At 40.7% G+C, this 72,089-nt stretch overlaps 1 protein-coding gene and 2 pseudogenes across 2 annotated transcripts in view; 1 reads left to right on the forward strand and 2 right to left on the reverse strand.

Moving 5' to 3' along the window:
• Positions 1-254: 254 nt before the first annotated feature.
• Clca3b (chloride channel accessory 3B) lies at positions 255-26,934 on the reverse strand. Its single transcript, NM_139148.2, has 14 exons — positions 26,759-26,934; positions 24,795-24,935; positions 24,458-24,605; positions 23,994-24,102; positions 22,080-22,257; positions 19,044-19,271; positions 16,660-16,893; positions 15,324-15,501; positions 14,196-14,296; positions 5,544-5,768; positions 4,930-5,200; positions 3,534-3,701; positions 2,843-3,079; positions 255-1,166 (listed from the first exon to the last, which is right to left on the reverse strand). Exons 1-14 carry the CDS (start codon positions 26,915-26,917, stop codon positions 409-411), a joined length of 3,135 nt encoding a protein of 1,044 aa, NP_631887.2. The 5' UTR covers positions 26,918-26,934; the 3' UTR covers positions 255-408.
• Gm16215 (predicted gene 16215) lies at positions 25,233-25,752 on the forward strand (annotated as a pseudogene).
• Positions 26,935-56,953: 30,019 nt separating the features above from the next.
• Clca4c-ps (chloride channel accessory 4C, pseudogene) overlaps positions 56,954-72,089 on the reverse strand; it is a 16,690-nt pseudogene continuing 1,554 nt past the window's right edge. The window contains exons 2-4 of the transcript NR_126537.1: positions 67,213-67,460; positions 57,321-57,461; positions 56,954-57,175 (exon numbers count right to left, since the gene is read on the reverse strand). The product of NR_126537.1 is annotated as a chloride channel accessory 4C, pseudogene (transcript). The remainder of the gene's footprint in view (positions 57,176-57,320; positions 57,462-67,212; positions 67,461-72,089) is intronic.

Raw genomic sequence — 72,089 nt, forward strand, 5'->3', positions numbered from 1 at the left:
TATTAAAAAAAAATGCAGAGAACATATAATAATGCTGTCTGGAAATGAGTTCGTGTTTCTCTTTTCGCAGATTTATAATGAAAATAGACATCATTTTCTCTTTCCGAGCTTTATATTCTGTTTCCTCGTGTAATTATTTCCATAAAATTACATGTTATAGTTACTGTAATAGCTTTTAGATATTGATATTTAGAAAATGAGTTGTTCGTTTTAACTCATTTTTCTCCCAAAGGTAGATTAAGGAAATACTGTGATTTATATATAGCAACTTATAATTTTAATAGACGCAAATAGGAAATTTACAGTATTGAATGTTCACGTTTATGTTACAAGGAGTTGTAGAGTAGACAATGAGGAGAGTAAATTTGAATTCAAAGGTTGAATTTCAGTTCTACTGCAATTTCTAGTTTAAAATATGAATAAAGTTGCAACAAGTACAAAAACTGTCAAACTGGGTACGGACACTTTGGTACCCAGACCAGGAGGGGTGCTGGGGGTACTCAGACCAGGAGGGGTGCTGGGGGTACTCAGACCAGGAGGGGTGCTGGGGGTACTCAGACCAGGAGGGGTGCTGGGGGTACTCAGACCAGGAGGGGTGCTGGGGGTACTCAGACCAGGAGGGGTGCTGGGGGTACTCAGACCAGGAGGGGTGCTGGGGGTACTCAGACCAGGAGGGGTGCTGGGGGTACTCAGACCAGGAGGGGTGCTGGGGGTACTCAGACCAGGAGGGGTGCTGGGGGTACTCAGACCAGGAGGGGTGCTGGGGGTACTCAGACCAGGAGGGGTGCTGGGGGTACTCAGACCAGGAGGGGTGCTGGGGGTACTCAGACCAGGAGGGGTGCTGGGGGTACTCAGACCAGGAGGGGTGCTGGGGGTACTCAGACCAGGAGGGGTGCTGGGTGTCAAATAAACTTGTGGAGGAATAAACTTCACAGCCTGTGCAATGTTGGAGACCTCAGAGGAGAGACGGGCTTCATTGTCAGCCTGGATTGCAATGTAGACTTGGGTGCCATTTTCTATTTTAAAAGTTTCTGGTTTGAATTTAAATGTTTCTTTTGAGCCAGCCTCTTTAGGCATTACACTGGAAGTATTCACTAAAGTAGAGTTGCTAAAATCTTCTTGGAGAGCCAGAGAATGCCCACTCATCCTGATGACGTATCTATATGCTAGAAAAGAGAAACATCACGTTCGTTAGCGTGGTGAGGATGTGTCTCTGACTCTTCTCTGGGGCTGCAGCCTTCCACCCAGAATCCAGGCTTCTTTTTAGAAAGATACAGAAAGAGAAGAACTCTGCTTTAAATTAGAGCAAGGTACACATAATATTCATGTGGAGTAAAAGCATAAGTCCATAAGTATCTTCTATTTTCTTTCCTTTTCTCTTTCTGTAAATTAAATTGAAAGAAGAAGCGATGGGGAGCACTCAGAGAAGCACAGTTACATACAGGGAGGACGGAAGGGCAAGAGTCAAAGGTCACAGACGCTGGATGAACAGTAAGCACAGGCCCAGGACCTCTTCCCTCCTCAGCTAGCACCTTGATTCTACAATGTCATCTTTCTCATCTCCAGTTTTTAAAGTGTAAAACAGAGATTTAGTGATTTGATTAATTTCACACGAAGTTTTCCGACTGCTGATATTCTGACAGTGATATTTGTCAATGGTAATGAGTAAAAAGTGTTTAGAACAGCGTAGTAAATTGGTAATTAATGGGTGGCTGAATGTTAGCTGTTGTAACTATTGTTTTCTTTAGAAAAGAAAGGAAGATTCCTGTGCAAGTATTACATTCCACACTGATTTTAGAAATCAACAGAAATGGACCCAGAATGTCTTATGAATTGTGAGGATAAAATATTTATAACTCTTATTTGGTATGAAAACTTAATTTTTTATGTTTTTAGGTAATGTTGGAAATACTTAAAATATGTGGTACATAACTTTGATTTTTTTTCTCCCATAATTAAATTCTCTGATTAACATTTAGTTTCATGTTAAGTCCCTGGATAAGTCCTGACCATTCCACTATCACTCACAAATCCTTGTTTTTCATTTAGGTGAATCTACCTATGTGTCATCTATCTATCTATCTATCTATCTATCTATCTATCTATCTATCTATCTCTCTCTCTCTTCTATGTATCTATCAATCTATCATCACCTATATATGTGTATCTATCCATCTATCATCTATAATCACCTATGTATCCATGTATCTATCTATCCTCTATCTATCCATCTATATATTTATTATATCTATCTATCTATCTATCTATCTATCTATCTATCTATCTATCATCTATATATCTCTATCATCTATCAATCATCTATGTATCTATGTAACTATGTATCTATTTATCTTCTATCTATATGTCTGCCTGTCTGCAGTTATCTGTTTACCTGGTGTATTTTGTACTTTGTTGACTTTAAAGCGCTAACCTTGTGACAGAGACTCTGAAAGTGTTTGCAGGCTCAACAGTAATTGAATAAAATTGAGCAAAGACATAAATACTTAGAAAATTGCCCTTTGTTGGGACAAAAGGATACAAGAGAATAGTGCTATTTCATCTGTCCATTTAATTTAAATAGCTCAAATTGAGACAGGCAATTTGATAAACAATCTGAAAAAAACTGGGTTGGAATTTTAAGTTATTAGAACAGGAATAATTTGGGCCAGCTTGTATCTTTTGAAGTTTCAGTTTTTATATTTAAATATAAGTGAATAGTGGGTTACTGTTATTTATTCTATATGTGTTAGTCAGACATTAAATAAGACATTAAAGAAGCTTTAGAAAAATGAAAGGTAAAGGGGTGTCTTTCATAACACTTTAAATTCGCCATCAGACTCACCTCTTCCCTTATCGAGGACCTTGCCAGGGGCCGTCCATGTAAGGTGAATATGATCACCTATAAACTCAGCCTCCAGGTCTGTGACTTTACTTGGTGGAAACACACGAGCGTGATCGCCATCAGGGGGCGCTCCAGACACAGTAAACGATCCTCCAGAGGTTAGTCTGCTGAAGTCTTCCACTGTAGCTTCTGTGGCTTCTGGGATTTCCGGTCTGGGTGGATTCAGTACAATTTGATCTACATCCCCACAACAAGCAAACAAAAACAAATACATTATAACTTTTATGTTGTCATGTCTGTTCTTGTAAATTAATCTTGCCGGTACTCAGTGCAGATATTGAAAAGCTTGTTTGTTTTAACATCATTTTGAAGTGGATGAGGGAACGTGACATTTTAGTTAAGCTGTATTTTAATCTTATCCTTATCTCATACTCGCCTGTGAAATTTTTTTTGCGGGCAAGAATTGTGTTTTATCCGTATTTGTAGTGCTAGCATCTAGCACAGAGCTTGCTTCATAGACAATGCTGAGTGGAGTGAATTGAGGGGAGTTCCAAAACATGCATAAACGTGTCTATGAATCCATTGCCCAGATTTGCTTTTGGGACATACCGACGGTGACCTCTGTTATGCTTTTGATCTTTCTTATATTTATTTGACCTAAACCAGACATTTCTATTTGAATGTTACTTACCATTTTCAACGTAGCCAGGTATATAGAGAGACTTATTCTTTTGTTTCAGATTTAGTTTAGCCATGTTCTTTCTTGCCTGGGCATTGACTTTTAAGCTGTATCTGCCATTTCCATGGAAGTCTGTGAAATATCTTGAGTAGATGCCGTCATTTTTGAGTGTGTCAGCACCTTGGCATTGAAATGTAAGAGTTAGTCGTGGTAAGTAAAAATGAGAGTTGTAACTGTGAGTACAGGGCGTGGCCATGGTTTCGTAGTTCAGGTGGCACAGTTTCAAGTACAGGAGTTCTAGGGTCACTATATTGCTTCAAAGTTTGTCTTGGCCACATGATAACCCTCCGATTCTGGAAGAATTCTTAGTAGGTGTTCAGTCCTTTTTTTGTGGTGCTCATTTAAATAATGATTGGGGCTCCTATTTCATATAAAAAGCTTATCAAAATAAGAAAATATAAAGATAGCCGGGCAGTGGTGGTGCACGCCTTTAATCCCAGCACTTGGGAGGCAGAGGCAGGTGGATTTCTGAGTTTAAGGCCAGCCTGGTCTTCAAAGTGAGTTCCAAGATAGCCAGGGCTACACAGAGAAACCATGTCTCGAAAAAACAAAACAAAAAAACAAAAAACAAAAACAACAACAACAAAAAACAAAAACAAAAACAAAAAAAAGAAAAAAGAAGAAAAAAAAAAAGAAAAAGAAAATATAAAGATAACAAAGTGGATTAAAACACTGCCGCCAGAAGTGAGAAAAATGGTCCTCGAGTTCCTTCCATGGTTCAAGTAAAACTAATGAACTTTAAGGATGACAGTGTACTGTTAGCATTTTGTCTAAACTTTGCCCCACAGTTACCTGGCAATAGCCAGGTGTGTCTGACTCACTATAAATGGGGCTGCTTGCCCCCTCCTCTCTCTCTTATTCTTACTTTCCTGCTCCCGCTGTGCTCTCTCCCCATTCCCTTCTCTACCCCCTCTATGTCCTCATGGCCCACCCCCCTCTTCCCTCCCCTCTCCTCCCCTCCCCTACCTTCCCCTTTTCCCCCTCCCCTCCCTCCTTTTCCCCCTCCCTTTCTTTGCCTGTTCTACCCTCATAACTCCCCTTCCCATGCCTTGAATAAACTCATTCTATACTATACCATCCTGTGGGTCGTGTGGCTGGTCCCTCAGGGAAAAGGGATGCCTCCGCATGGGCCCGTGGAGCACCCCCTTCCCCCACACCTCACCACACATCCACCAGACATATCCTCCCTCTCTTTATCTTTTCATAACACATCAGTACTTACATCTGGGCAGAGGTTTAACACATTGCAGCTAGATTTCATTCACTTTGAAATACAGTTCTTAAGTGTACAGAGGGACACTGAGATAGAACCCAATGAAATAATTTTAAGTCCCATGGCACCCATTACCTGCCCCGTTGTCCCAGAGCTCCAGGGTGACTTGATTTCCACTCTCAGCTTCTATGACGGCTGTGACATTGGCTCCCAGAACAGGCAAAAACCCTTGGCTGACCCTTGCATACACAATCATCCGGCTAGGGTACTGGGCTGTGCTCTGACTCATGTGAGCGGTGGCGATGACTGGGAGTGTGGTGGGACTTCTTGCTCGAGTGGTCACTGTCACTGTTAGCAACTGAGATGTGGCACCCTTATTTAAGAGGCTGTAAGTCCAAGTGCCTGTCTGAAAAAATAAATTCCCTTTAAGAGCTTTGCTAGTGTTTTCCTCCTCTGTACTTAGGGTATATAATTACTTAGAAGTGTAAAAAGAAAAAGAGCAAGGGCTTTTGTGATGTTGGGAATGGAGCCAGGGCCTCTGCAAGCTTAGCTGCTGTACTGTTGAGATATTGCCCCAGTCTGAATACTATCTGATTTAGTAGACTAACAATGTGGGTATGAATCCTTCTGTGTTCTATGAAGCTTACTTTTAAGAATTACCTGTTACTGCTTTAGTGTTGGAAACACAGAGGATGCCTTTACTTTCTAACATAAATGGGTAACTCACAAAAACAACAGAACAGACCTACCTCAGCAATGCCTGGGATCCGAAGGCGAACAGAGAAGATATTTAGCTTATCTTCCTGGAAATCGGAGGTGGTGTAGTTTTTTCCTTTTGGATCTTGAAGAATGATTTCTGGCTTTCTTACTGTCCAGGTGATAACAAAGAACGTGTCGTTGCCGACGGTACTGTCCACAGGTACTGTACTGTTTATCCATGCCCCTGCTCCGACATTGAAGGCTTTGCTCTCCAACTGTAACAGAAATTTTATACAAGATGCAAAAACCTCTATGTTATTACTCTGGATTTTTTTTTTCAAGATAGGGTTTCTCTGTGTAGCCCTGGCTGTCCTAGAACTCAGAAATCCACCTGCCTCTGCCTCCCAAGTGCTGGGATTAAAGGCGTGCGCCACCACGTCTGGCCTTTAATACTCTGGAAATTTAAAGTTAAGGTAGTTCAGTGTAATTTTGAGTTTCAAAATTCTTTTCAGTTAAAATAATAGAGCATTGAGAACCTGACAGCTTCTGGAACAGGCGGAAGCACAGAGGCGCTGAGGCAGCACCCTGTGTGGGCCGGGGACAGTCAGCCACCGTCCGGACCGGAGGACAGGTGCCCGCCCGGTTGGGGAGGCGGCCTAAGCCACAGCAGCAGCGGTCGCCATCTTGGTCCGGGACCCGCCGAACTTAGGAAATTAGTCTGAACAGGTGAGAGGGTGCGCCAGAGAACCTGACAGCTTCTGGAACAGGCGGAAGCACAGAGGCGCTGAGGCAGCACCCTTTGTGGGCCGGGGACAGCCAGCCACCGTCCGGACCGGAGGACAGGTGCCCGCCCGGTTGGGGAGGCGGCCTAAGCCACAGCAGCAGCGGTCGCCATCTTGGTCCGGGACCCGCCGAACTTAGGAAATTAGTCTGAACAGGTGAGAGGGTGCGCCAGAGAACCTGACAGCTTCTGGAACAGGCGGAAGCACAGAGGCGCTGAGGCAGCACCCTGTGTGGGCCGGGGACAGCCGGCCACCTTCCGGACCTGAGGACAGGTGCCCACCCGGCTGGGGAGGCGGCCTAAGCCACAGCAGCAGCGGTCGCCATCTTGGTCCGAGACCCGCCGAACTTAGGAAATTAGTCTGAACAGGTGAGAGGGTGCGCCAGAGAACCTGACAGCTTCTGGAACAGGCGGAAGCACAGAGGCGCTGAGGCAGCACCCTTTGTGGGCCGGGGACAGCCAGCCACCGTCCGGACCGGAGGACAGGTGCCCGCCCGGTTGGGGAGGCGGCCTAAGCCACAGCAGCAGCGATCGCCATCTTGGTCCGGGACCCGCCGAACTTAGAAAATTAGTCTGAACAGGTGAGAGGGTGCGCCAGAGAACCTGACAGCTTCTGGAACAGGCGGAAGCACAGAGGCGCTGAGGCAGCACCCTTTGTGGGCCGGGGACAGCCAGCCACCGTCCGGACCGGAGGACAGGTGCCCGCCCGGTTGGGGAGGCGGCCTAAGCCACAGCAGCAGCGGTCGCCATCTTGGTCCGGGACCCGCCGAACTTAGGAAATTAGTCTGAACAGGTGAGAGGGTGCGCCAGAGAACCTGACAGCTTCTGGAACAGGCGGAAGCACAGAGGCGCTGAGGCAGCACCCTTTGTGGGCCGGGGACAGCCAGCCACCGTCCGGACCGGAGGACAGGTGCCCGCCCGGTTGGGGAGGCGGCCTAAGCCACAGCAGCAGCGATCGCCATCTTGGTCTGGGACCCGCCGAACTTAGAAAATTAGTCTGAACAGGTGAGAGGGTGCGCCAGAGAACCTGACAGCTTCTGGAACAGGCGGAAGCACAGAGGCGCTGAGGCAGCACCCTTTGTGGGCCGGGGACAGCCGGCCACCGTCCGGACCAGAGGACAGGTGCCCGCCCGGCAGGGGAGGCGGTCTCAGCCGCAGCAGCAGCAGCGGTCGCCATCTTGGTTCCGGGACTCCAAGGAACTTAGGAATTTAATCTGCTTAGGTGAGAGTCTGTACCACCTGGGAACTGCCAAAGCAACACAGTGTCTGAGAAAGGTCCTGTTTTGGGCCTTCTTCTTCGGCCAGGAGGAGGTCCAAATACAAGATATCCGCGCACCTTCCCTGTAAGAGAGCTTGCCAGCAGAGAGTGCTCTGAGCACTGAAACTCAGAGGAGAGAATCTGTCTCCCAGGTCTGCTGATAGACGGTAACAGAATCACCAGAAGAACAATCTCTAAACAGAGTCAACTATAACTACTAACTCCAGAGATTACCAGATGGCGAAAGGTAAACGGAGGAATCTTACTAACAGGAACCAAGACCACTCACCATCACCAGAACCCAGCACACCCACTTCGCCCAGTCCAGGGAACCCCAACACACCTGAGAACCTAGACCTAGATTTAAAAGCATATCTCATGATGATGGTAGAGGACATCAAGAAGGACTTTAATAAATCACTTAAAGAAATACAGGAGAACACTGCTAAAGAGTTACAAGTCCTTAAAGAAAAACAGGAAAACACAATCAAACAGGTAGAAGTCCTTACAGAAAAAGAGGAAAAAACATACAAACAGGTGATGGAAATGAACAAAACCATACTAGACCTAAAAAGGGAAGTAGACACAATAAAGAAAACTCAAAGCGAGGCAACACTAGAGATAGAAACCCTAGGAAAGAAATCTGGAACCATAGATTTGAGCATCAGCAACAGAATACAAGAGATGGAAGAGAGAATCTCAGGTGCAGAAGATTCCATAGAGAACATCGGCACAACAATCAAAGAAAATGGAAAATGCAAAAAGATCCTAACTCAAAATATCCAGGAAATCCAGGACACAATAAGAAGACCAAACGTACGGATAATAGGAGTGGATGAGAATGAAGATTTTCAACTCAAAGGTCCAGCAAACATCTTCAACAAAATTATTGAAGAAAACTTCCCAAATCTAAAGAATGAGATGCCTATGAACATACAAGAAGCCTACAGAACTCCAAACAGACTGGACCAGAAAAGAAATTCCTCCCGACACATAATAATCAGAATGTCAAATGCACTAAATAAAGATAGAATACTAAAAGCAGTAAGGGAAAAAGGTCAAGTAACATATAAAGGCAAGCCTATCAGAATTACACCAGATTTTTCACCAGAGACTATGAAGGCCAGAAGAGCCTGGACAGATGTTATACAGACACTAAGAGAACACAAACTGCAGCCCAGGCTACTATACCCAGCCAAACTCTCAATTATCATAGATGGAGAAACCAAAGTATTCCACGACAAAACCAAATTCACGCATTATCTCTCCACGAATCCAGCCCTTCAAAGGATAATAACAGAAAAAAACCAATACAAGAACGGGAACAACGCCCTAGAAAAAACAAGAAGGTAATCCCTCAACAAACCTAAAAGAAGACAGCCACAAGAACAGAATGCCAACTTTAACAACTAAAATAACAGGAAGCAACAATTACTTTTCCTTAATATCTCTTAACATCAATGGTCTCAACTCGCCAATAAAAAGACATAGACTAACAAACTGGCTACACAAACAAGACCCAACATTTTGCTGCTTACAGGAAACTCATCTCAGAGAAAAAGATAGACACTACCTCAGAGTGAAAGGCTGGAAAACAATTTTCCAAGCAAATGGTATGAAGAAACAAGCAGGAGTAGCCACCCTAATATCTGATAAGATTGACTTCCAACCCAAAGTCATCAAAAAAGACAAGGAGGGACACTTCATTCTCATCAAAGGTAAAATCCTCCAAGAGGAACTCTCAATTCTGAATATCTATGCTCCAAATACAAGAGCAGCCACATTCACTAAAGAAACTTTAGTAAAGCTCAAAGCACACATTGCACCTCACACAATAATAGTGGGAGACTTCAACACACCACTTTCACCAATGGACAGATCATGGAAACAGAAACTAAACAGGGACACACTGAAACTAACAGAAGTGATGAAACAAATGGATCTGACAGATATCTACAGAACATTTTATCCTAAAACAAAAGGATATACCTTCTTCTCAGCACCTCATGGTACCTTCTCCAAAATTGACCACATAATAGGTCACAAATCAGGCCTCAACAGATTCAAAAATATTGAAATTGTCCCATGTATCCTATCAGATCACCATGCACTAAGGCTGATCTTCAATAACAAAATAAATAACAGAAAGCCAACATTCACATGGAAACTGAACAACACTCTTCTCAATGATACCTTGGTCAAGGAAGGAATAAAGAAAGAAATTAAAGACTTTTTAGAGTTTAATGAAAATGAAGCCACAACGTACCCAAACCTTTGGGACACAATGAAAGCATTTCTAAGAGGGAAACTCATAGCTCTGAGTGCCTCCAAGAAAAAACGGGAGAGAGCACATACTAGCAGCTTGACAACACATCTAAAAGCTCTAGAAAAAAAGGAAGCAAATTCACCCAAGAGGAGTAGACGGCAGGAAATAATCAAACTCAGGGGTGAAATCAACCAAGTGGAAACAAGAAGAACTATTCAAAGAATTAACCAAACGAGGAGTTGGTTCTTTGAGAAAATCAACAAGATAGATAAACCCTTAGCTAGACTCACTAAAGGGCACAGGGACAAAATCCTAATTAACAAAATCAGAAATGAAAAGGGAGACATAACAACAGATCCTGAAGAAATCCAAAACACCATCAGATCCTTCTACAAAAGGCTATACTCAACAAAACTGGAAAACCTGGACGAAATGGACAAATTTCTGGACAGATACCAGGTACCAAAGTTGAATCAGGATCAAGTTGACCTTCTAAACAGTCCCATATCCCCTAAAGAAATAGAAGCAGTTATTAATAGTCTCCCAGCCAAAAAAAGCCCAGGACCAGACGGGTTTAGTGCAGAGTTCTATCAGACCTTCAAAGAAGATCTAACTCCAGTTCTGCACAAACTTTTTCACAAGATAGAAGTAGAAGGTATTCTACCCAACTCATTTTATGAAGCCACTATTACTCTGATACCTAAACCACAGAAAGATCCAACAAAGATAGAGAACTTCAGACCAATTTCTCTTATGAACATCGATGCAAAAATCCTTAATAAAATTCTCGCTAACCGCATCCAAGAACACATTAAAGCAATCATCCATCCTGACCAAGTAGGTTTTATTCCAGGGATGCAGGGATGGTTTAATATACGAAAATCCATCAATGTAATCCATTATATAAACAAACTCAAAGACAAAAACCACATGATCATCTCGTTAGATGCAGAAAAAGCATTTGACAAGATCCAACACCCATTCATGATAAAAGTTTTGGAAAGATCAGGAATTCAAGGCCCATACCTAAACATGATAAAAGCAATCTACAGCAAACCAGTAGCCAACATCAAAGTAAATGGAGAGAAGCTGGAAGCAATCCCACTAAAATCAGGGACTAGACAAGGCTGCCCACTTTCTCCCTACCTTTTCAACATAGTACTTGAAGTATTAGCCAGAGCAATTCGACAACAAAAGGAGATCAAGGGGATACAAATTGGAAAAGAGGAAGTCAAAATATCACTTTTTGCAGATGATATGATAGTATATATAAGTGACCCTAAAAATTCCACCAGAGAACTCCTAAACCTGATAAACAGCTTTGGTGAAGTAGCTGGATATAAAATTAACTCAAACAAGTCAATGGCCTTTCTCTACACAAAGAATAAACAGGCTGAGAAAGAAATTAGGGAAACAACACCCTTCTCAATAGCCACAAATAATATAAAATACCTCGGCGTGACTCTAACGAAGGAAGTGAAAGATCTGTATGATAAAAACTTCAAGTCCCTGAAGAAAGAAATTAAAGAAGATCTCAGAAGATGGAAAGATCTCCCATGCTCATGGATTGGCAGGATCAACATTGTAAAAATGGCTATCTTGCCAAAAGCAATCTACAGATTCAATGCAATCCCCATCAAAATTCCAACTCAATTCTTCAACGAATTAGAAGGAGCAATTTGCAAATTCATCTGGAATAACAAAAAACCGAGGATAGCAAAAACTCTTCTCAAGGATAAAAGAACCTCTGGTGGAATCACCATGCCTGACCTAAAGCTTTACTACAGAGCAATTGTGATAAAAACGGCATGGTACTGGTATAGAGACAGACAAGTGGACCAATGGAATAGAATTGAAGACCCAGAAATGAACCCACACACCTATGGTCACTTGATCTTCGACAAGGGAGCCAAAACCATCCAGTGGAAGAAAGACAGCATTTTCAACAATTGGTGCTGGCACAACTGGTTGTTATCATGTAGAAGAATGCGAATAGATCCATACTTATCTCCTTGTACTAAGGTCAAATCTAAGTGGATCAAGGAACTTCACATAAAACCAGAGACACTGAAACTTATAGAGGAGAAAGTGGGAAAAAGCCTTGAAGATATGGGCACAGGGGAAAAATTCCTGAACAGAACAGCAATGGCTTGTGCTGTAAGATCGAGAATTGACAAATGGGACCTAATGAAACTCCAAAGTTTCTGCAAGGCAAAAGACACTGTCAATAAGACAAAAGGACCACCAACAGACTGGGAAAGGATCTTTACCTATCCTAAATCAGATAGGGGACTAATATCCAACATATATAAAGAACTCAAGAAGGTGGACCTCAGAAAATCAAATAACCCCCTTAAAAAATGGGGCTCAGAACTGAACAAGGAATTCTCACCTGAGGAATACCGAATGGCAGAGAAGCACCTGAAAAAATGTTCAACATCCTTAATCATCAGGGAAATGCAAATCAAAACAACCCTGAGATTCCACCTCACACCAGTCAGAATGGCTAAGATCAAAAATTCAGGTGACAGCAGATGCTGGCGTGGATGTGGAGAAAGAGGAACACTCCTCCATTGTTGGTGGGATTGCAGGCTTGTACAACCACTCTGGAAATCAGTCTGGCGGTTCCTCAGAAAATTGGACATAGTACTACCGGAGGATCCAGCAATACCTCTCCTGGGCATATATCCAGAAGAAGCCCCAACTGGTAAGAAGGACACATGCTCCACTATGTTCATAGCAGCCTTATTTATAATAGCCAGAAACTGGAAAGAACCCAGATGCCCCTCAACAGAGGAATGGATACAGAAAATGTGGTACATCTACACAATGGAGTACTACTCAGCTATCAAAAAGAATGAATTTATGAAATTCCTAGCCAAATGGATGGACCTGGAGAGCATCATCCTGAGTGAGGTAACACATTCACAAAGGAACTCACACAATATGTACTCACTGATAAGTGGATACTAGCCCAAAACCTAGGATACCCACGATATAAGATACAATTTCCTAAACACATGAAACTCAAGAAAAATGAAGACTGAAGTGTGGACACTATGCCCCTCCTTAGAAGTGGGAACAAAACACCCATGGAAGGAGTTACAGAAACAAAGTATGGAGCTGAGATGAAAGGATGGACCATGTAGAGACTACCATATCCAGGGATCCACCCCATAATCAGCTTCCAAATGCTGACACCATTGCATACACTAGCAAGATTTTATCGAAACGACCCAGATGTAGCTGTCTCTTGTGAGACTATGCCGGGGCCTGGCAAACACAGAGGTGGATGCTCACAGTCAGGTAATGGATGGATCACAGGGCTCCCAATGGAGGAGCTAGAGAAAGTACCCAAGGAGCTAAAGGGATCTTCAACCCTATAGGTGGAACAACATTATGAACTAACCAGTACCCCTGAGCTCTTGACTCTAGCTGCATATGTATCAAAAGATGGCCTAGTCGGCCATCACTGGAAAGAGAGGCCCATTGGACACGCAAACTTTATATGCCCCAGTACAGGGGAACGCCAGGGCCAAAAAGGGGGAATGGGTGGGTAGGGGAGTGGGGGTGGGAGGGTATGGGGGACTTTTGGTATAGCATTGGAAATGTAAATGAGCTAAATACCTAATAAAAAATGGAAAAAAAAATTAAAAAAAAAATAATAGAGCATTAAATTTTTTTCAGTAAAAACAATATGTTAGGAAAAATTTAAATTGCTAAATTAAATTTGTAAAAATTATGAAGATTAAAAATAATATAAGGAATAAAGGGCTGCAGGAGACAAGGCATGTTTAAGCCATGGGAAACCAAGTTCAATGGGGAAGTGTTTCTTCTATCCAATGGAGCCATTTTTAAGTTAGTGTGGTGGTTTTAATAGGTAAGGTCCCCATAGACTCATGCTTGTATGCTTGGCCATAGGGCATGGCACTATTAGGAGGTGTGGCCTTGCTGGAGAAGGTATGGGTGGTGGGCATAGAGGTCTCTTATGCTCAGTCTTATCCTTCTGATGCCTGCAGATCAAGGTGAAGAACTCTCAGCTAGCTACCTCTCTAATAACATTTGCCTGGGTATCACCATGTGTCCGCCAAAACGATAATGGACCAAACCTCTGCAACTGTAAGGCAGCCCCAATTTAATGTTTTCCTTTATAACAGTTGCCTTGGAGCCAGGTGTGGTGGCGCATGCCTTTAATTCCAGCACTTGGGAGGCAGAGGCAAGTGGATTTCTGAGTTCGAGGCCAGCCTGGTCTACAAAGTGAGTTCCAGGACAGTCAGGGTTACACAGAGAAACCCTATCTCAAAAAACCAAAAAAAAAAAAAAAAAAAAAAGGAATAGCTAATAATTAGCACAATGGGCGTCTATGAAACAGTGAGAAGACAAAGGGATTTGCTGACCTGCAGAGCCTGCTGTGAGATGCTGCCACTTTTAGATGAGATCCCACTGAAAGCATCAATCAGGCCATTCACGTCTTCCTTGGCATAAAATCGAAGCCCTCCTAAAGGGGAGTTTTAAATGGGAAAATCCTGTTTACTCTGTGAGCTCAACAAACTACTGCACAAGCTACTTAGGTCTTCAGTTACAGTCCACCAAGGATTGCTTTACCAGATCCTCAGGGTCGTAGTGTTCCAAGTAGAATTTACTTACCCAAAGTGTGTTAAGAACAAAGGGAAACCCAAAGAACTTCAGTTATTTGTTTGATTAATCAGCCACCAGAAAGGAGTGCAAGTTATTGTAGCAATGCCTGGATATGACACAATTAATACCACAACAGTGAAATTCAAGGCAGCTCTGAAAAGTTAGTGAATTATTTTCTGGTTGGATCACAACTGCATCAATGATCATGAGATACTGACTGTTTAGAGTGAAGGGAAATTGATGTACGGTAGAAAATAGATAATGGAGACATTAAAGGACAGAAGGATCTTACTTGCATGTAAGAAGCCAAGAAAGAATAGGTTGGAGAGAAACGAGTGCCTAAAATATGATATTCATTACACACTTATGTAACTACTAGATGGCTGAAAGTCCGTCTAGAAGACTACTGAAGGAGCCACACAGGGGCTGGTGTGGTCAGGCTTAGAATGTGTTAGGACGAGATAGAAATACCCCACGGTGGAATGAGTCCTGAATGATAGTCAGGACTCTTCTGCAAATCATGTATAGCCTCTGGGTTTCCATTTGTTCCTCCATAAATCTGGATGCCTAAACCTTTTCTGTCGAATCGAATGGTAGTTTTAAGCTGAGAAATAATTTCGGATGCCGCTGGGAGCCGTAGAACAAGGCTCAGATTAGTGGTATCGGTTGAAATTAGGCAAAGAATAAATGGTGACAAAGATAACGAGCACCATGAGCCGTTGGTATACGGAAGCTGCAGGGGAAGGAAAAAGAACCCAAGGAGCAAGAGGCAAAGATTAACTTTTAGACAGGGAATTTTTGAGCAGTTTTCTGTTTGTGGAGAAAGATCATGTACGACAGAAAGACAACCAGAACATTTTCTATTCAATCTCTGTTCCAAGTTGTACCTGTCATGTCTGACAGAGTCTCCAGTTCTCGCGCAGCAGAAGGCCCCAGCGCGATGGTGTGGATGATGGCTCCACTGTGTTTGACCTCCTGAAAGCACGAGCTTATTCTATTATCTTCCCCATCTGTTAGCAATACGATCTCAGAACCGGAAGTGCTCTGGTCACTGGAGGTAATTGCCTGGAGGGGAAAAGCCACATTATTAATCGCAAAAGAATAATTTCTGAATAAAAGAAAAGTAAGAACAAACTTCTTTAGTCCTGGAGGAGTCCTTAGGCTTCTGCCTCAGAGTGACCTAACTGCGTTATCATTCCCAGCTGAGTTGGCACGTGGAACCGGGTATAATGGATGGGTTTTGAAAGCTGGAGTCTTGATAGACCTAGTCATCTAACGCATGCGTGCTCCCACTACTCGCAAGAGGAAGCATGAGTCACATAAGTCCTGTACAAAGTTAGTAAATGGCTTTCTCTTATCATCCTAGGAACTACTTGGGGATAGGCAAGTGACCCAGGCAGTCTGGAAGGCTGCATCACCTGGAGCTCAGCCTGCAAGGGTGGCTAGGCTCTAACGAACTTCCCAGGGAAAGCTGGTGGGTAAGCTGAGCCTTTAGAGCTAGGCTCTGACTAGTTGAATGACCCTAAAACATTTAGACATAATCCGGCTGGGGTCACACTCTTCTAAGGCCAACGTGTTCAGGGTGGCAGTGACTACTTGGAGGCAAGATTCGTTTAAAAGGTGACTTTCTATTTTGTGTCTTAGTATTTGATGATAAATAGACTCAAGTGGAGGTTAGCTTAGGTTGGAAAACGTGAATATCAAGAGTTATCTACACACAGTGGGCTACATCCCTCAACAAGTGCTCCTAACATTTTAGTTTACAATTTTAACACCGTTTAACTTCCATCTGTGCTCTTTATGCTTGGCCTTTTGCTGCCTGAGGAGCACTTTGGTCTCTGTGGTTTAAAACGCCAATTTGATGGGCCAGGAATTTCGGTGCCTGCAGTATCAAATGGTACCAATGACCCACTTTCAAGGTTTTCTCAATGGCATTGCATTCTACTCAGGGTGGTGCCAAAGAGCTTGCTATTCAATTGCTGATCTCTCCTTGCATATCCACTCCCCAGTGCCACTTAGCCCGCGATGTTGCGCCAGGTGACATTTGGACATAGGCTACAGAGGATGGGGAAGGCTACTTTCTCTACACAGATGATTTGTCTAGATCAGGTTAGACTATGATGAAATGAAGAATCCATGAACTCACGACCCTTGGTGAGAGTTGAAGAAGTCATCAAGGGTACTATGTAGTAGTCAATGATAGTAAATAGATTCTTTTTTAACCTCGAATCCTTTTTTGAGTCCGTTGCAAATTGAAGTTCCGCCATTTGGGTATTGAGGCAGCTTTGTGCTGATCGCTAGGTAGGAGCTGTCATTGATGATCCTTATTAGGTTAGTTTGGATTGTGGCAGTGCTATCAAATGTCACCAGGCCGACCAAGGATTCCTTTTCAATAATTTGAATTAAGTATAGCTCTGCTGCTTGGTTCATTAGGGTCAGACGAGTGATGGGGCTTCCCTGTTTAAACAAAAACATAAAGAATTACACACACACACACACACACACACATGTATGTATGTATGTATGTATGTATGTATGTATGTATGTATGCATATATATGAGAGCAACTCTGGAGTATCTTTAAACCTTGTCATATCAGTGAAAGACAAAAAATCACCAATGGCCATAGGTCTTGATAATAATTCATTAGTGCATTTTAAAGGTATATTTTCTTCAGTTTAAAGGTTTGCAAATTAGCTCAGTGGTTAAGTGTTCTTTTTGCTCTTGAAGAGGACTTGGGTTCAGTTCTCAGAACCCAGATGTGACTCACAACTGTTTGCACCTCCACTTCCAGAGGATCTGAGACCTCTTTTGGCCTTTGCAGGTGTGAGACTCTCTCAAGTGGTGCATATATATACTTTAGGCAATACACTTATACACATAAAATAAAATAAATAAACCTTAAAACCATTAGCTATATTTATAAAAGTCTTACCTTTTTATATAACAATCTATTTAATATTTTTTCTGAATGAAACTTATTTTTTCTTAGTAAATACCAAGTAGAAAAGTACCAAAAATGTCCAACTATAGGGAACTGATTAAATTATGGTATGTATATATGACATAATTGCTAAATATAACAATTATTTTTTGTTTTTCCATTTTTCTCCTTTATTGAAAATAGTTTCCCTTTCAGGTCTGCTCCATCTCTCCTCCCCTTCCCTCCCCTTCCCTCCCCTCTGGATTCACTCCCTTTCTGGAGAGGTTTTGAAAGTTGGAGTCTTGATAGACCAAATTAGAAAAGAACAGGCTTTGAAGAGATAGCCAAACAGGACCAAATAAAATATAGTAAGATGAAGCAAAAATTAGCGTACTGAAGTTGGACACAGCAACCCAACAGGAGGAAGAGTCCCAAGAGCAGGCAGGAGAGTCAGAGACCCACTTGTTCTCATGGTCAGGAGTCCCATAAACATACTAAGCTAATAGCTATAATATACACGCTGAGGACTTGGTGCAAAGCCATGTAGACCCTGTGCTAGCTGATTCAGTAAATATGATGTAATTATTAAAACGTTTCACAGAATCTTTTTTGACATGGAAAATTTTTAAGGCATATTATGTAAAAGATTGGGTTATAAAACATACAAAGTACAATTACAGTTTTTGAAGAAAAAGTAAACATTAGGAATCAGAAAAGGGCTCTTACTCTCTCTGTCCCTTCTTTTCCCATTCTTCTCCACGTGTTCCTGGATGGCTTCTACCCTCTCCTCTCCTCTCCTCTCCTCTCCTCTCCTCTCCTCTCCTCTCCTCTCCTCTCCTCTCCTCTCCTCTCCTCTCCTCTCCTCTCCTCTCCTCTCCTCCCCTCCTCTCCCCTCCTCTCCCCTCCTCTCCCCTCCCCTACCCCCTTCCTTCTCCTACCACCTCCCCTCCCCTCCTCTCTTTTCCTCTCTTTTCCTCTTCGTTCCTCTCTTCTCTCTCTCCTCCCTCAATTCCCCTCCCCATGCCCTAAATAAACTCTGTTCTATAAAGAAGAAGAAGAAGAAGAAGAAGAAGAAGAAGAAGAAGAAGAAGAAGAAGAAGAAGAAGAGGAGGAGGAGGAGGAGGAGGAGGAGGAGGAGGAGGAGGAGGAGGAGGAGGAGGAGGAAGAGGAAGAGGAGAAAAGAAGAGAAGAGGAAGAAGAAGAAGAAGAAGAAGAAGAAGAAGAAGAAGAAGAAGAAGAAGAAGAAGAAGAAGAAGAAGAAGAAGAAGAAGAAGAGAATGATGTGATATGTTCAATGGTGGTACCACGGATAATTTTCATTTGTTTCTTCCCTTCTGTTTTTTTGAGGTGAGATCTTGCTAGGTTGCCCAGGCTGGCTTAAAACTAATGCTCACAATTGAGGCTGGTTGTCTCAGCCTCTGAGTGGCTAAAATTATAGGTAGGCACCGTCAGATCTGACTTCATTTCTCTTTGTGTGTGCAGTTAAATTTTTCTTAGAACCAAAAGTTATGGGATAAAAAACTATCTATAATCTTATAACCCCACTTTAACCATTGTTTTTTATCCCAGTATTTCATTGGCATAAGCATCATTATTAGTTTATTAGAACTAAAATTAAATTAAATTATAATTCTGTATTTAGCTTAAATACTTAATTTAAGAAACCCAGCATATAATGTCTTACTAAGCGCATGCTTCCAGATTTATCCAGCACCAAGCAGACCACTCGCTGTCTGGATTTGAGCAGTGAAAATGTAGGCAGGGGAGGGGCTTCTGTTCCTGTCATGGGAGAGGCATTCTGAAAGTCAGCAGACGCCTTGATTACATCCCACGTGCTTCTGAGATTGCACATTTTGTTTTGTAGGTTTGGAGCTTCTACATTGTGGGTTTTTTCTGTGCAGAATTCAACCACCTGAAAAAAAAACCAATTAAAACTCTATGTTGTAATAATACATAATGGATCACCATTTTTTTCTCCCTTTTCCACATATGATTTTAGCTGCCATGCGCATCCTGAACCGGATTTGTCTCCTGACAAGAATTACTTCTATTAGATGCTTTGTTGTCCATTTCACATGGATGTGAAAGTGAGTAACGCTGTCAATACTTAGGGTCAATGCTGTTAGGAGCTTTAAAATGAGACTGTCAGTGCAGAATGGTCGCCACTCACGTAGTTACGTTAGCTTCTTGCTTCCTTATCTACACTTTGAGGACCGCCTCTTCTGAATTAAATGTAAGAAAAGAAATGTATGGTTTCTGGTCATTTCTGTCCCTTAAAAGTAGAATGAGAGAGATGACTCTTACTATGAATGCTCTATACTTCCATAGTGAGCCCAGAAACTTGGGGACATACACCCTAACAATCTAGCTTGTTATCAGTGCTTATGAGTTTGACACGTATAAATAAAAACCTTGGAAGATAAGAGTAATTCCATCAGAAACTTTTTTATGCCTGTGGTAGTATTTGTTGCTTGTGTGTTAGTATCTGAGGAATTGCTGATTTTCAATTAAGCTGGCCTTATAATAATTTAGATATATAACTTTGATTTGTTTTAAAAATACTTTTTCATTTAAGATAGTCTTACATTTGCATACACTTTTGTAAGGTAAAGATAATATGTTTATATAATTTAAGACTGGATAGCATCAAAGAGAATAACCAACAGACATTAAATAGACAGCCTTCACAATGGCAGGAAACACTTGCCAATGGCCCACAGTAGGAGACTTAAAAATTTATAAGGAACTCACAAAATCCAATAACAAAAACCTCCCAGAAATAACAAGATTAAAAATAGTCAGATGAACTAAGTAGACTTTTCTCAAGAAAATACATGTAAGGGACCGGTATGGATGTGGCAAAGAGCTTCTCACTGCCAGCCACCAGGGAAGGACATATTAAAGCCACGGTGAGATACAAGCTCACTCCAGTCAGATGGGTGCAGTAAATAAGACAAAAAGAAAATGTTGGAGAAGGTCCTAGAAAAGGGGGATGATCATGCTTGATAGGAATCTGAGTTGGTACTCGAGGGAAAATAACATGGGAGTTTGTAAAGACTGAAAAATAGAAACACCATATGACCAAGCAATCTCTATCTGTATTTCTATCTCTCTACCCCTCTCTCTCTCTATCATCTATCTATCATCTATCTATCATCTATTTATCATCTATCTATCTATCTATCTATCTATCTATCTATCTATCTATGCTGCACTATCTGTCTATCTGTCTATCTATTTATCTATCTATCTATCTATCTATCTATCTATCTATCTATCTATCTATCATCTATGCTGCACAGATACCCAACAACCATATCACACTGCACATCCATGATAGTCACAGTGTTCAAAATGTAGACTCAACCTAAGTGTCCATCAATGGATGAATGGATTGATAAAATGTAGTGTACACACAAGAGGATAGCATTCTCTCACAAATGAGAAGAAAACACTATTATTTGCCTCAATATAAGTGAACCTAGAGAACATTGTGCAAAGTGACATAATAGGAGACCAAAAAGACAGATGTGGTTGTGATCTCACTAATATACTGAGGCTAAAAAACTCTATAATATAAGTAGAGTAGAATATTGGTGATCTGTAACTGAGAATCCAAATGAGAAGGTCACACAGAGAAGTTGGCTAGTAGTATAAAATTACAGTTAGATTACTAGAATATATTCTAGTGTTTAATAGCAGAATAAAGTGACCTTAGTTAACAGTAATTTGTGTTTCAAAATAGCATGATGAGAGGATTTTGAATGTTTTTACCACCAAGGTAGAGCATAAATCTTTGAGGTAATGAATATGCTAATTATCCGTATTTCATCATTAGGCATTATGTCTGTCTATTAAAATGTCACATTGTATCCCTTAAATTTACAATGTGTCAAGCGAAAATTAAAATTAAAAGAGATTGGATTTTTTTAGGGAAAGAGATGACTACATATTTTCAAAACATATTATAAATTTTAAAATTAAAAATTTAAGGCTTGTTTTGTACCTACCTTGCATTAATTGAGCTTATACTTGCTTATATTAAACCTTATAAACATAATGATAATGGAAACAAGGTGTCTTAATTGACATTTTTAAAATGAGGGAGCTAAATATCATATTTGCAGTGTTCTGTCAATAACATCTTGAAAACACACATTAGGTTTCTGTGTCAAATCTATTGACTCTAACACATGTGCTGATACCCATCAGATTACGTATTTAAACCATTGTCTTCGAGAACGTATCTTCTTATATCTGTTCTGTGGAGACAGGGGCATCTGGATTTCCCAAATATTAGCATTTTATAATGGTTTGGTAAGCTTTAGTGAGAAGACAGTGGAAAACCTAGAATGTCACCTGGAAGCCCCATTGTTGATTCCATTAGGCTGGTGTGAGAAATCACCTGGAGATGGATTAGCGTGAGGTTGCTGTTCTACACACCAGTCCAACAGACATGAGTGAGGGAAGACTCTAAGAAGTTATGTGACTCAAGTAAGAAGGGCACAGTGCTATTCCTGAAGACATGAGCAGGGTAATGATAATGGATAGGATACTACCCAGACGCATCCCATCCTTGCCTGGAGAAAACAGCCTCTAGTCAGTTCAATGAGTCATTTTCTTCCACTTTGTGGATACACATAGTATCATAGTGGAAATAAAACTTCATTGCTTAGCTCTATGCAAGGATTCCATTGTGAGAAAAATGGAAAGCACTTACAGAATCGAGACTTTGCATGAACATGATGGAGCCCCTCGCAGTCTGGGATTTGTTTGGGATAAATGTACACTTGGCTTCCTGCATTCCTGTCTTTGCATCTCGACGACATCTCCTCGACACACAGCTGCCTCCCTGACACTCACGGACCACACTGGTGCCAGTGATGTCGGTGGAACACCTATGATAAAAGCATTGAGTTGCTGTGGTGGTGCTAGCTGCTGGACCCAGAGGCTACACACATGCTAAGTGAGCTGTCTATCACAAAGCCACACCCTCAGAACCAGTTTGGAAGCTTCCCTCACTCTCTCTTGTCCTGAAATCTTTTCCTCAGTGACAACTCTTCTTGGTCATGCCCCAAATATTTCATTTTGACAACAGTAGGCATAATGTTTATCTCTACATACATAACCTTGGTTTTAGGAAAACAACAATAACAACAACATCTAAACAACTCTCCCCCTAAAACCCTGTATTTTCAGAGTATGATTTTAAACATCCATTGGCTTCCTAATATGATCAATACATCTATTTTCTCTGGGGGCTAATGATAATTTGATAAGTATCAAACTTATATGGATGTTATAAAGACCGAATTAGGTAAGAGTTGCAGAGGAATTGGATTTTTAGTGAGGAGAGAAAAATCAAAATATGTTTAAAATCCTCTTAAATTTCCACATATAAATTCCATGGTTGTAAATGTATAGTAAGTTGCAGCTTACATTTTTATAACGAGTAAGCTAGACTAAGTGAAAAGTTGGAAAAATATATTCATCAAATGATTGGGCTTTCATGACAAAGATAGTTGCTAAATCCATGTCAGAGAATGGGGGAGTGGGATAGAGTCCTTTTTCAAAGCGTTCTCAAAGTCTCTCTCTCCCTCTCTCTGCATATAAATATGTATACATATATATGTATATATATGTATGTGTATATATATATATATATATATATATATATATATATATATATATTCTTATTCATACCTCATGACATTAGTTCATTACACACATTTGTTTGTATTATAAGGATAACAGAGATTGTAATGTCTTTTCAAGAGAGGTAGCTCCAGAGTTGGGCCCGAAGCCTAACTTGCACATGATAAGACTCAAAAGTTTCTGGGAACAGAGCAGACGCTCAATGGGCGTTAGGAGCTTGTTTTAACTAAGATATATCTTTTTAAGGCAGATCATAAGGAAACTCATTCATTTTTAATGCTGTAAATATTTATCACTTGATAATTGTTTGTTTGGTTTTGACTTTAGAGAATTACAAAAGCAAAGCTAAACTAAACTAAAAACGAACTAACTAACTGACTGACTGACTGACTGACTAACTAAAACCCACAGTCTTGAAGGATCTTAAACTCTATTGGGAGAAAACAAAACGACAACAAGATAAGCTGGTAAGTAGACGTGTGATCGAGGCCACACATGCTCTCTGGACTCTCTACAGGGCAGCTAACCTCAAATGGGAGGAGCAGAAAGATCAAGAGGAGAAGTAACTAAAGGTTAAATAGGCCTTGTCTAGGCTAGGAATGGTTTTGTGGTGTGAAAGTCGGAGTCAGAGGCCCATGTTGCTCTCAGCTGAGCCTGTGTGCATGAGCCCAGGCAGCTCTGCAGACCACACATTGCAGAGAAGACAGGAATAGATATGTCTCCAGCACCCTCTTTCATCAAATTGACGATCTCTCACAGAATTATTTCCTCAAGACACTGATTTCTATGGTTCTTAATACTTGAAGACAATATTCTAAGTGCTTTATACTTTTAATTTAAAAGCCAAATTAAATGTCCTACCAGTTCACACATAGGGCTTGAGTAGATTAATGCCCAGATTGTCCTCAAGCCACCCAATACAGAGAGCTGAAGAGGTGTAAATAAGAAGTTGTAATCAGATTAGTTTACATAGTGATACCTTGTTGCTTCGACAGTGTTCTTTCTAGACATGTAGAAAGGCCGGTCCATGTTATACTCATCAAATACTCCCCACCGGAGATGGGCCCACTCATGGACAAAGACTCTGCCTGAGAGAGAGGATTGTGACATATAAATCTTGTTAAAACTATTTAATATGGATTCCTTCTATTTAAATTTCTTATTTATCTCTTAGCCTGAGCTAGAGGACTCTAGAAACCAACATTTTTCATTAGTTCATAAATGGTGAAACAGAATGACATCATCATGTGGCTCAGTTAACTACTAAATCTGTCTACACAACAGGTTGGTTATAATTAGCATATTTCCAAGAAATTAGCGTATTTCTAAGTGAAGGCATTATTTAGAGTTTACTTTCCTTTTCTGAGTCTTAGATATCCACATTAACGGTAGTGGTTTGCTTTTCCCCAGTGGAAATAAGAAGTGTGAAATAGTTATTTCTACCTCGGGGTCCGTAGATACCCAAGTTATCAGTGAGTAGGAAGTTTGGAGTGAAGTGTATGTACTGTCCTCTGTCCCCACACTGTCCGTACTGAAGGGTGTAGGGGTCGTCTCCATGTTGCAGGTGAGGATCGGCAACTATGACGTCTGCCTAAAACACAGAACAGCAAACCCAGTCAGACTCCAGGCAAGAGACTTTACAAACTAGGACTGTCTCACTTAACTGATAAAGGCCATCTTCCTAGTTTCATTCCCGACAGAATTAGCATTCACCCAAAGGTACAAGGATTCATCTGTAAAAGGGACAGGAAGCAGTTTAGAAGATAGATGTGACACCTACTTGGTCATATGATTCTTGTTTTGGTGTTAAGTACTCAGTTTTTGACTTCCAGGTTATGGGAACTAAAATGCTCACGTTTCTGAAATAAAATCTTCTTTCTGTGGCTTCAAACAGGTAAGTGGAGGCTTGAGTTACCATTTCCTGACAAAACGAAAAGTGCATTGTGTTAATAATGCCACACAACAAAGTTAGCATTAAAGATGTATACACAAACGACACAAATCGAAGCCCTTAAATAGAATGATTTTACAAAATCTCACGTCTGTATGTTTCTTTTCATGTGTACAAATTCATGCCTGCTTTTACCTTGTTTGTAGTCCGGAGTATAGACTGAAGATGGGAATGAAGATGTTGGGTCAGTTATAAAAGTAATTAGGATTGGAAGTCTGTGGGAGATGCTCAGAAAATGAGATGGAGGGGTCAGAGGCTAAATCAACAGTCAGCACCCTGGCCTACAGTGGAAGGGTGGAGTTGAATAGAGGCATCGTGGCCAACATCCCTGGCTGCTAGGGCTGATGAGGACAGCAGACCTGTGCCACATTGAGCCATCTCTTCTGGACATGCAACAACTGTCGAACTCTTGCTGCAGCTTGGAGTGCCAATGAATGGCAAGTAGGAAGCTGGCTGTTCTCCTCCTGCTGCTGCATCTGTCGGCCGGTGTAAGAGTCTAACGGTCCTTGGAAAAGTGCGTGCTGTCAATCAAAACGGCTGCACTCCCTCCTCTGTGCAGCTCGGACAAACAAGCACGAGCTCTCTCCTGTGCTGTTAGAAGGAGCTGATCCAGACGCAGAAGCCAAACAGCATTAGGAGGAGCAGCAAGGAATCCAAAGCACCGGCAGCAGCAGAGAACGAGTGGAGATAATCCACGCTTTTCTGCACTAGAAAGCATCCCTGAATGCCCAAGGCACACTCAGCCTGTGCGGAGGACCGAGCGCAAGAAGCAGGGTTGCTGGAGACCAGAGCAGGAAGGCCATATGCTCAAAATGAAGAAGAAGGACACTTCGGCAAGTGGACTGGAGATGGCTTGGGTCAGGGCTCAGAGAATGGAGGGAAGCTAAGCTACTTGGATTTGTTCTTCATATGTTTGTTTTCACCTAGCGCATCCTGGGAGCTAATGTGTTGTGCACAGAGCGTCTCTCTTGAACGACAAAGACTTCTCACTTCCTGAATCTTTTATTCTTAAGGCCCCAGTTACATAACTTTGTGAGTTTAAAGTTTGGTGTATTGTTGCACTTGATATTAACTTTGTCTTTAATCAGCACACTATACTTAGAGAAGAGACAACTCGAAATAAGTATAGTAGACATTTCTAATTAACACCAAGTGTCGTAAAAGACCAAGTTTTACCAAGTGGTAAAAATAAAAATAAGAAAGGCTGATTAATTTCAGTTTAGTCATTAATTTTATGACTGTAAATCACTTAATTTCTTACTTACGTAAGAGTTAGAGTCCTTCTTAGTCAGATCTTGGTCCTGAGAGGATCTAAGAACTGAGTACATATTCCAGCACTATATGCTAAAATCTTTTATTATACTGGTAAAAGTAAAAGTAGAAACAAATCAATTTTAAAACGTGTAAGATTTCTTTAAGGTAAGCCAGGTAAGGGTTTTCGGTTTTCCTAAGTGGAGCTGGAGTGTGCATTTGCTCTATAGTTTGTAAACCACCATTACTAAGATAGAGTGTGGAAACTCCACTTGCTCTCAAGTCTATTACCTCACCTACTTAATAAATTATTAACAGCTTGACCATAGAATTTAATATATAATAAAGATATAAAGCTAAGCAGATTCCCATCTTGACTGAAGATAATACTGCAGACATGATGAAGACGGTCAAAGCGCCCCTTGGGAGGGTAAAACCATATGTGTGAGTGTGTAACTGTGTGTGTGAATGTGTAACTGTGTGTGTGAGTTTGGATGTGCAGGCAACAGAATTATTGACCTGACAATAAAACCCCTTCTTACCTTTATGCTTGGGATGAGCCTTTCGTCCTCCGGCACACTGGGGTTAATGGCAATGACCACACCCTCATATCCATTGCTGTTGAGATGCACCATGGAGCTCTCTGTGTTCTGCAGGAGATGCAGGGTGAGGAACAGAAGGACCTGCAGCCCTGGCACCATGGTCGCACTGCTCCAGTGAGAAGGAGCAGCACAGAAGGGCATTTATGTGTGTGCTTCGCTCGGGAATTTGAATCACGGCCAGAATATTTGCATATAGGTGTTGAGTGAAGTCCCCATATTTCTTGGTGACCTTCCTTATTGCTTTCATTCTAGAGACTTAACGGTTAAATGTTAGTGGGGATTAAGGTAAACACATCCATCGTTCTTTCTAAGGCACCAAGTATTTACTAAAGTGAGCTGTCCTTTCGGATTCTTTGTGAAGTCATCCTCATAGCTGTGGGTACTTGTCATTGTGACCGTCTTCATCACTGCCACCATCATCATAAGGATACAGCCCCACAGGGCTGATGTCAGGGTCTGTTTATAGGGCGAGGTTAGTAACCGATTAAAAAAAAAAGCAGGAAAGAGCAGATGAAAAGGCTGGTGTTAAAAAGCAAACAACGAACAGGGCTGGAGTGGGCATGGCAGAGATTTATGACTTTATGTTCCTTCTCAAGAGGGGACTGTTAGAAGCACAATGCTTCAAAACTGGCCTTGGATCACGTGGGACTTTCCTTTGTTATCTTTCATGATAGCTCCTAGTTTGTTTCAGCTTTCAAATGGCATTGAGTGTTCCATATCCTTTTGTAACTTGAGAACTTAATATTCTTCACCTGAGAGTTTGTTTTTTTTTTTTTTCATTGACTAAAGTGCTCTATAGCTTGAGTCGGTTGTACCGTGTCATCATGAGTGTGCTCGAAGCTGGCTGAATGTGAGCCCAACTCCTTCTTGTCCTGGTCACTTAAAAGTCACATATTTCTCTGTTAGGGTTGTATGACTTTATTTTTTTTAAGCTTTGTCTTTTGTAAAATATCTGAATTGTTATGAGATGTTGGAACTGCTAAATGAATTAATCCATGGAAAACTCTTCACACCAAGTGTCTGGAACTCCTAATAAAGAGACAGTAAATAGCGTGTGTTACATGTTATAGGCTATTTTGCTAATCAGACGAATCTGCCTGAGGCAGAGGGAGACCTGTGTTGTCAGAGTAATGACTGTAGCTTCTTGGAAAGCATTTATCTTTGACTGTTGGCATGATCTTACCCTTGCTAGTCCAGGCAAGATGGGGAAGCATCTTTAAAATTCTTCCTAAAGAAATATTTTTCTTTTCTTTGGATTTGCTTGAAGCACTGTTATACATATACATACTCAGAGCTGCTTTTGCTATTCTGGCATACATGACTTGTTTTTCTCTACTAGATTGTAAATTGGGTCAGAGGTGAGAGATTTTTGTTTCTTTCTGTCTCTCAGTCTCAATTTTCTTACCTGTAAAGTAAGAACAATAATACCTGTAAAAGGAGTTTTGTGAAGGTTAAGTAAACAATGTGTGAATCTGCCATTTAACTTAGTTAATGGTTTAGTGCCTGCCATTTCTCCCTTACACAGTAAGACCATGTTGCAAGCAAGCAAACAAGCAAAATGATAAAGAAAAAAAAAAGATCTGTGAAAGACATTATTGTCCTATTCTGTCACATAGTAGACCTCAACAAATTAATGTTTATTCCTTGATTTTCTTGTATTTTTCAATTCATGTGAAAAAAATTGAGTGCTTCATGTGCATCACCCAGTGCTCTGTGGTCAGGCACAGACATGAGAAAACTCTGGCGTTGTCTCCAAAGGATTCAGAGCCTTGTCACATGGGTTAGATTGGACAGATAAAGGATTTAAACACAAGTCAGAGGGAAAGATGCTGCTTAGCACAAGGAAGCCAAATGGGAATGACTTCTCTCAATGAAGGGAGTCACAAAAGCACTTGGGGTGGGTCATTCTTTCCAAAATGGAAGCATGAAGAAGCTAAGTCTCATAGATTACAATTCCAGAAAGGGGCATCTTTGATTTTTAATCTTGAGCCATTTGCCTCAAGGCTATAGTTTGAAAAAATATGGGACATAAGCTATTTTTTAAAGGATGACTAGAAAGGAACTCATCTTAAACTTATTTTGAGAGTTTACTTGTTTGTTTACTGTTTGTTCTAAACAGTAGTTGTCAGTAGAAGAATCAAGGGACTGTGGAATGCTACGCTTGACTTTGTACGGGACGGAAAAGCTTCTATTGTTATCTATTGTCGTCTATTGTCATCTATATGATGAAAGGCTCATCCTTAAAAACCTCAGTTTAGGATTCTTTCAGTACTTAATTACTCAGTTTTGAAAAACTCAAGGCAGAAAATATTCCCACGCCATTTTCAACTGGATTTGAAATCAAAGTGGAGAACAGTAGAGGTATTATTGTCAGAAAATTCTAGAACCATCATTTCTCTATGTCTTTAACTCGTCTTTATTAAAATGACTTCTATGGTTTCCTTCTGGCTCTTCCTTAAAGATTGGAAATGATTGAAAGGGTCTAAGTATTAGTAACAATAAACCAGGTTTTAAAAACTGTACCTCCCTCCCTCCCTCCCTCTCCCTCATTAATTCTTTTATGTGTCAAGGACTCCTATAGCCTAGGTTGATCTCTAACATGCTATATCCTAGGCTACCTTTCAGTTCCTGACACCCCTGGCTCTTCCCAAGGGGTGCAATTACAGGTGTGCACACCTGGCCCCTCTATCTTTCAAAGAGGCAATAAAAATGATTAAAAATCAACCACAGTCTTTTTTTTTTCGCTATTGATTTTATTTATTTATTTATTTTATTAGGTATTTATTTCAGTTACATTTCCAATGCTATCCCAAAAGTCCACCACATGCTCCCCCACCTACTCCCCCACCCTCCCACTCCCACTTCTTGGTCCTGGCGATCTCCTGTACTGAGGCAGATAAAGTTTGCACGACCAATGGGCCTCTCTTTCCAGTGATGGCCGACTAGGTCATCTTCTGATACATATGCAGCTAGAGACACAAGCTCCGGGGGGGTACTGGGTAGTTCATATTGTTGTTTCACCTATAGGGTTGCATATCCCTTTAGCTCCTTGGGTACTTTCTCTAGCTCCTCCATTGGGGGCCCTGTGATCCCTCCAATAGCTGACTGTGAGCATCCACTTCTGTGTTTGCTAGGCCCCAGCATAATCTCACAAGAGACAGCTATATCTGGGTCCTTTCAGCAAACTCTTGCTAGTGTATGCAATGGTGTCAGTGTTTGGAAGCTGATTATGGGATGGATCCCCGGATATGGCAGTCAGATGGTCCATCCTTTCATCTCAGCTCCAAACTTTATATGCCTCAGTACAGGGGAACGCCAGGGCCAAGAAGTGGGAGTGGGAGGGTGGGGGAGTGGGTGGGGGAGCGTGTGGGGGATTTTGGGATAACATTGGAAATGTAACTGAAACAAATACCTAAAAAAAAAAATAAATAAAATCAATAGCAAAAAAAAAAAAAAAAAAAAAAAAAAAAAAGAAAAGAAAAAAGAAAAAAACAGAAAAGGAAAAAAAATCAACTGCAGTCTTTGTAATCTGAGATCTGGTCTTTGTGACACAAGGTCACACAACATTGTAGAGTTATGGTCTTTGTCTTCTTCAAGTACTTATGATCTTGCATGGGGTCTTGGTCTCTGATAACTATTTTGATTACTTTTCTTTTCATCTTAATGTACAATTGAACTTTACTTCAATCATAAGGACATTCTACTTGATTGTTGAGCAATTGACTGCTGCGAATCTTATAGTCAACATTATCTGAAATCAATGCATTAACTTTTACATTCAGTGTCACATCACATAAGTTACCTGTAGCTATTTCAGGAAATATTTCAGGAAATATTTTGTTTAGACATCTTCAAATCTATATGACTCAAAAGAAAGTTGCCCCAACACAATTTCATTTTCTTATTCATTCATCTGCTATGGCACCTGGAATCCTACTTCTGAAGTTTCATCATAATATAATAATAATATAATAATATCTTAGCTACAGTATTTGCATCTCTGTGACCAAAACACCTAGGGGAACAACTTAAGGAGATCACAGTCACTCTGGCCCACAGTTTTTAGGGCTTGATGTAATGATTGCTTTCTTTATGTGCTATAGTGGGATGCCAGTTGTAGAGAGTGAGAGGAACAGACAAAGACAGAGGTTAGGAAAGTGGGAGCAATTACATTATTTCCGTTCACTGTGACTTAGTGGTTGGTTGAGCTTTGTGAGGCTAGAGAAATCGTTTATTGATTAAAGGCATTTGCTGCTCTTCCAGATGTCCAATACTTCTATCTTGGGACACTGGCCATCTTCTGCTACATATGCAGCTAGAGACACGGGCTCTGGGGGTACTGGTTAGTTCTTGTTGTTGTTCCACCTATAGGGTTGCAGACCCCTTCAGCTCCTTGGGTACTTTCTCTAGCTCCTCCATTGGGGGCCCTGTGTTCCATCCTGTACATGACTGTGAGCATCCACTGCTGTATTTGCCAGGCACTGGCATATCCTCACACAAGACAGCTATAACAGGGTCCCTTCATCAAAATCTTGCTGGCATATGCAATAGTGTCTGGGTTTGGTGGATGATTATGGGATGGATCCCCTGGTGGGGTAGTCTCTGGATATTCCATCCTTTCGTCTTAGCTCCAAACTTTGTCTCTGTAACTCCTTTTAAGGGTTTTTTTCCCTATTCTAAGGAGGAATGAAGTATCTACCCATTGATCTTCCCTCTTCTTGATTTTCTTGTGTTTTGCAAATTGTATCTAGGGTATTTTAAGTTTCTGGGCTAAAATCCACTTATCAGTGAGTACATATCTAGTGACTTCTTTTGTGATTGAGTTACCTCACTAAGGATGATATCCTCCAGATACATCCATTTGTCCAAGAATTTCATAAATTCATTCTTTTTAATAGCTGAGTAGTACTCCATTGTGTAAATGTACCACATTTTCTGTATCCATTCCTCTGTTGAGGGACATCTGGGTTCTTTCAAGCTTCTGGCTATTATAAATAAGGCTGCTATGAACATAGTGGAGCATGTGTTCTTCTTACCAGTTGGAATATCTTCTGGATATATGCCCAGGAGAGGTATTGCAGGATCCTCCTGTAGTACTATGTCCAATTTTCTGAGGAACTGCCAGACTGACTTCCAGAGTGGTTGTACAAGCTTGCAATCTGACCAACAATGGAGGAGTGGTCCTCTTTCTCCACATCCTCGCCAGCACCTACTGTCACATGAATTTTTGATCTTAGCCATTCTGACTGGTGTAAAATTGAATCTCAGGGTTGTTTTGATTTGCATTTCCCTGATGGTTAAGGATGCTGAACATTTTTCAGGTGCTTCTTAGCCATTCGGTATTCCTCAGGTGAGAATTCTTTGTTTAGCTCTGAGCCCCATTTTTTAATGGGGTTATTTGATTTTCTGGAGTCCACCTTCTTGCGTTCTTTGTATATATTGGATATTAGTTCCCTATCTGATTTAGGATAGGTAAAGATCCTTTCCCAATCTGTTGGTGGCCTTTTTGTCTTATTGACGGTGTCTTTTGCCTTACAGAAGCTTTGCAGTTTTATGAGGTCCCATTTGTCAATTCTCGATCTTACAGCATAAGCTATTGCTGTTCTATTTAGGAATTTTTCCCCTGTGCCCATATCTTCAAGGCTTTTCCCCACTTTCTCCTCTATAAGTTTCAGTGTGTCTGGTTTTATGTGGAGTTCCTTGTTCCACTTAGATTTGACTTTAGTACAAGAAGATAGGAATGGATCAATTCGCAGTTTTCTACATGATAACCGCCAGTTGTGCCAGCACCATTTGTTGAAAATGCTGTCTTTTTTCCACTGGGTTGTTTTTGCTCCCTTGTCAAAGATCAAGTGACCATAGGTGTTTGGGTTCATTTCTGGGTGTTCAATTCTGTTCCATTGGTCTACTTGTCTGTCGCTATACCAGTACCATGCAGTTTTTATCACAATTGCTCTGTAGTACAGCTTTAGGTCAGGCATGGTGATTCCACCAGAGGTTCTTTTATCCCTGAGAAGAGTTTTTGCTATCCTAGTTTTTTTGTTATTCCAGATCAATTTGCAGATTGCCCTTTCTAATTCATTGAAGAATTGAGTTGGAATTTTGATGGGGATTGCATTGAATCTGTAGATTGCTTTTGGCAAGAAAACCATTTTTACAATGTTGATCTTGCCAATCCATGAGCATGGGAGATCTTTCCATCTTCTGAGATCTTCTTTAATTTTCTTCAGAGACTTGAAGTTCTTGTCATAGAGATCTTTCACTTCCTTAGTTAGAGTCACGCCAAGGTATTTTATATTATTTGTGACTATTGAGAAGGTTATTGTTTCCCTAATTTCTTTCTCATCCTGTTTATCCTTTGTGTAGAGAAAGGCCACTGATTTGTTTGAGTTAATTTTATATTCAGCTACTTCATTGAAGCTGTTTATCAGGTTTAGAAGTTCTCTGGTGGAACTTTTAGGTTCACTTATATACACTATCATATCATCTGCAAATAATAATATTTTGACTTCTTCCTTTCCAATTTGTATCCCCTTGATCTCCATTTGTTGTTGAATTGCTCTGGCTAGAACTTCAAGTACTATATTGAATAGGTAGGGAGAAAGTGGGTAGCCTTGTCTAGTCCCTGATTTTAGTGGGATTGATTTGAGTTTCTCTCCATTTAGTTTGATGTTGGCTAATGGTTTGCTTTATACTGCTTTTATTGCGTTTAGGTATGGGCTGTGAATTCCTGATCTTTCCAAAATTTTATCATGAAGGGGTGTTGGATTTTGTCAAATGCTTTCTCACCATCTAATGAAATGACTACGTGGTTTTTGTCTTTGAGTTCGTTTATATAGTGGATTACCTTGATGGATTTCTGTATATTAAACCATCCTTGCATCCCTGGGATGAAGCTTAATTGATCATGATGGATGATTGTTTTCATGTGTTCTTGGATTCGGTTTTCAATTTTATACGATATTAGAATGGCTACTCCAGCTTGTTTCTTTGGACCATTTGCTTGGAAAACTGTTTTCCAGCCTTTCACCCTGAGGTAGTGTCTGTCCTTTTCCCTGAGGTGGGTTTCCTGTAATCAACAAAATGTTGGGTCCTGTTTGTGTAGCCAGTCTATTAGTCTATGTCTTTGTATTGGGGAATTCACCATTGATGCGAAGAGGAATTAAAGAAAAGTTGTTGCTTCCTGTCATTTTTATTGTTAAAGTTGGGGTTCTGTTCTTGTGGCTTCTTTTAGGTTTGTTGAAGGATTACTTTCTTGCTTTTTCTAGGGTGTAGTTTCCATCCTTGTGTTGGTATTTTCCCTTTATTATCCTTTGAAGGGCTGGATTCATGGAAAGATATTGTGTGAATTTGGTTTTATCATGGAATACTTTGGCTTCTCCGTCTATGGTAATTGAGAGTTTTGTTGGGTATAGTAGCCTGGGCTGGCATTTGTGTTCTCTTAGGATCTGCATAACATCTGTCCAGGAGCTTCTGTCTTTCATAAACTCTGGTGAGAAGTCTGGTGTAATTCTAATAGGCCTGTCTTTATATGTTACTTGACATTTATCCCTTACTGCTTTTATTATTTTATCTTTATTTAGTGCATTTGTTGTTCTGATTATTATGTGTTGGGAGGAATATCTTTTCTGGTCCAGTCTATTTGGAGTTCTGTAGGCTTCTTGTATGTTCATGGGCATCTCTTTCCTTAGGTTTAGGAAGTTTTCTTCTATAATTTTGTTGAATATATTTGCTGGCCCTTTAAGTTGAAAATCTTCATTCTCATCTACTCCTATTATCCGTAGGTTTGGTCTTCTCATTGTGCCCTGGATTTCCTGGATGTTTTGGGTTAGGATCTTTTTGCATTTTGCATTTTCTTTGATTGTTGTGCCCATGTTCTCTATGGAATCTTCTGCACCTGAGATTCTCTCTTCCATCTCTTGTATTCTGTTGCTGATGCTTGCATCTATGTTTTCTGATTTCTTTCCTAGGGTTTCTATCTCCAGAGTTGTCTCACTCTTGGATTTCTTTATTGTGTCTACTTCCCTTTTTAGGTCTTGGATGGTTTTATTCAATTCCATCACCTGTTTGGTTGTGTTTTCCTGTAATTCTTTAAGGACTTCTACCTCTTTAGTAGTGTTCTCCTGTTATTTCTTTAAGTGAGTTATTAATGTCCCTTCTTAAAGTCCTCTACCAGCAACATGAGATATGATTTTAAATCTGAGTCTTGCTTTTTGGGTGTGTTGGGGTATCCAGGACTGGCTGAGGTGGGAGTGCTGGGTTCTCATGATGGTGATTGGTCTTGGTTTCTGTTAGTAAGATTCTTACATTTGCCTTTCACCATCTGGTTATCTTTGGCGTTAGTTGTTATAGTTGTTTCTCATTGGAGGTTGTTCCTACTGTGATTCTGTTAGCCTCTGTCAGCAGTCCTGGGAGTCCAGCTCTCTCCTGAGTCTCAGTGGTCAGAGTACTCTCTGCAGGCAAGCTCTCCTCTTGCAGGAAAGGTGCACAGAGGTCTGGTGTTCAGACCTGTCTCCTGGCTGATGATGAAGGCCTGAAACAGGGCCTGTCCCAGAAGAGGTCTTGCCTCTGCAGTCCACACTCTCACCTGCACAGACTGGTCTCTGAGAGACCTGGGACACAAGATGGCTCCCTCACCTGCCCCGACAGTCAGAGCCCTACCAGATGGACACCTCTCCTCTGGCAGGGAAGGTGCCCCAGATGTCTGGAGCCCAAAATGGGGTCTGTCCCAGAAGCTGTGTCTTACACGCGTTCTCGCGACCGGCCAGGAAAGACGCAGCAAACCGGAATCTTCCGCGGCAAAGCTTTATTGCTTACATCTTCAGGAGCCAGAGAGCAAGAGAGCAAGAGCGCAAGAGCGCAAGAGCGCAAGAGCTTTATTGCTTACATCTTCAGGAGCAAGAAGCAAGAGCCAGAGCAAGAGAGAGAATGGCGAAACCCCGTCCCTTTTAAGGAGAATTATCCTCTGCCTAGGACGTGTCGCTCCCTGATTGGCTGCAGCCCATCGGCCGAGTTGTCGTCACGGGGAAGGCAGAGCACATGGGGTGGAGAACTACCCTTGGCACATGCGCAGATTATTTGTTTACCACTCAGAACACAGGATGTCAGCACCATCTTGTAACGGCGAATGTGAGGGTGGCTCCCAACAGCTGTGTAGCTTCTGCAGTCTGCTTGCTCACCCTCCACAGTCTGTGAACTGACCTGCACAGACTAGGCACTTAGATTAATACAGGAACATGAATGTGACTTATCAGGTGACTATAAGATATGGAAATAGGGGATGACAGAAGGCAATGCTCATGGAGAATGAGAAGATACTCTTGGGTTCCAGGGAGAGTAACTGTGACCTAGTTATAGAATTAGCAGCAGACCATGGAGCTGGAAGACAGAGCCATGTACATGGCAAGAGGAATTATGAGAACAGAGACTAAGAGACAAGCTAAAAGAAACCCCTGAAGGACATTAAGGGGTTACTTAATTTACTTGAACAGGCTTCTCACTCTGAGGGCACCGTGGAGTGGGGTCTGGTTTTAGAAAGGGGAGTGGTAGAGGCAGTGTTTCCCTTTGGAATACTTCACCTGTATAGTGAACCATGGTTGCAAACAGGTCTAGTTGCTAGCATCAATAGTTTTCTGTATGAATTAGAAAAAGAACAACTTGGAAATTAGAAAATCACTTCAGTGAATTGTGCTCCCTCGAGCCTAACACTGGGATCTAGATGGGTCTGGGTTTCTAGTCCCACTCTTTGCACTTGTTTAGTGGTTCACAACTGTTGTGGTAAATCTCCAACCCAAATATGCCCCAGCAATGAAAACACAACTCAGTTAATATGAATACAAACTGTGTGTCTAGATTGGGCAGATCTACCACTACACTACCATCTTCCGTATCTATGAGACCCCATAGGTGTGTACCACCACATCTGGATCTGTGGCTTGCTTTGTCATAGGCTGACCTTGAACTCAGAGATCTCCTTGCCTCAGCCTCTTGGGATTAAAGTCATATACTACCTTGCCTGGGCCTAGGCTTTTCATAGCCACTATGCCTCAAGATCTCCATGCCAAGATCCAGGTCAGAAACTTGTATCTTCCAGCCTCAAGATCTGGATCACATGTGAGCCTTCCAATTCTGGATTGTAGTTCATTCCAGATATAGTCAAGTTGACAACCAGGAATAACCATTACATGTATCATGTATCCAGATCAGTGATGGGATGGTAGAATGAAATATAGAAAGATCAGGTAGGGACCACTATTAGCAGATTATAGAGACAGGCTGAGATGGTATAATGGAAAGGAAGAGAAAAGAAATCTTCTTTAATAAATATTTGCTTTATGTATAAGTGTGTGGCTGAGTATATGTATGTGCAGCACTTGTGTGCAGTAGCCCTTGGAAGGGGATGTGAGGGCAAGACTTGTTCAGTGACTGAATGTAAATGGTGAAGAAATGGGCAGGCAGAAGGACTGCCTGTGGTCTCTGACTTGAGTGGCAGGGGAGTGAGAAGCCTTTCTTACACTGAGTCAGAAATCCGTAAGCTATGCATGAAGACAGTGAGCTCAGTGTTTTAGAATTATATTATTTTGTCTCCAATATTAACAAACAAACCAACCAAACCAAATCAAATCACTACCCAAACAACTTTCTATAATGTATCCCTAAATTATATGTCTACTCTTGGCAGGAAAAAAAAAAACCAAGCCACTCAATCATTTGAACAATCTCTAATCAAATTATATTGTTAAATTGTTTCTTGGACATGTGATTCTGATTTTATGAAACTAGGGTGAGAAAGGACAGCATGACTATGGGAGTATGCTGTGGTGCCATGCTATGCCAGGGCAGAACCAGGGACTGCTCTGTGAAGGGTTGAGGGGTTCTTGCCCTTGTTCTTGTGGGTCTTGACAACTCATGGCCACTCAACTCTCCTTCAGAGCCTTGGCCTCAGGAGCACAAAATGGCCTTTGAATACAATGACATATTCGTAAACGACCTTAATAGAATGCATTTTGGTAAAGAAAGAATGAAGAGCAAGTAAACAGAGAAAATCTGGACACATAATTGTTCCAATCATTTGGATGATTGAAACATAGATGAATAAATTATGGTTAATGGAAGTTCAATTTGAAGAGGCAAGAAGTATTACAGGACCATAGTATTTATATAATATAATATTATATTATATTTTTATATTATAGTATATTAAGACATAATTCATGTTTGAGAGAAAACAGGGGAGAATGTGTCCTTATGATTCTGGGACACTTGTTTACATAGTAATTTCCAGCTCTATACATTCTTCTGAAATGTCATGATTTTATTTTTCCTTATGGGTGGTTAAATAAAATTTGGTGTACAAATGCATCACATTTTCCTTGTCTGCTCATCTGCTGATGCACAACTAAGCCATTGTAAATAATGCTTCAGTAAACATGGCTATACAAGAACTTCTGTGATAGGCCATGGAGGCTTTTGGGTGTATAGCCAGGAGTGAGTCACTTGGGTAATATGGTCTTCATGTTTTAAATTCACCAATGTCCATCCCCACCAAACATGATTTAAGGTCCCTCTTTCTTTACTTCCTCACCAGCATTTGGTGTTGTGTGAAGTAAGCCATATTTGTGCTAACTTGGTCTCATGGAAGGATTGTAAGCACAACCTGCAATGTGTGAATTTATTCTTCTCAACCTCCTTTCTTTCTTTCCTTAACTCCTTTCCATCAATATGCTTGAGACCCCTAGATTGTGCCTCTGAGTGATGGATTAAAATGTATCTTTAACATATGTTGCTTTTTTCTCTCTGAAAAAAGTCAATAGTCTATAGCTTCAACAATTCTTTCTTAAGATGAAAGAAATGTACATGGGTAGGGTTTCACAAGAAAAGAGGTGTTTAGGTTATATTGAAATAAAAACAGGTGGTATCTGATCTTTTAAAAACCCAGTATGTACCTGGGCCCAGAATAAAGAGTTGCTGCCAAACAAGACAACAGGAGTTTGGTTCCTAGGACCCACATGAAGGAAGGAGAAAACCCATTCTCACAAATTGTCTTCTGATCTCCACATCCACATGACTGCACATACATACATACATATTTGCATACATACATGCACACATATACACACGTATGTATATATATATATATACACACACACATATATATATATGCATACAAAAATAAATATAAGTTAAATAATTAAAATAGTACCTCCTATATCCATGAATTAAAGCAAGTATGACTTTCAATATGATAACGTTGAGTTGTAGGTTTTGAGTTACTATTATGCCATTAACTTATACTGATAATACCAAGACCACGTTCCTTTTTTTCCTGTAAATGTTGTTGATCTTCTCTTTTATATTGTATCTTGGCTAATTAAATAGAGACTTTGAATTTCTTCAGGCAATTTGAAGTATCATTTCATAAAACTTTTGCATCAGAAAAAAATATACAACTAGAGATCAATATAAAAGCAGTTTTAATTATCACTGTAAGTGAATAAAATTATAAACATTAATATTGGTAGTTTTTCACAGAATGGGTGTGATTAAAGTATCTTTTAGACCCTCTTGAAATTATTTTTGAATTCATGATATAGGATATGCTTTAAAAACTCAGAAATATCTTTTGATTCATGTTACTTTTCAAAATTTTGTTATAGCTGCTGATGAGGACCTTTTGTTCTTTAAGATACAAATAGTGGTACCTACAATAATACAAACTAGAACAACAGCACCCAAAACAGATAGCACAATAGTAGAAACACTAACTCCTGATGAACTTGGACTTTCATCAGGGTCAGGCTCTGCCTGAGGGGTGAACAGTGCCACTTGTGCGATGTTGGATGGTCCCGAACTCAAACTGCTTTTGTCGACACTTTCAATGGCAATGAATATGTACGTTGCATTTTCTTCTGTGATATTTTCTGGTTTAAAGGCAAAGGTTTCCTCGGAGTTGGCTTCTTTTGGTGTAAGGTTAGTTGTATCAACCCGAGGAGAGTTATTAAAATTGTCTCTCAGTTCAATGATGTTTTTGCTTGTTCTTATGATATACTGTTGAACTGAGAAAAATGTTATGTGTTGGTTAGTTACTGCATCACACCATATTAAATTTCTTTCTAGTTGTTCTCACAATATTAAGTCATATATCAACAGTCTTATTCATTTTTCTGTAAAAGCTGAGTTCTGACTTTCATTTATTAATTCATCTTATCTTATTTATTTATTTATTTTTGGTTTTTCGAGACAGGATTTCTCTCTACAGTCCTGGCTGTCTGGAAACTCACTGTGTAGACCAGGCTGGCCTTGAACTCAGAAATCTGCCTGCTTCTGCCTCCCAAGTGCTGGGATTAAAGGTATGTGCCACCATTGCCCGACTGTGTTCTGACTTTTAAAGACAGCCATGCAGGAAAATCAAGACCTGTTTCATAAAATCCTAAAATTCCCACTTGGCTGAGTTGTCAGTTAAGTGCTCTCCTCTAGCTGACATATCTGCTCTTGCTTCACCCTGGACATCTCTCGCTCATGTCAAACCCAGAGTGGTTCTTGTTCTTACCTCTTCCAACATCATAATCATCTCCTGGGGCCGTCCATGTTAGACTGATCTCTTCCCCATCAAGTGTGGCCTGGAGGTCTGTGATTCGATTTGGTGGGTACAGATCAGGCAATGGACCACTTGGAACATTGGACACTACAAAGGCACCTCCAGACGCTGTCCTGCTGAAATTCTCCAGGACTGGCTTGAGTAGCCCGAGTTGTTTTGGGTCTGGGTGGGTTCCTTTGAATTTCTCCTGCATTTAAAATTCTCTAGTTAAATTGGATGGAACTCTAGACTTTTTAGAACTCAGTCAGACAGCTTCCTGACCCTCCTTGTCTTTTCTTTCTTCTTTCTCTTTTCATTCCCAAGCTTTCATTTTTATGATGTGTCACAATCAAAGCCTTCCATTTGTGGGAAAAGGCATCCTCCAGAATTATTACCAGGATGTAATCAAATCAAATTGGACAATAACTTGCGGTGATATGAAAACTGCCCCGAATGAGGATGTTATGTAATTTGTTATATGAATTAACAGAACAAAACAGATCCAAAATCAAACAGGCAGGCATGACACCTAGGCTAGCCTCAAATGTACTTAAGTAGCCAAGGATGACCTTGAAATCCGTATCCTCCTTCCTGCCTCTGTCCCCTACGTCCTGGGATCACAGGCATGTGTCACCAGGCTTCCCTAACATGCGCCTTACGAAAAGTATTGCTTTATTTCTCAACTTATTTCTGACTAGAAATGTGTCTGGGGAAGGCAAAGCTAGTTCTGTCCTTAACACTCGCATGGCTTCCTTCCCTCCAAGCTGACAGTGCTAAGAAACAAGTCTCTCAACTTCTCCATTGCTTAGCTTCCCACTCTCCATATAAGGAGTGAGGAAAGCAAAGCCGAAAAACATGGACGCCTGTGGAACTCAGAGGACAGACTGCCCACTGGTCTGCACTTCTGTTCCTAGCACAATGACCATTTCCTCTGTCCGTAGCTGAAAGGTAGATACATTTTGGTGATAGTCAAAGGATGTTCCACAGTAACAAATACTAGCTGATAGGTTTTTAGCATCTATTGGTTGCTAGGTTTTGATTGGGTTAACGTAGAAACAATTGTGTAATAATCTCACAATAGAAATGTTTGTAGTTACATTTTGAACTGTTTGCAGCCTCCACCATATGAAGTCACAAAAAAAAAAAAAAAAAAAAAAAAAAAGGATTCACTGGGTTTCTGATACTGGGACCCACTCACCATCCACTACCCAGCCTGGTATGTATGCAGCTCTGCTTGATGGGTGGCGTAAACTCCTCCTGGCAGAGTTTGTTCCTCCATCGGCACGGACTTTTAAGCTATACCTGCCATTCACTGAATAAGCTGTGAAGAACCTGGAGTAGACCCCATCATCCTTGAAAGCATCAGCCCCTTGGTAAAAACATAAAGAAAGGAATTACATCATTGTAACAGATGAGAGATTGGTGTGTGTTGTCACACATGCATGGCCTTATATGCATAGTCTGTGGCTGTGCTTACAGTTTCACATTAGAATGGACTGTATCTCCATCAGTTTCTGCTCAAATAATACATTATTGAATCGTGTATCCCTGGCTCACATTGGTATGTATATATTGGCACTCATATAACATGATAACCCATACTGATAATTGTAAATATAGTTTAACACTTTATCTCTCTCTGCCCTAAGCAGAGGTCATAAAGTCTCTTTTTTACTATTTCTCTTACAATTGATTTTATTGCAGTTCCCTTCCTGTGTTATCTTCTTTTTAAGTAAGTGAGGCCCTTCCTGTGGCAAATGTATCTTCATGAAAGATTTATCACCATTCCTCATAGACAACCGAATTAACTTATTTTGCTTTATAATCAACAACTTCTGTTTCTTTCTCTTCTCTTCTCTTCTCTTCTCTTCTCTTCTCTTCTCTTCTCTTCTCTTCTCTTCTCTTCTCTTCTCTTCTCTTCTCTTCTCTCCTCTCCTCTCCTCTCCTCTCCTCTCCTCTCCTCTCCTCTCCTCTTCTCTCCTCTTCTCTCCTCTCCTTTTCTTTCTCAGAATCACTACTACCTTTGTAGTTCAATAGAGAAAAAATGTTTAGAGCAACCTTGTTTGAATTTTAACTGCCTTGTCAGCCATAACTAGTTACTTTAAAAGTCTTGGCATTAGTGGAAAAGTACTAGTTTAGTTGAGATTTCTGTGGGAAAAAGTTGAGGTCTCTGTATAAAAGTACTACCCCCAGTTAAGAACAAATAGCTATAGATCTTGTGGACAGGTAAAAGCAACCCACTCCATTCTGTTCTTCCTGCTGAACTTTCTACGTAGCCAATATCCTGCTTTTGGGAATAGGTGAGTTCCCCCAGAAACAAAGCGAATCTGTGTCATATCCCTCACCATTCTGCTTCTATGGGTATAAAACCTGCCAGGGAAAAATAAAATTTATCAGTTTGACCAATCAGATTTGCTGTCCACTCTTTGTGTTTCTTGCCCCCTAGTCTCTCCACATGTGGTTCCTCAGAACCTGTTTGACTGTTCCTCAGGCTGGACCAAATAAAACAAACAAACAAACAAACAAAAAACAAACAAACAAACAAACGAAAACCAACAAAACAAAACAAAACAAAAACAACACCCCCCCCCCATTTTATTGTAGGAATAAATATTTGGAGATCTCAGAAATGTTGTCGGGTAAGTTCGCTCTTACAATGATTAGCACAGGGGGCACCTGATATGTTGAAAATGTGTTTCTCATTCTACTCAGGAGAGAGAACAATGTTCTTATATTAGCCACATTTGTGTCCCTCTGAAAGTCTGGGAATTTTCAGACATGCAGATTTCCCAGGCTACCTAGGGAAACACCTGAGCAGTCCTTCAAGTGACTCTTCTGTACACAAAAGCATGCAGTGCTGGCCTCAGCTATCGTCCGTCTATTTCTTTTTCTTTTTTTCCAGTGAATTAATTTTAAATTAGTTTGTTCTGCCATGAACTAAATGCTCATCTGGTAATCTAGTAAAATACCAAGAAATGAAGCAAAAAGCATGAAGGCACATGCACTGTAGAAGGGACTGGAAATTGGGGAGAGGTAGTTGGGGAATTATTGTTGTAATGAGAGAAAACGTGGAATTTCCTCCAAAAACAGTCAAATATAGCTGAATACAAGTTTGTAGAATGACATAAAATGCACTGGCGGGCATATTTTCTTGTTCATTTGTCGATCAGATTGGTTATTTTATTCACTGACTTCCAGACAAGGTTCCACTCACAGGAGAATACAGAGTGCAGGGAAAGGGTTTCTGCTCCACCTCCCTACAGAGTAACCATTGCAGTTCCGAGCTCCTGCCAGGGAGACCCAGCATCTGACCCTGCAGTGCTCAGTCCCCCTCTCTGTGCTATTTCTAGCTTCTCCTAGGTCCCTGCTCCCAGGACTCTATCTATGCTTTGTTCCAGCTGTGGGGAATCACCCTTGCTTCCTTCCCTTCAGCTATCAGGGTCCCAGGTTCTGTTGCCCTCTCCCACCCAAGAGACAATTCCTGCATCAGCGGCTTTGATAGCACTTTTTTGTTGATGTTCCCCTAAGAAGCATGAACTTAGAAGGAAGGCTTGTGTTCTCCATCTTCTGAATGGGCCTGTCTTAGCTGGAGATGGCCAGTGCCTATCAAGATTACAGACATCATTTTGGCAGTAGCTGACATATACAGACAGCTTACCATGTGGAAGATGCTTGCTATGCACTTAGGTGGTACCCTATTGCATTTCCTGCTGGTCTTTCTATTCCTTCCTAATCTGTGTTAACCCTTCGGGTGGCCATCTTGTTCCCACTGCCCCAGGAACACATGACACATTTGGAACTATAAACATATAGGCTTATTCAGAAAAGTCTGTGGGTTACCTGCACCGTTGTCCAGAAGGACTAGCTCTTCTGTCTTCCCACTGTTAGATTCTATGGTGGCTGTCACGCGGGCTCCAATGATGGGAGTGTACCCTTGTAGAACTTCTGCATACACAATCATTGGGCTGGGGAAAGTGTTAGTGTCCGTGTTTACCTTAGTATTTACAGTGATTGGTGGCACAGAAATACTTGCTGCCTGGGAGGTTACTGTAATCGTTAGTATCTCTGAGTTTTCTTTGGCTTCCAGGTTGTAAGTCCAAACACCCACCTAAAATTGTCAATGAAACATGAAGCAATCATTTAGAGTCCAAAGACATGTCTTTTCCCCATTATGTGATTTTCAAAATAAAGCATAGAACTAACAACAACAACAACATAACAAATTGGGATAAGTGGAATTAGAAAGGTCTTGATTCCTCAAATACTGAAACAGACACAGACCATGATATTTGACTTTTGTGAAGTATCAATCGGAAAATAATGTTTTGATAAGTTTGCCTTTGCTTTGCCCTCATTCTCTGGCCTCAGTGTCATATATTCCATGACTCTGGCAGGCAGAATGGGAAAAGATGTCATGTCAGGTCACCAGGACTCTCCACGTTTCTTCCTCCCTGTTCTCAGATGCCTTTTGTTTTCTATCAACCCAAGGCTTCTTTTCCTTTTACCAGGCATCATAGCTCTCAGGATCACACAGGTAAGGGAAGTACATACATTGTTCTTTCATTTTGAAGATGGTAAAGTTATTGTACTCACATTTATGATGTGCTTAGAGCCTCTTTGCAAAAATACCGTTAGGGGGAAATCCAAACACTAGCTAGTGGCTTACCTGAGCTGTTCCTGGGATACTGAGATAGGCCATTTTGGAAGCAGAGTCCATTGTGAAATTGGTGGTTTGTGTTCCTTTGGGATCCCTGAGATAAATGGCAGGGGCTTGTTTGCTCCAGGTGACAAGAAAGAATGTGTCCCTTCCCACGGTGCTGTCAATTAAAACAGTGTCATTCAGCCAGAGGCTATTGGTCAGTATGGCACCCTTACTTTCAAGCTGTATAAATGTAAAACAAACAATCAAAAAGAAGAAAAGCAAAAACAAAACAAAAAACAAAAACAAAAAAACCTTAATGACTACATAAGACAAAAGTTTTATTATCTTCTCCTTTCTAGATAATTCCTCATATTTGATCTGAAAACAGTTTATATATGCTGAACTACATTAGCTTTCTCTCTTCCCTCTCTCCCCCCTTTCTTAACTTTTCCCCTCCCTACCAATAGATTTGCCATCTTTCTGAAGGCTTCTTGACATGTGACAGTTGCAAGGTTGGTAATGTAGACTCTGAAGACAGGAAAGGGTATGAGAGGAGATTTAAAGAAGAAATATCAGTTGAAGTTCTGGGACTATGACCCTGCTGTACTTCTGTAGTTTTCTGAAAATATGCTGCTTTGACTGTTGGCTGTAAAGGATGCTAAAAGCCACAGAGGATTAGTATAGAGAGTGTGTCTATGTGACATCTGAGAGGAGCCACAGAAGTGTTATTTAGCTCTGTTGACTGTCTCTCAATGGATGCAGAGTATACCACTTTTTGTCTCTCCATCAGCAAAGTCTCAGAAAACAAGGTCATGTTGGTCCCACAACGGCATTAGGAGAAATCGATGTGGGGAGAAGGGTTTCCTTGGTAATCCACATGCCCACTTCTCATCAACTAAGATGACTGGATCTTGCTTCTAACAGCTCACTATTTTCCTCTGACATTTTCACCCATCATGCATATGAATACTGACCAATTTTGAAAATTTGTCTATTTTAGAACTTACCATAAATATCTCAAAGGATAAAAACATAATTGTACTTCTACTCCTTCTATCCATTAAAAACCAAACCAAACCAACATCTAAATTCTTGAATATCTCTCTCTCAAATGTTTCCTTTATGGCTGGTTTCATGTACTTAGCCCTGACACATTTTCTTTTTTTTTTTTTTTTTTTTTTTTTCCATTTTTTATTAGGTATTTAGCTCATTTACATTTCCAATGCTATACCAAAAGTCCCCCTTACCCACCCACCCCCACTCCCCTACCCACCCACTCCCCCCCTTTGGCCCTGGCTTTCCCCTGTACCGGGGCACACAAAGTCTGCGTGTCCAATGGGCCTCTCTTTCCAGTGATGGCCGACTAGGCCATCTTTTGATACATATGCAGCTAGAGTCAAGAGCTCAGGGGTACTGGTTAGTTCATAATGTTGTTCCACCTATAGGGTTGAAGATCCCTTTAGCTCCTTGGGTACTTTCTCTAGCTCCTCCATTGGGAGCCCTGTGATCCATCCATTAGCTGACTGTGAGCATCCACTTCTGTGTTTGCTAGGCCCCGGCATAGTCTCACAAGAGACAGCTACATCTGGGTCCTTTCAGTAAAATCTTGCTAGTGTATGCAATGGTGTCAGCATTTGGAAGCTGATTATGGGGTGGATCCCTGGATATGGCAGTCTCTACATGGTCCATCCTTTCATCTCAGCTCCATACTTTGTTTCTGTAACTCCTTCCATGGGTGTTTTGTTCCCACTTCTAAGGAGGGGCATAGTGTCCACACTTCAGTCTTCATTTTTCTTGAGTTTCATGTGTTTAGGAAATTGTATCTTATATCGTGGGTATCCTAGGTTTTGGGCTAGTATCCACTTATCAGTGAGTACATATTGTGTGAGTTCCTTTGTGATTGTGTTACCTCACTCAGGATGATGCTCTCCAGGTCCATCCATTTGGCTAGGAATTTCATAAATTCATTCTTTCTAATAGCTGAGTAGTACTCCATTGTGTAGATGTACCACATTTTCTGTATCCATTCCTCTGTTGAGGGGCATCTGGGTTCTTTCCAGTTTCTGGCTATTATAAATAAGGCTGCTATGAACATAGTGGAGCATGTGTCCTTCTTACCAGTTGGGGCTTCTTCTGGATATATGCCCAGGAGAGGTATTGCTGGATCCTCCGGTAGTACTATGTCCAATTTTCTGAGGAACCGCCAGACTGATTTCCAGAGTGGTTGTACAAGCCTGCAATCCCACCAACAATGGAGGAGTGTTCCTCTTTCTCCACATCCTCGCCAGCATCTGCTGTCACCTGAATTTTTGATCTTAGCCATTCTCACTGGTGTGAGGTGGAATCTCAGGGTTGTTTTGATTTGCATTTCCCTGATGATTAAGGATGTTGAACATTTTTTCAGGTGCTTCTCTGCCATTCGGTATTCCTCAGGTGAGAATTCTTTGTTCAGTTCTGAGCCCCATTTTTTAATGGGGTTATTTGATTTTCTGAAGTCCACCTTCTTGAGTTCTTTATATATGTTGGATATTAGTCCCCTATCTGATTTAGGATAGGTAAAGATCCTTTCCCAATCTGTTGGAGGTCTTTTTGTCTTATTGACGGTGTCTTTTGCCTTGCAGAAACTTTGGAGTTTCATTAGGTCCCATTTGTCAATTCTCGATCTTACAGCACAAGCCATTGCTGTTCTGTTCAGGAATTTTTCCCCTGTGCCCATATCTTCAAGGCTTTTCCCCACTTTCTCCTCTATAAGTTTCAGTGTCTCTGGTTTTATGTGAAGTTCCTTGATCCACTTAGATTTGACCTTAGTACAAGGAGATAAGTATGGATCGATTCGCATTCTTCTACATGATAACAACCAGTTGTGCCAGCACCAATTGTTGAAAATGCTGTCTTTCTTCCACTGGATGGTTTTGGCTCCCTTGTCGAAGATCAAGTGACCATAGGTGTGTGGGTTCATTTCTGGGTCTTCAATTCTATTCCATTGGTCCACTTGTCTGTCTCTATACCAGTACCATGCAGTTTTTATCACAATTGCTCTGTAGTAAAGCTTTAGGTCAGGCATGGTGATTCCACCAGAGGTTCTTTTATCCTTGAGAAGAGTTTTTGCTATCCTCGGTTTTTTGTTATTCCAGATGAATTTGCAAATTGCTCCTTCTAATTCGTTGAAGAATTGAGTTGGAATTTTAATGGGGATTGCATTGAATCTGTAGATTGCTTTTGGCAAGATAGCCATTTTTACAATGTTGGTCCTGCCAATCCATGAGCATGGGAGATCTTTCCATCTTCTGAGATCTTCTTTAATTTCTTTCTTCAGGGACTTGAAGTTTTTATCATACAGATCTTTCACTTCCTTCGTTAGAGTCACGCCGAGATATTTTATATTATTTGTGGCTATTGAGAAGGGTGTTGTTTCCCTAATTTCTTTCTCAGCCTGTTTATTCTTTGTGTAGAGAAAGGCCATTGACTTGTTTGAGTTAATTTTATATCCAGCTACTTCACCGAAGCTGTTTATCAGGTTTAGGAGTTCTCTGTTGGAATTTTTAGGGTCACTTATATATACTATCATATCATCTGCAAAAAGTGATATTTTGACTTCCTCTTTTCCAATTTGTATCCCCTTGATCTCCTTTTGTTGTCGAATTGCTCTGGCTAATACTTCAAGTACTATGTTGAAAAGGTAGGGAGAAAGTGGGCAGCCTTGTCTAGTCCCTGATTTTAGTGGGATTGCTTCCAGCTTCTCTCCATTTACTTTGATGTTGGCTACTGGTTTGCTGTAGATTGCTTTTATCATGTTTAGGTATTGGCCTTGAATTCCTGATCTTTCCAGAACTTTTATCATGAATGGGTGTTGAATCTTGTCAAATGCTTTTTCTGCATCTAACGAGATGATCATGTGGTTTTTGTCTTTGAGTTTGTTTATATAATGGATTACATTGATGGATTTTCGTATATTAAACCATCCCTGCATCCCTGGAATAAAACCTACTTGGTCAGGATGGATGATTGCTTTAATGTGTTCTTGGATTCGGTTAGCGAGAATTTTATTAAGAATTTTTGCATCGATGTTCATAAGAGAAATTGGTCTGAAGTTCTCTATCTTTGTTGGATCTTTCTGTGGTTTAGGTATCAGAGTAATAGTTGCTTCATAAAATGAGTTGGGTAGAATACCTTCTACTTCTATCTTGTGAAAAAGTTTGTGCAGAACTGGAGTTAGATCTTCTTTGAAGGTCTGATAGAACTCTGCACTAAACCCGTCTGGTCCTGGGCTTTTTTTGGCTGGGAGACTATTAATAACTGCTTCTATTTCTTTAGGGGATATGGGACTGTTTAGAAGGTCAACTTGATCCTGATTCAACTTTGGTACCTGGTATCTGTCCAGAAATTTGTCCATTTCGTCCAGGTTTTCCAGTTTTGTTGAGTATAGCCTTTTGTAGAAGGATCTGATGGTGTTTTGGATTTCTTCAGGATCTGTTGTTATGTCTCCCTTTTCATTTCTGATTTTGTTAATTAGGATTTTGTCCCTGTGCCCTTTAGTGAGTCTAGCTAAGGGTTTATCTATCTTGTTGATTTTCTCAAAGAACCAACTCCTCGTTTGGTTAATTCTTTGAATAGTTCTTCTTGTTTCCACTTGGTTGATTTCACCCCTGAGTTTGATTATTTCCTGCCGTCTACTCCTCTTGGGTGAATTTGCTTCCTTTTTTTCCTAGAGCTTTTAGATGTGTTGTCAAGCTGCTAGTATGCTGACACATTTTCTTGGTTATGGCAAAAGTGACCACAAAACCTCTAGGGATGGGAAAACGCTGACCTGAAGTGACTTCTGGGTGACATCAACGTTTTCTGAAGCCAGGGCCACAAAAGCATCAATGAGGCCATTGTTCTGGGCTTCATCAGAGGCATACATATGCTTTCCACCTAAAATGTGAGTGATAGGCTACTTATTTTTGTAGAACAAGAGTTCTTACCATACTTTAACGATTAAGGAGATAACAATTTAAATAAAATCAAGATTTCCATTTAGATTAAATTAAATTGTCATAAAGCCTTTAAGGTCATCTTTGAAATGTTAAGTTTAATTTAATGTATCATAACTGTGAAGCACAACCCACCTTATTATCTTAGTATGGCAACCTCAGTTGCATGAGGCATTTCATCTGGTTATAGATATGAAAGGCACTAGACTCTATATATTCACAGATTTTCGTATAGACCTTTAGGGAAAATTATGAATTTTTATTTACATCATTTAGATTTTTTTCAGAGGAAAATAGATTAGAAGCAGAAAACTGGAAAGATTAAAGAATTGCTGTATCAAGGAATCTTGGCAATGACTGGATACTACTTAAAATATTTGTGACAGCAATAAATTATAAAATGACCATAATAGTGTTTGGAAGTTCGTATCGCTAGCCACAAAAATCCCAGGTATATATGTTTGGTACGATGAAATTCAAATTTCTATTATAATTGATACTTGTACTACTGGTTTTGTATTCTCTGCTATATTTGAGAATTACTAGAAGCATGTAACCAGTTTTCATCACATCTAAATATTAACAGAAGTCACCATACTTAATATTAAATAAGTTGCCATAGTTTGTATTTTCTCATTGTCTCTTAGTCCTGGAAAATCCTAGACTTTGTTCAGTTCCTGTCTCAGGAGCCACTTGATTCATTTTCCTCCTTTCCCTTCCTTGCTTGCTACAATGCTTTGGGAGCATGGAAGGTTTGTAAGTCTCAATTAAATTTTACTCTATACTCTTCCTGCTATGAAGGAATGCGATCCATGTGTTCAGATTGACTGTTTTATGTATCTTTCCAGGCAACTGGACAAAGAATGTTGTGAGAACACAGGATGGGTCTGGTCTGTTTGTCTCTGCTCTCCAATCCCTGGCCTGGCTCTTGCAAAATTAAGCATAGAAGATGTAGTTAAATGTCATCTCTTCATTTATACACAACAATTGAAAGTCTGTGACATAGAGATCATGTGTTACCTGTTAAAATGCTCATGTTTGTTACAGCTAAGTCAGCCGATGGTCCCAAGGCAATGAAATGAACTATGGCCCCGCTGTCTTTCACCTCGTCAATACAGTCTTTGGCTGTGCTGTCCTCGCCATCACTCAACAGCAAGATCTCAGTCCCATCTGTTTCGTATCCTCCATTTTTAAATACCTGCAAGCATAATTCAGAATACTATTATCATTTCATACTAGATTATCTATCCTGATAGAAAATTAGAAAAGAGAAACTACAGAAAAAGTATAGAATAGAGATAATTTCTGTTTTAGAATCATAGAATTTATCTTCAATAATCCTTGAAGAACTTAAACAATTTTTCTGTCCTCCTTCCCTAATACAGGGGATATTTGCTAAACTGAAAAATGGGTGGGATCAGGAATTAGAAAAATTCACACGGACTAAATAATGTCTGACCCAGGAAAACTCAGGCCAATAGATACTTAAACTATGGAACACATTGTCTTTGCCTGATATCCTCTGACAAACCAGTTGGTTTATACAAAATCTGTTATATATACAGCCAGGTGCAGTGAGCAACCACACTAGCACTAAAAGGCAATGGTCGCAATTAGGAATCTCTTAAATACTTAGATAGCAGGGATCTAATGGTCTAAGTATGTTGAAATTGCAGATGAGGCAGAGTCTCATTCATCCCATGCTGGCCTCAGATGATCTAGGCAAAGATGATCTTGAAATTTTCATCCCTGCTCCTTAATTTCCCAAGTGCTAAGATAGCATGAACATCAAAGTTATTTTTTTCCTGTGTGTTTTTTTCTAGCACCTCTTAAGATTAGTTATGCTAAAATCAAGAGGCAAGTAAGAACAGTAGAATTGTACTTTGTCCTAAAAACAAAACTAAGATCAAAATACATGTGCAGTGGGATTTTCACCTGAAATGCAGCCTTGATTCCAGAGCAGATGGACGTCCCTCCATCAGCACTTGTAGGTAAAGTTTGCAAGAGCTGGTTTCTCTCGATGTTACTGTTCATTTGGATCAGCTCACTCTTAATATTGGCCAGGTGATTAAAGTGTACCATCCCTACCCAAGACCTATTTTCAATTATCTGGCTTAGAAAGTGTTTTGCTGCTCGGTTCATTAGATCAAGGCGATCATAAGACTGAGTGAAAAATGATAAGAAAAAAATGAGTGGTTTTCAACTGGAAGATGAGAGAAGAACTGGACAGCTGTTAATTTGTACTATGGAAGAAAGCAATTATAATCTTAACTGGCAAATTAATAAGTGTGGTTATAGGTAACATGGGGCACATGAAGAAGTTCATAGCTTTCTATTTGAGGTGTTCCCAATGGCTTAGTAACCAAGTTAAAGGTGGGGCTTGGGTTGAAGGCAATGATTCACATCACAATTCAGCCCATAATCACTCCCATTAAGTTAAACTCCCAACCAGACTCTCTTGGTCTCTAAACATAGATGAGCTCTGTAGCTCATCAAAGAACCTCCTGAACTACCATTAACTCTGAGAAGGCTGCCTACCCTGCCCTTTCTATTTCTAACCTTTCCCGTGATTCTCGCTCAGTGCGGCAACTGCATTGGCTTTCTGGTAACTCATTGGTAACCATGTCTGTTGTAACTAGATGACTGCCCAGCACATACACATCACACATTGATTTCCTCTAGATCCTCCCTGCAACCCATACCCAAACTGGTTTGTGAACTTCTCAAACCAAATCACAAGTGCTACGTATCTACAATTTTGCTTTACCTGCTCACCTATCACTTTCTCTCTTCTGATTTTTATTGCAATTCTTTGGTATGGTGAGCTTGTGGGTGCAAGGATACTTGTACCACAGCACACATGTTATGGTATATATGTAGAGGTGAGAGGACAACCATAGGGACTCAGTGCTTGCCTTCCATCATTTGAAATCCAGAGTTTGAACTCAAGTTGTTAGCGTTAGCCAAAAGAGCCTTTGCCGATTGAAAGATCTCTTCTGCCTTTATCATAATCGTCATAATTATCATCATCATTTATTATTATAATTGGTGTGTGTGTGTGTTTATGGTGTCCATGTGGAAGTCAGAGATAGTTTTGAGGAGTCAGTTCTCTTCTGATTCTTTAATTAATATTGATATTTTACCTGCTGAGCCATCACACCAGCCCTACTCTGCCTTTAAACACAGATCTACCAGGACCCTATATGGGGTAGTTAGTCTATTCATCTCTCAATCGCCAGTCTTTTCCCTCCTCAGTGACATTTCTTGGGCTATCCGTGTCTAGTGATTTTGAATGTTCTTTTGTCTTCCATGAAATCCCATGTCACTGTGGGTCACCTTGTCAGTCCCTTTCATTCCTTGCCCTTTCAATAACCACCTTCCCTTCCTTGCTGACACTTTAATTTCTTCACTAGCATGTCTGTCTCACCCTACAGAGCAGTCACTGAGTAATTTATCATATTACACCTGCTTGTTTGTGGCTCATATTAATTCAGCGACCTACTGGTCACACATACATTATGAATTCTGGATCAGATGAGGTTCTAGTTCTGAAAGGAACTCAGTCTGATCAGGAGAGGCACAGGCAGTATCAATAAAATATGCAGAACTGGAGATATGCAAAAGGCAGTTTTGGAATTGGCAAAGGATGCGCTCTTATACAGTGCCCCTAGAGCCCAGCCTTTCCCTTGGTGAAAATGAGTGTCTCTACTAAATTGTAGAGAACAGGAATGATTGACATACACAAGTGAAGCTGAGACACAGAGAAAAACATTTCTGGACTATAATGATATCTGCTTTTATGGTTTGTTTTATGAGACAGGGTTTAAATGCAACCCAACTGACTTTGAACTTGCCTAGTCCACCACATGCTAGGATTACAAGAACATACTTCCATTGCTCATCCTAAATGAACTATAACTTCTCAAGTACATCTCTATACTCAAAACAAAAACAAGCAAACAAAAAGAGCTAATGAACTTACAGCCATACTCCCTGACACATCAAGAACTAGGCACACAATTCTCTCACTGATCCTCAGCAGGGAGAAGAAGGGTGGAGCCGGGGGCGTCTCCATGGGCATGCTGTTGTTAAAATCCTCAGACCTGCTGATTACTTCCCAAGTGCTTCTGTAATTGCACTTCATATTATGTAAAGTTGGAGCCTCTCGATTATGGTTTTCTTTTTTACAGAACTCAGTCACCTAAAAGTGTAGTAAAGTGTAGAAAATTTTTATTTCACGTATTAAAAAAACGACCTGGAAAACAAAGCAAAAGTATGTCCAGTGTTAGAAATTAAAAGTAATTATGCTGGCCTAGCAAAGTAACTGTAGTTGATACTTTGCTATGGATGTATGTAACAATAGCTATCAAAGAAAAAGCAGTTGTTGAGAGTGGGGGCAGGGGCATGGGAGTGGTCTGAAGGAGGCTGTCTGGGAGGGTTCAACTTTAATTAAAAACATGTTTTGTTTTTAAATTAAAGGAGAATATGTATTGTATTTAGCAAATATGGATGTTCAAGTAAAGTCCTATTAACAGTAAAGTAGACTTATAATTATAATAACAATAATTATCTAGCTATTAAAAGAGCATAGTGTTAATATACAATAGAGGATGAATACTTACTGGGTGTCAGCCAATGTTCAATGGACTCTACATTAACATATTTAATCCTCATGTCATGCTTAACATCCATTATATCTCTGGTAGAACGCTTGCCTAGCAATGTGTAGTTTCTTACTCATATTTCCACCACCACCACCACCAGCATCATCATTATGATTATTTAAATTAATAATATTAGACAAATCTTTTGATTATAGATTTTGGACACAGTGACTGGTATACTTACAGAATCGATACTTTCCATGAACATTATGGATGCCTTTTCTGATTGAACTTTATCTGGGAAGAATTGACAATCCTTTTCATATAACTTTGTGGTGGAATTAGTTCTGCAACTTCTGGTTATACAGCTGCCCCCTTGGCATGTATGGACTCTATTCATACCCGTGATACCCGTGGAGCACCTGAAAATATGGAAGTGAGTCTAAGAGACAACTTAGTCATTCCTTTGAAAAGTGGACCTGTTCCCACTGAGCTGTGTGGCACGGTATTTGTTGTGTAGCTGCCAGGACCTTCCTCCACTGCTGGCCAATCAAAGTAACCATTTGTTTTTCATGAAACTGTAATGAAACAAAACAAAACAAAACAAAACCCCTAAAAAAATCCAAAAAAATAAAATAAAAATTAAAAAAAAAAACAAAGTGGTATCTCCAGTCACACACAGTGGGGCTCCAGTCACATACAGTGGGGCTCCAGTCACACACAATGGGGCTCTCCACTGGGATGAAAGCTGTGGGTGGGTCTTTCCCTTAGACCTTCCTGCAGCTGGCCTTGGACCAACTCTCTGTAGGCGCCTGGTTGACAGAACCAGTGGGACAATTATTCTTGATGTGCAGTGCGGTCTTCTTTTCCAGAAAGACATCCTTGAAGAGTGGCATCACATAACTACATGTGCTTTGACTAATCAAGGAGCATCATTTTATCCAGAGGACAATGTGACTGAACTCAGAGAATGAGGGTCTGCCAAGAAAGGCAATGGAATAAAGAAGGATTGATGTGTGCTGTTCCATGGGAGAGTCATAGCCGGCAGTGATCAGAACAGATACACCAGACTTTAGCCACAGCTCATCCCATTGGCTTGCAGTTCAAATCAGTAAGTGAATTCTTAATGAGTTCTGGCAGGTATGGGAGAGATGTGTAAATAAAAAGTGTCAAAATGCCAAACAAGTGATTCGCATTGAGGCTATGTATATTTTTGCACAGATAGTCATTGTCTTCAAAGAAAATGCCCTAAAATAAGCATAAAATAGGCTTGTGATATTGCATCTATTATCTGCCTTCAAGCAAAATATGGATGCTTGTCATTGAAAGGACTATAGAACAGTTAAAAGCCAGAGGTCATTTAAAGGTACTCAGGGGTCATGCCATGCCTTGTTGCTTCGATTTTCTTTGATGAAGCACTGTAGAATGGCTGGTCTTCATTGTACTCATCAAATACTCCCCAGCGAAGGTGGGCCCATTCATGGACCAACACTTTTCCTATAAGACATTTTTCAAATACATAATCATAATATAATTGCTAAATATTGCATCTCAAAAATTCCCAGGCTACTGAGATGGTTCAGTGGGTAAAAGGTCATGCCATCAAACCTAACAAACTGAGTTCAGTCCTTGACCCCCATGAGGGAGGGGAAAAGTACTGATTCTCAAGTTGTCCTCTGCCCACCATACCACCTCTGAAGAGAGACGGAGAGAGAAAGAGAGAGAGAGAGAGAGACAGAGAAAGGAAAGAGAGAGGAGATACAAGAGGGAGAGAGAGGAGAGAAGGAGAAAAGAGAGAGAGGGGAGATAAAGGCAGTAGAGAGAGATTACATTTGGGTTTAGGTTTTCATAACTCTTAAAGTTTATATTTTGCTAATAAAAGGGCTTTTATATTTAATGGTACTCATTGCTGTACCATTTTTTATTCCACAGCATGTCAAATCAATGAAACATTATGGAGCATATGCCACAGTCACAGTAAACTAGGATTTGATTTTCAGTACTTGGGGAGTCAAAGGTCTCACATTTTAGTTTATGGCTTGCCAAGTACCAAACCTGTCAACAGCCTAATCAGATATACAGAACTCTGCTGTATAGATATTTTGAGAGTGAAACTTTAGGGAGAAAAAAAAAAACGGACTAAAAATGCTCCTGAAAAGTTGATATTAAAAAAAGATATAGATATGCTATTGTCGATTATGGAGGTTACGTCGGCTACTGAATCAAGAATTTGTTGATTTTGAGAAAATTTAAATGACTTCGAATAAGTACCTTAAATTAAGCCACTTGTTAATGTCACAAAGCTAATAGAGGAATCAAGATTTGGAGCCAAGTGTTTCTGTTCCAATCTGATTATTTAATAGAGTATAGAGTTACGTGTCACAAACATGCAATGCTTTAACCAAATTCTCCACCTGAATCTCCATATTCATCTTGTTTTCTTCCCAGTACAAAGTCAGGGGTGAAGTGGATGTATTCTGCTTTCTCTTCACACTGTGTGAACTGCCTGGTGTAGGGCTCATCTCTGCCCATGAAGGCGGGAGGTGCCACTTTAATGTCAGCCTGAGAATGTTTAAAACGATCGTTAACACTTGAAGAACAGAAAAGACAGTAGTAAGCAAAACTCTGAATCAATAACTGTGTAGCAAAGCTAGCAAGCACAACAAAATACATTTTTGTTGTTGTTAAAAGAAAAATTGATACTTACATGCTTGTAACTCTCCCGTTTTGGCCTTCTGTAATGGGGACTGTCTTTCCAACTCTCAGGAATTAATATAGATACATTTTTGAAGAAAAATCTTTTTTCTGTAGCTTCAAAAAGGTATGTAGATGCTTTAGTCACCATTTCCTATTATAAAAGTGAAATAGATATGTAAAAATGATAATAAAAATGGAATCAAGCCTTCCGGTCTGCGGCAGCACCGGGTTACCTTGGGCGCAGAGTTGGTGGACACCCCCAAGGTCCCTAGAGGACTCTCCACGTGATCTTAGGACCAACGGTGAGTGGAACACAACTTCTGTTCCATTCCAATCACTCAGGACTTGAGACAGCATTAGGGAAGCAGAAAACCCAGCCTGACCAGGGTCACAAGTCCCTTCTGGTCGGCGCCAGCACCTGGTCACCTTGGGCATGGAGTTGTTGGACACACCCAAGGTCCCTAGAGGACAGCTTCTGAGGCAGACCCCGTTTCAGGCTCCAGACATCTGGGCACCTTCCCTGCCAGAGGTGAGGTGTGCACCCTGCCCAGGAGGGCTTTGTTGGAGCACCTGGGGGAGCCACCTTTGTTCCCGGATCCCTCCAAGATGAGTCTACGCAGGTGAGAGTGTGGAATACAGAAGCTAACAGCCTCTGGGACAGGCCCTGTTTCGGGCCTTCATCTTCTGCCAGGAGGCAGGTCCAAATGCCAGATATCTGTGTACCTTCCCTGCAAGAGGAAAGCTTGCCTGCAGAGAGTGCTCTGACCACTGAAACTCAGTGGAGATCTAGTCTCCCAGGTCTGCTGATAGAGGCTAACAGAATCATGAGAGGAACAAGCTCTAACCAGAGAAAACTATAACAACTAACTCCAGAGATTATCAGATGGTGAAAGGCAAATGTAAGAATCTTACTAACAGAAACCAAGACCACTCACCATCATCAGAACACAGCACTCCCACCTCACCCAATCCTGGACACCCCAACACACCCGAAAGCCTAGACCCGGATTTAAAAGCATATCTCAAGATGATGGTAGAGGACATCATGAAGGACTTTAATAACTCACTTAAAGAAATACAGGAGAACACTGCTAAAGAGTTACAAGTCCTTAAAGAAAAACAGGAAAACACAACCAAACAGGTAGAAGTCCTTAAAGAAAAACAGGAAAACACATCAAAACAGGTGGTGGAAACGAACAAAACCATACTAAACCTAAAAAGGGAAGTGGACACAATAAAGAAAACCCAAAGTGCATCAATGCTGGAGATAGAAACAATAGGAAAGAAATCTGGAACCATAGATGTGAGCATCAGCAACATAATACAAGAGATGGAGAAGAGAATCTCAGGTGCAGAAGATTCCAGAGAGAACATCTGCACAACCTTCAAAAAATGCAAATTGCAAAAAGGCCCTAATTCAAACCATCCATGAAATCCATGACACAATGAGAAGACCAAACCTATGGATAATAGGAGTAGATGAGAATGAAGATTTTCAACTTAAAGGGCCAGCAAATATCTTCAACAAAATTATAGAAGAAAACTTCCCAAACATAAAGAAAGAGATGCCCATGAACATACAAGAAGCCTACAGAACTCCAAATAGACTGGACCAGAAAAGAAATTCCTCCTGACACATAATAATCAGAACAACAAATACACTAAATATAGATAGAATATTAAAAGCAGTAAGGGAAAAAGGTCAAGTAACATATAAAGTCAGGCCTATCAGAGTTACACCAGATTTTCACCAGAGACTCAGAAAGCCAGAAGATCCTGGACAGATGTTATACAAACACTAAGAGAACACAAATATCAGCCCAGGCTACTATACCCAGCCAAACTCTCTACCATAGATAGAGAAGCCAAAGTATTCCACGACAAAACCAAATTCACACATTATCTTTCCACGAATCCAGCCCTTCAAAGGATAACAACAGAAAAAAAAATACAAGGACGGAAACCACGGCCTAGAAAAAACAAGAAAGTAATCCTTCAACAAACCTAAAAGAAGACAGTCACAAGAACAGAATGCCAACTCTAACAACAAAAATAATAGGAAACAACAATTACTTTTCCTTAATATCTCTTAATATCAATGGACTCAATTCCCCAATAAAAATACATAGACTAACAGAATGGCTAACAGGACCCAACATTTTGCTGCCTACAGGAAGCCCATCTCAGGGAAAAAGACAGACACTACCTCAGAGTGAAAGGCTTGTAAACAATTTTCCAAGCAAATGGTCTGAAGAAACAAGCTGGAGTTGCCATTCTAATATCTAATAAAATCGACTTCCAACCCAAAGTCATCAAAAAAGACAAGGAGGGACACTTCATACACATCAAAGGTAAAATCTTCCAAGAGGAACTCTCAATTCTGAATATCTATGCTCCAAATAGAAGGGCAGCTACATTCATTAAAGAAACTTTAATAAAGTTCAAAGCACACATTAATCCTCACACAATAATATTGGGAAACTTCAAAACACCACTTTCATCAATGTACAGATGGTGGAAACAGAAACTAAACAGGGACACAGTGAAACTAACAGAAGTTATGAAACAAATGGATTTAACAGATATCTACAGAACATTTTATCCTAAAACAAAGGATATACCTTCTTCTCAGCACCTCATGGTACCTTCTCCAAAATTGACCATATAATTGGTTATGAAACAGGCCTCACCAGATAAAAATATATTGAAATTGTCCCATGCATTCTATCAGATCAGCACGGACTAAGGCTGATCTTCAATAACAACATAAATAATAGAAAGCCAACATTCACGTGGAAACTGAACAGTACTCTTCTCAATGATACCTTGGTCAAAGAAGGAATAAAGAAAGAAATCAAAGACTTTTTAGAGGTTAATGAAAATGAAGCCACAACATACCCAAACTTATGGGACACAATGAAAGCATTCCTAAGAGGAAAACTCATAGCTCTGAGTGCCTCCAAAAATAAACTAGAAAGAGCAAACACTAGCAGCTTGACAACACACCTAAAAGCTCTAGAACAAAAGGAAGCAAATTCAACCAAGAGGAGTAGAAGGCAGGAAATAATCAAACTCAGGGGCGAAATCAACCAAGTGGAAACAAGAAGAACTATTCAAAGAATCAACCAAATAAGGAGCTGGTTCTTTGAGAAAATCAACAAGATAGATAAACCCTTAGCCAGACTCACTATAGGTAACAGGGACACCATCCTAATTAACAAAATCAAAAATGAAAAGGGAGACATAACAACAGATCCTGAAGAAATCCAAAACACCATCAGATCCTTCTACAAAAGGCTATACTCAACAAAACTGGAAAACCTGGATGAAATGGGCAAATTTCTAGACAGATACCAAGTACCAAAGTTAAATCAGGATCAGGTTAATTATCTAAACAGTCCCATATCCTCTAAAAATATAGAAGTAGTCATTAATAGTCTCCCAACCAAAAAAAAAAAAAAAAAAAAAAAAAAAAGCCCAGGACCAAATGGGTTAAGTTCAGAGTTCTATCAGACCTTCAAAGAAGATCTAATTCCAGTTCTTCAGAAACCATTCCACAAAATAAAAGCAGAAAGTACTCTACCCAATTCATTATATGAAGCCACAATTACTCTGATACCTAAACCACAGAAAGACCCAACAAACATAGACAACTTCAGGCCAATTTCCCTTATGAATATCGATGCAAAAATACTCAATAAAATTTTCACTAAGCGAATCCAAGAACACATTAAAACAATCATCCATCCTGACCAAGTAGGTTTTATTCCAGGGATGCAGGGATGGTTTAATATATGGAAATCCATCAACATAATCCAGTATATAAACAAACTCAAAGACAAAAACTACATGATCATCTCGTTAGATGTGGAAAAAGCATTCGACAAGATCCAATACCCATTCATGAAAAATGTCTTGGAAAGATCAGGAATTTGAGGCCCATACCTAAACATGATAAAAGCAATCTACAGCAAACCAGTAGCCAACATCAAAGTAAATGGTGAGAAGCTGGAAGAAATCCCGCTAAAATCAGGGACTAGACAAGACTGCCCACTTTCTCCATATCTATTTAACATAGTATTTGATGTCATTGCCAGAGCAATTGGACAACAAAAGGCGATCAAGGGGATACAAATTGTAAAGGAAGAAGTCAAAAATATCACTTTTTGCAGATGGTATGATAGTATATGTAAGTGACCTTAAACTTCCACCAGAGAACTCCTAAACCTGATAAACAGCTTCAGTGAAGTAGCTGGATATAAAATTAACTCAGCCTTTCTCTACACAAAGGATAAACAGGCTGAGAAAGAAATTAGGAAAACAACACCCTTTAAAATAGTCACAAATAATATAAAATACCTTGGTGTGACTCTAACTAAGGAAGTGAAAGATCTGTATGATAAGAACTTCAAGTCTCTGAAGAAAAAAAATTAAAGAAGATCTCAGAAGATGGAAATATATCCCATGCTCATGGATTGGCAGGATCAATACAGTAAAAATGGCTATCCTGCCAAAAGCAATCTACAGATTCAATGCAATCCCCATCAAAATTCCAACTCAATTCTTCAACGAATTAGAAAGGGCAATCTGCAAATTTATCTGGATTAACAAAAAACCGAGGATAGCAAAAACTCTTCTCAATGATAAAAGAACCTCTGGTGGAATCATCATGCCTGACCTAAAGCTGTACTACAGAGCAATTGTGATAAAAACTGCATGGTACTGGTATAGCGACAGACAAGAAGACTAATGGAATAGAATTGAAGATCCAGAAATGAACCCTAACACCTATGGTCACTTGATCTTTGACAAGGGAACTAAAACCATCCAGTGGGAAAAAGGCAACATTTTCAACAAATGGTGCTGGCACAACTGGCGATTATCATGTAGAAGAATGTGAATCGATCCATTCCTATCTCCTTGTACTAAGGTCAAATCTAAGTGGATCACTGAACTCAACATAAAACGTGAGACAGTGAAACTAATAGAGGAGAAAGTGGGGAAAAGCCTTGAAGATATGGGCACAGGGGAAAAATTCCTGAACAGAACAGCAATGGCTTGTGCTGTAAGATCGAGAATTGACAAATGGGACCTAATGAAACTCCAAAGTTTCTGCAAGGCAAAAGACACCGTCAATAAGACAAAAAGACCTCCAACAGATTGGGAAAGGATCTTTACCTATCCTAAATCAGATAGGGGACTAATATCCAACATATATAAAGAACTCAAGAAGGTGGACTTCAGAAAATCAAATAACCCCATTAAAAAATGGGGCTCAGAACTGAACAAAGAATTCTCACCTGAGGAATACCGAATGGCAGAGAAGCACCTGAAAAAATGTTCAACATCCTTAATCATCAGGGAAATGCAAATCAAAACAACCCTGAGATTCAACTTCACTCCAGTCAGAATGGCTAAGATCAAAAATTCAGGTGACAGCAGATGCTGGCGAGAATGTGGAGAAAGAGGAACACTCCTCCATTGTTGGTGGGATTGCAAGCTTGTACAACCACTCTGGAAATCAGTCTGGCGGTTCCTCAGAAAATTGGACATAGTACTACCAGAGGATCCCACAATACCTCTCCTGGGCATATATCCAGAAGATGCCCCAACTGGTAAGAAGGACACATGCTCCACTATGTTCATAGCAGCCTTATTTATAATAGCCAGAAGCTGGAAAGAACCCAGATGCCCCTCAACAGAGGAATGGATACAGAAAATGTGGTATATCTACACAATGGAGTAGTACTCAGCTATTAAAAAGAATGAATTTATGAAATTCCTAGGCAAATGGATGGACCTGGAGGGCATCATCCTGAGTGAGGTAACCCAATCACAAAGGAACTCACACAATATGCACTCACTGATAAGTGGATATTAGCCCAGAAACTTAGGATACCTGAGATATAAGATTCAATTTGCAAAAGACATGAAACTGAAGAAGAATGAAGACCAAAGTGTGGACACTTTGCCCCTTCTTAGAATTGGGAACAAAACACCCATGGAAGGAGTTACAGATACATCGTTTGGAGCTGAGATGAAAGGATGGACCATCTAGAGACTGCCATATCCGGGGATCTATCCCATAATCAGCCTCCAAACGCTGACACCATTGCATACACTAGCAAGATTTTGCTGAAAGGACCCAGATATAGCTGTTTCTTGTGAGGCTATGCTGGGGCCTAGCAAACACAGATGTAGATGTTCACAGTCAGCTATTGGATGGATCACAGGGCTCCTAGTGGAGGAGCTAGAGAAATTACCCAAGGAGCTAAAGAGGTCTGCAACCCTATAGGTGGAATAACTATATGAACTAACCAGTACCCCTGGAGCTCGTTTCTCTAGCTGCTTATGTATCAGATTATGGCCCAGTCGGCCATCATTGGAAAGAGAGACCCATTGGTCTTGCAAACTTTATATGCTGCAGTACAGGGGAACGCCAGGGCCAAGAAGTGGTAGTGGGTGGGTAGCGGAGTGGGAGGGAGGGTATGGAGTACTTTTGGGATAGCATTGGAAATGTAAATGAAGAAAATACGTAATAAATTTAAAAAAAAGAATGGAATCAAGTCTCAGGTGCACTTCTATGGCAAACCCTGTTAAGCTGTTACTACAAAATCAGCTTGTCATCAAGCTCATTCCTCAGCAGGCCCTGCCCATCCTTCTAACCTGACCTCTGTCAATCCATGACTTGCCTCACTCTGCACTTGGAAAGGCTTCTGTGTCTCCATCATTTCACCTCACAAGACAGCTTGAGGCACATACTTGGTGAATACAATAATTGATTTATACAGCTATATACCTGGAGTTTAGAGTCATTTATTTGGTTTTAATATTTGTGTGTACACCTTTTGGTTGGCTTATGGAATGTCTGGAGCCTGGTTACTTTACCCTTAGTAGACTAAAGACACTCCTAATTTCAAGAAATGAACCAAAAATAGCCCTAGCCGATGCAAATAAGGAGACTATCCCAACAGCCCTTTTTTTCTATACTCTTGGAAGACATATGAAGGTTGGACACTTGGAGGGCAAGGTAATAGAAATTCCATAGCACATGTAAAAAAAAAAATGACCACAGAATTGTTACTCTTCCTTCAGTGTGAAAATACAAATTGTCTCCCATTATCTTGAGTCCAAAACTACTGCAATTTGTTAGAAGATTTCTCTCTCCACATATTCAATGTCTAATAAAGAGAAACACAGATGACAATCAATTAAGGTGACTGTTCCTTCTAACCAGGTCACTCAGAGGGAAGGAAAACACAAACAAATAGAAAAGAAAAGAAAAGTAAACAAAAACAAAAATATGTTCATTTCATGGGAGCCATCTGGGTCTCCACTGCTTTTGTCTATCAGGACCCTCTGATTCTTTCAGCTTTATGATAAGCCCACTGCTCCTGAAGGCCTCCAGCTCTCACCCTGCTGCCCTCTGAGAGTCCAGCACTCTGACTCACATGCATTTTAAAGAGTCAGCTAGCTGATTAGAGACTAGTTGGGAGATTAGTCAGAGTGTCAGAGTCCAGAGAATGAAGGTCCAGTGCAGGAAGTATGTGGCCACTCTACAGTGGCTCAGAAGCTGTTTAGCACACACAGAAGGAGGATAAAATAACTCTCTTTTTCCCTGGATGCCTCTTTTCAACATGAGAGATATTTAGGCTTCCATGGCTCTCTTATGTAGCAGTGAGTTTGTAGGCCATGGAGAGTTAACAATCAGAGATCCTGTAGGAAACTTTCATCTTCAGAGATATCCAGGTGCCTAATAGTGGTTTCTTAATGTCTCCTAATCAGAAGTCTTATGGTTTTCCTTCTAAGTCCTCCCCAGAATCCCTACAATGTTTTAGATTAAAAAAAACAAACAAAACAAAACAAAACAAAAAAAAACCAAAAAACCCACACACATGAAGTATCAGTGTTTGCAAAAGTGGTCAAGCTTCAAACCCAAAAGGATTCTGAACTCAAAATACAAAGGAAACTTGAAAATGGAGAGTATCAACCCATCAATTATAAGAGTTTTCCAAATCATTGTGTATAAGTAGATAATGGCAAGTCACAATAGTGGCTGATGATAGAGAATTTTGTAAAAGGCTAAGTGTCAAAACCTACTAAACTATAGGCATGTTGGCAAAGGATTGAATTTGTACTTGTAATATTCAATAGAAGACTATGCTGAGAATTCTTTTTTGTCTCTAATAATAGTCTTATCAAATATCCATTTTCTGAATTCAAAAAAGTTTGAAGCCAATCATTTATTCCTCTACACCAAGAATCCACCATTGAGAGTCTGGTCTTTGTATTCTATGGGAAAAATATGTTTTGTCTTTTAGAGTTCAAAGGACACCAGGTACGACACCTCTGAGCTGATGGGTGGGTGATAGAGAATGCATGGCAAGTGGAAGCCAACTGAAATCAGAAGGAAAATTCAGTTCATGCCCAGCAGGGAGCTCAACAACGAGCATTGGGGTCCAGTGAGGACGACCCCAAACCAAGTACAAGAAGTTGTGGATGTTGCTCCTGAGGACGTGAGAAATGATCATGTAGCTGAAATGGCAGTCTTTACATGGAATGTTGGAGTTGGAAGAGACTTTAGCAACCTAAAGTCCTAGGATTAGTGAGGGGGCCTCTCCCTCTGTTTGCAACCACTTGGTGGGCTCACACCCTCCACACAGTGATCGTCTCTAATTTTCATTTAAGTACACATTTTACATCTCCCCATGGATTCAGAGGTCTGTCTCTTCTACATGGATGTCAAAAAGGACTTCAATCTGTAACCACCTCGAGCTCCTCCTCCTCCCCAGGCACAGCTCTTTGTTATAGCTTCCCTTCCCAGCTGATGAAAGTTCTCTACAAGTAGTTAAGCCAAAGTTGGAAAGTTTGCCTTGCCTCTTAACATTTCCTCTCTACCTTCTCCATTCCACACAAGAATAAATCAACAAGAATGTTGTCTTTCATGCTTTCCAAATATGTTCAGCATCACTTGAATCACTCCTCACACCTCCTTGTCCCAGGCAACACTCCTGTTCATAACCACAGCCTGGCTCCTTCTTCACCCCTATCCTACATTCATACAGTGATGTGATATGAGTGAGCCTTCTATGGTTGCAGGTAGACAGAGTGGTTCATAAAATATACACCAAAGTGTCCACATCCTCCACTAAGCTCTTTCCTGCAGTCTCATCACTCAGAGGGAACATAAAGATGCACTTTCCAGTGGTCTGGGCTCTGCCACTGTGGGTGAGCCTCTCCCAGGTTCATTGTAAGTCAGGCATCCCTCCTCAAGCTTATTCAGTTTCCTTGATTACACAGCTGCTATCACCCACATAAGGCTCTCATCTTGGTGTCTGCTGACATGTCACATTATGAGTGGGGCTTCTCAAGGGCTTCCCTGCAGGAAACAGTGACTTACACTCTTGCCTGTTACAGCTGTACTCTGCTCTGTCTTGTTCTTCTGAGGCAGCGTGCTCCACAGTAACCTACTAACCTCATACCTACTCTCCTACTCACTCTGATATTCCTGATGTCCCGGAAAAGAAGGCATACCTATATTTCCTTTCTCTTTTCAGTTACTTTTCTTTCCTCAATGGTATCACAAGCATATGTGTATGCATGCACAATAATTAAAAAAAATTACAAAAACAGAATGAGAATCCAACTTCTAAATGACAGACAAGGAAGCTGAGATCACAGAGGCTCTCTGCTTTGTCTTTGATCTTACGGTGAGAAGATCATATCTCTTCTAGAACCTCTAGAACCTTCATCTGGAACGTGTTAGAGCCTTCATCTCACTCCATGCCTTCCAAAACTGTCTGCTCTGTTTTCAAACTTCTCAAAGCATTCAGAGGTTTCCATAGTAACTCTTACTATTACTATTAACATAACTTAAATAGCAGAAAGCCCAATTTTCTTACCTTCATGCGTTCAATTATTGTTGTATCTTCTGGCACAGCAGGATCAATGGCAATAATGATGTCTTCATAACCATTCTCATTCAGCTTTATCAAGGAAGTGTCTGACATCTGAAGCAGGTACAGGAGGAGGAGGAGGAGGAAAACAGGCCCCCTGGAGGTTGCCATCCTTCTAGCCTGGTTGCCCAGAGGCCTTTCCTTCTCTGTGTCTCTTGGCAGGTCTATATATACTCCTAAACATCACCTGTTAGCTGATTGAGGATGGTGACTGTTGAAAGGTCAATGCTAATGTACAGGAAACACACAACCAGGTTATATAATAGTTTTTTTTTTCCGGTTTGGTAATGGTTAAAGTGATCAGAAAATTATAAAATACATAGCATCCTCTCTTCTTGAGACATAATACATTGCTTTCCATTTTCAGTTAATTTCCTAAGCATACACACAGAGGTTGTGACCCTATATAATAGCGTCATAAAATAAAGCCACAATAAATTGTAGAGAAATTCTAAAGTCCTGCCTCCATTTTAAAGAGCAAATCACTTATTACCTATTCTCTCTGTCATCTATACAATAGTGATACAAATAAAATGCTAGGTAAAATGAGCTTGAAACACAAGGCTGTAAAGCATCTGCTACATTTAAGGAGATTTGATAAAGTCAAGTTATCACAGTAAACAAGCAAGCAAACAGACCACCCCTACTATACAGGAATAGAACTTGTTTTTCTATGTCTTACTTTGCTGGTCACTGTTGAGGAAGGATAAACAATATAAATCTTAATTAGATGGTAGTCTGCTCCTGACTGGAAATTCCTGTTTTTCTGGTCTTTGGTACCATGGCTGGAAGAGCATTAGGGCTGATTTGTTCCTCTGACTTCTGCATGCCTTAGACCTTGGTTAGAACGCAGAAGCCTCTACTCCCCTGGCAGCTGCCAGCTCCTTTTTACAATGCAGATGAGATGTATGTAGAGAGTTGTATAAGAGGGCTAGCTGCCTTTTCTAAAGCACGGGTGACACCTCAGCTTTACAGTGCTGGTCTCACAGAGTTTGGATATCTTCTGTGAAATGTGATGTGGGCTTGCAATAGATACTGAGACTCCTTCACTGCCAGAGTGTCCTAGGCTATGTATGCTCTAGAAGGTTAGGTTCTGGGACTTGTGGCTGTGTAGCCTGCACTGAGGCTTACAAGTCATGGCCTTGCCTACATCTTCAAGGGTATTGAACACTGCTCCACCTTAGCCAACCGTTGATAGATGTCAGAGAGCCATAGGAAACAGCCTGGTGACTGCCAGCTGGGCAAAGACACAGCTGGAGGAAAGGATCATGTGACTAGAAAATAGCCATAAGTTTCTCAGGAATAATGCTTCTATGCCCCAGTAACATGGTAATGTCAGGTTCAAATATTGATTGTGGGCACTGTTTTTGTTTTTAAATTAGATATTTTCTTTATTTACATTTCAAATGTTATCCCCTTTCCTGGTTTCCCTTCCCAAACCCCCTATCCCTGTTATGAAACAGTTTCCTTGACATTGAGACATTCTATACTGCTGGGAAGCTCCTTAAGGAGAAAGGTAAACAAGTCAGACTACTTTCAGGAACTCCCTAAAACTGAGCAGATCCACCATGCCCCTCTCTGCCAGAGTAAACAATTAAAGTTGACAGTCCCACCCAGAGGAAGTGAAACTGAGTTGCAAAGATTTTTTTCAAAGGATAAAAGTTACAAAGACTTTGAGATTGGACTAGCTGCCTGGAAGAAGTAGAGATCAGACAGACCAGCTGCCTAGAGGAAATAGAGACCAGCCAGGCTGCCTGTAAGACTTTTAGACCAGAGTCACTGGTGGTGGCGCTCGCCTTTAATCCCAGCACTTGGGAGGCAGAGGCAGGCGGATTTCTGAGTTCAAGGCCAGCCTGGTCTACAAAGTGAGTTCCAGGGCAGCCAGGGCTACACAGAGAAACCCTGTCTCGAAAAACAACAACAACAACAAAAACAAAACAAACAAACAAAAAAAGAAATGATTTGCAACTTGACTGTGCAATAAGATCCAGGTTTCCAGCTTTGTGAGCTGTCATCCACGCTGAGCTGGGCCCTGGTGATGCAGATATCTTTGAGTCATTTCTGGTCCTGTAAGTAACCCCAATAAAATTCATTGGTTCACCAAGTCGAAATTTGGTGGTATCCATACTTTGGTCTCGTATGGGATCCCTTTCAGGGATGAGTAAATGTGTTTCAAACAACAGTCCTCAAATCTGACTTTCACACTTAGTGGGGCAGGAACCATAACTGGTGTCTAAATAGGGACCTGATAGAACCGGAGATGAGTTAGGGAAGAGCAAGTGCATGGCCCTGGATAAGGACGGCACGGCCCGTTACTGAGTTGGAGATGCCTGAGATGGAGCGTCCCTGGAGAAAATTCCAAAACAGTTGACATTTCCTGTATGGTGCGTGTTCTTGTGCCTTTGTGCCATGAGAGTGGTTATATGGTTCTTGCTGTAGGTAGTGAGACACACAACTAAGGCTGAGCCATCAGGATTAGAGATAAGTCCAACCTTTAGTAGAAAAAGAGAGGAAAAATATGTAATCCAGCATGCAGATGGGGGCATTAACTGGTGTATCAGGAAATTATCAGCACTTGAATTGCTAGAATTAGGGAAGACTTGGCAACAAGCAATGAAGGAGCCTGGCATTTCAGACTGAGGGACACAGGAGCAGGTGGGATCAATCTAACTGCTGTGGAGGCAGAAAAACTAAGGAATATAGCTTTTCATGCCCTCCTTAAGGCAAAGGCTGTATAACCTGAGACAGTATGAAAAAGAGCAGTCCCTGATGGACTGGTTTATTAAAGCCATTAGAAACATTTGGAAGTCCCCATAAATATCAGGAACGGGAGTACCATAGAGGAGGGGCAGGTGGTATTGAGGGAACTAGGAATAAGTTTGGGTGTATTTGAACCCTAGCTCACTGGGCCAGACAGAGCTCTGTTTATAGAGGAGTTAAACAAAGGTTGATCCAGAAGGGACCTCAAGGCTACTATGGAGTGTTTGTGGCTGAGTCCTTTGGTAGAGCAAGATCTTTATAAAGCAGGAAAGGCTATGGCAGATCTCAGTGACTTAGAACAACATGTGATGAGTGTCCTCAAAGTAAAAGAGCCACCCAGAGGAGATCATCAAAAGGTAAAGTATGTGGCAGGATTTTTGTCAAACTGAAGTTCTTAAGAAAAACTGATAGAAAGGAAAACTGTGTGCTTAGGAGCTTCTGCCTAAGGAGGCAACATCCTTGACAGAATGCAGGTGAAGAGCATCAAGCCTGTCCCAGGAGGGGGTTAACCCCCACCCCACCCCCACTAAAGAGGGTACATTTTCTTTCAGCAAAAGATCATGCTATGGATGTAGACTGTTAGCTCAGCTAGAAACTCCCCCAACAGCAAGGTATGGTGAGTGGGGAGGCTACACCCACTGTGCCAATCCAGGGCTACTATGCCCCAGGGAGCCAGAGGTACAGTGGGAAAGCAGGGCTGCATTAACCTTTGGCCCTGAGTGGGTCTGAGCAGACTAAGTCAGACCCACTGAGTTGATCAGGTGGGGAGAAATGTAGGGAGGCTCCCAGGACGAGCTCCAGGTCATGTAAACATAGTTCAGAATCACCTAGGATTTCAGAGAACAAATTAAGTTAACACCTCCTATCTATGTATATTAGTCAGGGTTCTCTAGAGTCACAGAACTTAAGGAATACCTCTCTATATTGAGGGGCTCTATTGAGATGACTTATAGTCTGTAGTCAATTAACCCAACAACTGTCAGCTGTAAATGGGAAGTCCATGAATGTAGTAGTTGCTCAGTAGTTGTTTCTACTGGTCCTCTGTAGATGTAGGTTCCAATAGATGTGCTGGCAAATAAGTGTAATCAGGTGAAGAAGAGCGAATCTTCTTTCTTCAGTTGTCCTTATGTAGGCCTCCTGCAGAAGGTGTGGCCCAGATTAAAGGTGTGTACCACCAGGCCTGGATCTGTGGCTTGCCTTGTCCCAGGCTGACTTTTAACTCAGAGAGCTCCTTGCTTCCGTCTCCTAGGATTAAAAGGCATGCACTACCTTGCCTGAGCCTAAGCTTTTCATGGCCACTATGCTTCAAGATCTCCAGCTAAGATCCAGGTCAGAAACGTGTGTCTTCCAGCCTCAAGATCTGGATCACACGTGAGCCCTCCAATTCTGGATTGTGGTTCATTCAGGATATAGTCAAGTTGACAACCAGGAATAGCCACTACACTATGCTATGTATCTGACCTTGATTTTTGGAGGAAGCAAATGATACAAATGGATGGAACCTGTTCATGCTGTATTAGACCTCACTAATTTCAACTTTAGTTATCTTCTTAGTTGTGAACTTCTGTGCTCACTCGACACTTGCTGAGGACAGATGACAACAGACTTTCAGAGTGTTTCACCAAGGTTATCTTTGGAACACCACTGTTCTGTTATTGGTGTTGCCTCGGAATGTTGCCTCATCCTGCACATCCTTGGAAAAGGTTCTGTTATTTAGACATAGTTTTAACCCCGTAGAATTTTGCAGATTTGGAAAGCCATTGATGAGACAACCATGTACTTCTAACTCCCTTACAGTCAGTCCTACCTGGGCTGGGTTAATTAAGAGGAAACATGTTATAAACAGTAGCTTCAAAGTTTATATCCAAAAGGTATACACTTCTGTAAGGTCATTGAATAATATTCCCAGTGCCTGGGGTGGGTCATCATCTTCTGAGTTGCTAGCCAGGGAAGTGTCTGCAGTCCCACAGATCATAAAGCTGTTGCTACTGCTCTTGGTTGTATGCTAGACCCTACTGTTGATGACACTACACATCCATGCTTTAACTTAGAACATGGAGAAA

This window comes from Mus musculus, chromosome 3 (genome assembly GCF_000001635.26).
Source record: "Mus musculus strain C57BL/6J chromosome 3, GRCm38.p6 C57BL/6J".
NCBI classification, from domain to species: Eukaryota; Metazoa; Chordata; class Mammalia; order Rodentia; family Muridae; genus Mus; species Mus musculus.

Bases quoted from the DNA above. Each gene is read 5' to 3' on its own strand.
- Clca3b (NM_139148.2), bottom strand. From the start codon at position 26,917: ATGGTGCCAGGGCTGCAGGTCCTTCTGTTCCTCACCCTGCATCTCCTG. The intron at 22,258-23,993 runs GTATCACTATGT...CTTTTATCATAG, and splicing joins AACACTGTCGAAGCAACAAG to GTGTTCCACCGACATCACTG. The intron at 16,894-19,043 runs GTAAGACATTAT...TTGTTTAAACAG, and splicing joins AATCTGGAAGCATGCGCTTA to GGAAGCCCCATCACTCGTCT.